This window comes from Carassius carassius, chromosome 40 (genome assembly GCF_963082965.1).
Source record: "Carassius carassius chromosome 40, fCarCar2.1, whole genome shotgun sequence".
Lineage (NCBI taxonomy): Eukaryota > Metazoa > Chordata > Actinopteri > Cypriniformes > Cyprinidae > Carassius > Carassius carassius.
The window spans coordinates 28717331-28788850 of record NC_081794.1 but is presented as its reverse complement, the minus strand read 5'-3'; the positions used below and the strand labels follow the sequence as shown (position 1 = coordinate 28788850).

The following is a 71520-nucleotide window of genomic DNA, read 5'->3' as shown; positions in this document are numbered from 1 at the left end:
ACGTGGACAAAATCAAGGGTTCGTTTTCCAAGGAATACATGAACTGAGACAATGTAAATGTATACCTTGAATGCAATGCAAGTCGCTTTATATAAAAGCATCTACCAAATGTATAAATGGAAATATGAGATATAGTGCAAACTCTGTTTTCAATAAATATCTTGGTTCGCTCTGAAGTATATCACATTACAGAAGCCAAATTGACTTCAAGATGAAAACAGAAAAACACAGACCCCTTTATGCATTCCTGAGCAGGAAGTGTTACACTACCTTAAGTGGGCCAGCAGATGACTTCCTGTTTTGCCAAAGCAGCCAAGAAAAACAGAAGAAGAGAAACAGACAAAAAAAACCTAGAGCTACTTGCTGAGATAAAATGCTAAAATGAACTGAAGGAAGATGCAGAAAAGCCTTTGGCGGAGACCTGTATCCATGTCTTTTATTTATTTTTTTACCAGTTCATGCATTCCCTGAGAATCAAACCTATGCAATTGGTGTTAGTGGCTTTACAGGCTGAGGACAGCATATATTCAAAGAAGTCTGAAAAGCCAAAACAGGGAGCAATTTCAGTGACAAACACACAGCTGTTGGGTCGCTGAGAAGTTTTCAATGAGCAGTCTGTGTAAAGGGTTTTCCTTCACAGCTGGACAGACACACACACACTTAACCCTATTCACTATTCATTACAACAGCCCAGAATACACACGCTCACACAAAGCATGCTCTCATGGGTGGCACGCTGGACTCACCCTTCACCTCTGACGCTCATTCAACAGTCTGTGTGTTTATGAAGTCTTTTCAGGGTTTTAACAGCACATTGATAAACTGGTCTGACTCTATTTAGTTGCGAAATATCCACGTGCACTGGAAAACCTTTACACAGAGCTTCAGTTTAGTCATGCACGGACAGTAGATGATTAATCAGATGAGAGATTTAGCCATTTTTACATGATCAGCATAGCCAATAACATGTTTGCTTAGAGAACTAACAGAAGTGGCCTTACATACCATACATTTGGGATTAGCAAGATTTTTTATGTTGCTAAAAAAGTATCTTTTGCTCGTCAAGGCTGCATTTATTGTTTAAAAATACAGAAAAATACTGTAAAATTGTGAAATATTATTAGAATTCAAAATAACAGTTTTCTATTTTAATATACTTTAATATATAATTTATTCCTGCGATCAAAGCTGAATTTTCAGCTTTCCATTGATTCAAAATATGTTGAAAAGAGTTTTGCTGCTTGTTATTGTTTTTTGGAATCTGTGATCATTTCTTTTTCAAGATTCTTTGATTAATAAAAAGTTAAAAAGAACCCCATTTATTCTAAATAGTAATCTCTTGTAACCAATAGGGTCAGTGCTTTTTTTATCTTTCTAAAACTTGTTTAATGTTTAATGATAAATCGATAAAAAAGTGATAGTGAAGACTTGCATTTTTAGAAAAGATTTCTTCTTTAGAAATCTTACTGATCAACTTTTGAAACTGAACAGTATCAGAAATGACAAATTTCAGCTTTAAAGAACTGAATGTTAGAGTCAAAGTAGTCGAAGCCCAGATGTGTATCGAAAAACGAATCCATGAAAGATTACTGAAAGATAAAAACTTTGGCTTTATTAATCAAACTGACAGGGCTTCGTGCATGTTTGTTTGCTCCTGAGTTTATTTACCATGTTTGACAGTGTGAAATAATTAGTGGCGATGTTTGCAGAGAATATTCATGGCGTAACGGTTAAAGAGTTTTTCCCAGAAGGCCGATCCCTGCCCCCTTCAGCCGCCCACATCTCTGCAGCATAATTTGAGACATCCTGTCGCTGTACTGCTCTCATCTGCCCCGAAAACACAAGCCAAACTATTAATAATCACATCAGAAGAGACCCAAAACATGGAAGATGAACAGAGGAATTAAGAAACTGCTATTTCAGCTAATAGAGCAGCAAAAATAAAGGCAAAACAAATATGCATGATCTTTAAAACTAAGTTATTGTTTTGTCCTCATCTAAAAGAAATGTAAGAGTGAAACCAGGCCCAATCCAGAGGGACACACAATTTGGAAAAGCCTGGTTCTCTTCAGATCCCCCATGAAGATGTTTCCTCTGAGAGATCGAGCATCAGATCGTTAGATAGAGAGCAAACTGGCTTCTAAACATCTGTGCTCAATGTTCTCTGTAATTCTGAATAAAATCTCTTTCTGATGGTCAGAACTGAGCAGTGCACAAACTATAAAGATTGCATGCTACTGTAACTAAAACAGACATAAATGATGTAGATATTTAGCGCAGATGTGCAAAAACTCAGATTGTTTATTATCTAGAGCATGCTCTAAACATCGTGCATTATTATTCATTTTTTGTATGATAATTTAAAAGACATAAAAGCATAATTTGTGTCATCTGAGGGCCTTGAAGTGAACTTGAACAATCCGTACTGTTCTAGGATGAGCTTCTTATCTCAATGATTAATCAGCGCTGCTTATTCAGTTGTACACAGAAAAACAATGGACATCTTATACTGAAGCATCGTCCATTCTCTGATGCTGGGAATACTGTTTTCCACACATATTTGATTCTGCACCGAATGTTTTCTTTCTGTGCGGGAGCAACATCAAACTGCAATGCTCTGTTTTTTAGTTTGGAAGCAGCTCTGTTTAAAGCAGGATTATTGAATTAAACATCGGCCGAGAACAGCATTATCAGTTTATTAGTATGCTGACAGCTGCATTTCTGCTTGCATATTTTCACAGAGGGCCCTCAAACCACACTCTACTTCTGTTTGGACACAGGCCCATAAGATCTGCTTTCCCATACGACCAAAAAAAAGTGTTCTTTTAACAAACTGTAAACACGCTGTAAACAAAATAGTTAAAATAGTTTAGAAGAAAAAATAAACTGATAAATAACTACCTGGATGAATTCATAAAAATACTAAAAATGTCATACTTTTTGAAAATTAGCCAATGTTTATTTATTTTTATATAAAAAAACCTAAAAAAATAAATAAATATATACAATATATTTTTGATGCACAGACAATATTTTGAAATACATTTGAAATAAACTTAGTAAATACAAGAAAATAAATAACTAACTTGATATATAAATACATTACTGTAATAGGTAATATTAATATATTTTGTTTTTTAAAAAATAAATACATATTTTTAATTTATATATAACATTTTAAAATACATTTTATAAAACAATTGTAAATACTGTTTTTTAAATATATATGTGTGTGTGTGTGTGTGTGTGTGTGTGTGCGTGCGTGTGTGTGAGTGTGTGTGTGTGTGTGTGTGTGTGTGTGAGAGAGTGTGTGTGTGTGTGTGTGTGTGTGTGTGTGTGAGAGTGTGTGTGTGTGTGTGTGTGTGTGTGTGTGTGTGTGTGTGTGAGTGTGTGTGTGTGTGTGTGTGTGTGTGTGTGTGTGTGTGAGAGTGTGTGTGTGTGTGTGTGTGTGTGTGTGTGCGAGTGAGAGTGTGTGTGTGCGAGTGTGTGAGAGTGTGTGTGTGTGTGTGTGTGTGTGTGCGAGTGAGAGTGTGTGTGTGTGTGTGTGAGAGTGCGTGTGAGAGTGCGTGTGTGTGTGCGTGTGTGTGTGCGAGTGTGCGTGCGTGTATGCGTGTGCGCGTGCGTGCGTGCGTGTGTGTGTGAGTGCGTGCGTGCGTGCGTGCGTAATATATACTATAATGCGACTGTACTTTATTGCAAGGACAGACAGTTTTAATGCTCTTCTCTGATCAAGCTGTGAATTGCTGCTTTCAGGAAAAGCCTCAGGAAAAGGAAGTCGTTAAAAAAGGATTTAAAAACATAAATATTTTTCCGCAGAAAACCACACAAGCAAACCTGAAGGAAGCCATGTTGAAGTTACACAGGAGATGCTGACAAAACTGATCTAATTTACACCGCCGGAAATGGTTTACGTTCAAACACTGGCTAGATCTCCAACACAGCGCTTCCAGAGATCAGATGTGCTGAGTTTAATCATCTGTCAGTGCTGTTTACTCTCAAGCATCACTATTACTGCTGCCCATAGATGTTAGTAGCTTGTATTGGACCAGATAACAAATCACATTATCTGTAAATATCAGAAACTATTTTCAATAAGTGAATAACTGAGTTACAATGAGGTTTTCCGGGCTGGAGTTTGCACTTAAACTCTCTGTATAAACAGTCCAGACCCTGAAGCATTAGACGGCCACTCGAGAGAGAAATTATGAAGCAAAAAGACATATGTTTACATTCTAATGTGGAGCAGCGAGAACATGCTGTACTTTCTGTTGAAGGTTCCTCGTGATGTCAGAGGAACTCAAAGTGAGCAGAAATGAGAAAGAGGCGATAAACAGCCTCAGATAAGGACTCGCTGGTTTCTCAAAAAGCATCATATGTTATTGTTAACTCAAATTAATTACAGTCATTTATACTGTACGTTTATAACACTAACATCAAAAATGCAACACAATAAGGTCTGATTAGTGTATGTTAGTTAATGCATTCATTCTTATAATGGTTGATTGATGGCAAAAGGAGGTAAGCAGCATCTGATATTTTATATTTTAACAGTTTTATTCAAATGTTACACTAATTAAGTTATATAGGGAAGAGAACATGCTTTTCGAGAGTCTTGTGTGCACGTTTAGAAAGTTAGTTAGCCATATTGCAACTAGCGAGCTTTATTTTGGACTAGTAGTAAAGTTACCCTTATGAAAAATAGCCATGGTTTTACTATCAAAAGAAAAAAAAACACATGGTCGATATAGTTAAATCATGGTATCCACAGATTACCTAACCATAATTTAACCATGGTGTTGCTGTTTATATTAAAACTGTGGTTATACAAATGGTAACTTACGTTAATCATTATACTACAAAAAAAAAACATGTTACTACACTTTTACTACAATAAAACCATGGTCATACTTACCTCCTTTTGCCATCAATCAATCATTATATACCACTTCCTGTGAACGGTGTGCATGTGACGTCACATGGGGCGGGGCAACGCGATACTCCACCTGAGTCCGTTTCATCTGATGCCTAGCGTTTATTGTATGAGACCTGACACCTGACGTCGTTTTTCCTGAGACCTGAAGCTTTTCAGTCTGAGGCGCGACGCCGTTTTGTCCGATGACTGAAGCCTTTTAGTCTGAGGCATGACGCCTTTTCATGTAATGACTGAGGTCTGAGGATGTCCTAAAATGTACACCGTATAATGCAGGAGTCATATGATCTACTGCAAGAAAGAAATAAAGCAATATTTTTTATCTTGTTTCAGTCACTTACTCAATGAGTCAAAGAACAAGGAAAACAGATCACAGAGTTTTCTGTTTTGGACTCTCATGTGGTTCACAGATGCACAGTGAAAAAAAAGGCTCTGTTGACCCTCACTGATCAACACACACACACACACACACACACTCCTCTGGGAAGCAGTGATATGGCTCTCAACAGCCGTGGAGCTGCAGCTGGGATCATTATTCCCAAGCGTCGAGTTCACATTCCTTCTTTCTCTCCTGGACTCTGATTCTCACATACTTTCAGCTTCAGCTTTTGCCCTCGTTCCTAATGTATCTGAGATGGGCAGAATATGCAGCATAACTTCTTCTGGACAAATTCTAAGGCAGCATCAAATGTGGACAAAGCAATCCCAGAATGCACTGCAACATTCATGCAACTAGCAGTCAAAAGTTTAAGTTTATGTCTATGTAGTCAGTAATGTGTGGCACTAGACACACTCTTGTTCTCGGCCTCTTATCAATATTTCTCGTTCTCATTCCTCACATAGTGCCACAATGACTACATGATGACACACACACACACACACACACACACTCACCAAAGCTCTAACTAACACAAGCCTGCCAGCAAACTACTTTCCCTATTTTAGACATAAACCAGCAAGAGAAAGAGAAAGAGAGACAGAAACAGGAAGACAAAACCATTAAAAGCTATCAAACTTCATTTCTGCTTTTTATGTGTTTCGAGTCTTTACAGATATAATGCATCCAAAAATGTAACATTCTCTCATCATTTAACAAACACTTTGACCTTTTCTCTTCAGAGAAACACTAACATGCTTAGCAGAATGTTGATGCTGCTCTTTCCAAAGTATACATGGCTATAAATTCTCAGGATTGTCATGCAAACAATAACACACTACATAAACATGGTACTAATTACAGTACTGTGTTACCATCACTGTACTACGGTATCGCAGTAAAGACCGGTCTGTGAGAGCACATTAAATAAAACGAGAGCGGTGTAAATAAAACCAGACTAAACCAACACACAGTCACTTCGAGTTTGAATGTGATGTTTGTTAGAGTCTACAAATTAATACACGAGAGATTTGTGTTATTCATGAGGGTATAGAAATCGACTGTGTGTTATTAACCCTATGAAACCTGCTGTGTCATATTTCACATAAACATGACTTTGCAGCACAGAAGCAGTCATCAGTAGCACAGGTATCTTTGTAGCAATAAACAACAATACATTGTATGGGTCACAATTATACATTTTCTTTTATGCCAAAAATCATTAGGATATTAAGTAAAGATTTTGTACATTTCCTACTGTAAATATATCGAAACTTAATTTTTGATTAGTAATATGCATTGCTAAGAATTTCAAAAAATGATATTTTTTAGACTATATATGTAAGGCTTTAAAGGGTTAATTACATGTCTCAGTGATGCTGTGTGTGTAACACAGAATGTGAACGATGTTTGATGATGACGCAGAGCTGCTGTCCTCTCGAATGAACACATTATGTAACTGACTCACAATGGTTTTCTCAAGATCCAGCAGCGTTTGTCACCCGCTGTCAGCCGTTCCGTCAAAATAACCTCATCACGCGAGAAAGAAGCATTAAAGCCTCCTTATACTAAAGCACAGAGCTCTCTGTGTGACATATACAACATGAGCATTTCTACAAAATAAACGAATCTATTAAACTAGAAACTTGGACACACTGACTCATGATTTAAAAAAATGTCTGATGTAAAGGCAAAAAAAGAGAGAGATTTGAAGACAAATATAAATATACACAACTATTTTGGCCTAAAAATAGCATCTCTAGAAAACTAAAATATAATTTTTATTTTTTGGTTTTTACAATTGGAGCAAATAGTGAAGTATTATAATGAAAAATATATAGCCCATACATTTATAAATAGATAAATTGAATCATATAGTGAAAGAGAAACATTGTCACCATCTGCTACAATTAACTATATATATATATATATATATATATATTTGCTAAAATAATATTTCCTCAGTTTGTAAAATCAGCTTCATAAGTTGATGATGAATGTCCAGAGCAGTAACGGTATTATTTCATTTTTGTATTATTATTCATTGTATTATTTATGTAACATAAATCTATCAGTTTTGTAACTTTTTACGACATTGCAATTATTCTAACATTTCGAAAAACAATCGTCGAACTTCTGACTGGTAGAAATTAGTAAAAAGTAGCTTATATAATAACAGCCTAAATATATAGAAAGTTTTTTGTTTTTTAAACTAAAACTTATTTAAAAGTAACATATCTACAGCATTTCTGTCACCACTACAGCTCTCTAGCTGTTTTTCAGCATTTTAGAACAATATATTTTCGTTTTTAAGCATCTTCTGCAAAACTCCAGCTGTCCTGTAATAAAGCTCTGGGGGTCTCACCGGTAAGTTTGGGGTCCGTCTTGCGGCGGAATCGCTCTTTTGCCCGGAGTCTGGAGAAGGTTCGTTTGAGCAGCGGCTCGGCCATCACTGAAGCTCCTCAGAGCCGCTCATTCGACTCACGATCTCCGCCGAAACTCACGGAAAAGCGCGGAGACCGAGCTGAAGAACGGACTGCTGATGGCTCGTTCTTCATTTCAAACGAATCTTTCATGTGACTCGCGAAGAACGAGTCGTCTCGGAATGTGATTCGTTCAGTCGCGCATGCGCAGAATTCTATAGGTTCTGTCCTGGAATTCGTGGTTCACATGTTTCAGTCAATATATGAGCCAGAAAGATAATTGATTAGTTCACGATTCTTTGGATTTTTCGAGTCGTTAATTCATCACGTGACAGACCAAAGAGACTTATTAATAAAAATAATAATAATAATAACAACCAACTCTTTATGACCTTTGTTACAACATTCACCGTCATGACAGAAATTCACTCTGTAAGAAGTAAAAAGCTACAAATTGAGACCAGAAACGCAATAACTGTAAGAGAAAATAATAATTATAATAGTAATGCTAATGATGATGATAATAATAATGACTATGCACCCATTTGAACGATAGGTTAAAGCCTTTTATACAGTCTTTTTTATTTATTAAACAATGCAAACATTAAAACATTAAGGCATTTTTTAATTTTATTAAAAAAAAAAATATATATATATATATATATATATATATATATATATATATATATATATATATATATATATATATATATATATATATATATATATATATATATATATATATATATAGGCTACACACAGATTTGTTGTCAGGATAACTTCTTTTACACAATCTGTGGTTAGAGCTTATGTGAGCTAATCATAGACTGAAGTCCTAGGTAAAAATGAATTAATTTTTTCTGTTTATTATAGCATTATAGTTTTGTATTGTTTGTATTGTGATCAACGTTTGGGTAAGTATTAGTAGACATGTTAGGGAAGTAACACGTAACATTTTAATTATATTTTGATAAAAATGAACAAAAAGACTCGAAAAAAGACTCGTTCATTTTGCTGAACCGAGACTCAAAGGTCCGAGTCGGTAAAATGATCCGAACTTCCCATCACTAGAACGGAGTCGTGATGCAGCCAAACACAGGAAACACATTCAACACATTCCACTGCTGAGACGCGCGCATCGATGCATCATGGGAAATGTAGTTCACAGTCTACTGTCAGTATATACGGAGTAGGCTATACATCATAAATATGTTTATAAGTATTTATTATGTCTATGTATACGGACAGACTGACAGATGATTACTCAGAAAATAAAAATACTGTAATTTGGCTTCCATTTCTAGAACATATGTAAGCCCGTTTCCTACACTGAATTAAAAAAAAAGGTAGGCTGATAGCGACACAGTTGTGAGATGTAAACTTGAAATTCTTAGAACATATCGTTATCTTTTGGGTGAAGAATAAAGTTAGAAGACTGTAAGAAATGTTTTTTTTTTAGGCTAATCTTTTAATAAATAATCAAAGTTGGCATTTCTACATTTTAAAACAATGTTCCCACAACGTTTTTATTACTTAAATTTGTTACCTGGGCTGATAGATAGATAGATAGATAGATAGATAGATAGATAGATAGATAGATAGATAGATAGATAGATAGATAGATAGATAGATAGATAGATAGATCTAAAACTAAAAAAAAAGCTAAAACAAATTAATCATTAAGATGTTTTTTTAACTAAAATACAAGTCCATAATCTATAATAACTCTTCCTCCAGTGAAAAAGTGAATCTCCTGTTGTCTTTCACATCAACCCAACCCTTGCATGTTTGTGCATGACACATATGTCATATGACATAATTTATGTCACTACTGAAGACACTGCCTTAAACCTGGATTCTCCTGGATTAATGTGTCACCTGAAGTCAAATTTAGTTTAAGATGGTCAAACAAACACACAAAACAGAGGTGAAATCCACACACACTGACAACATCATTAGACATTCACATTAGGAGGATTTTAAAGTCAACAGGACCTTGTTTACTATTTATTTGTCTCCAATTTTATTCAGAATATCACATTCCGGAGATGATTTGGGTTTCATGTTGACTTTAAAGCATTTGAAGCATGCAGACGGACACTCATGAAGAGGTAAACGTGTGATTTGGGTTTAATCTCTTTCTGTTTGTTTGTGCGTCTGAGTTTCAGCAAACGCTCTGCATATCCCTGTTATCACAGACCTCCACAGGAGCCACAGTGAATCATATTAGTGTATTCACACAGACCAGCAGCAAAAATAATATCATCTATTTATATACATGTATATGTTATATTGAGAGAGATTGATAAATATTTGAACTTTGCTTCTATAGATTATGTACAGCGGAGAGTACACATGTTAATACTCACACCAGAGTATTATTGATAACATATTCATTCATATTAATCAGACGTGTAACAATCAGCGGTTCGGTAACAATCATTAAAGGGTTCCCAAAGTCACGGAAAACCTGGGAATTTTAACCCTCGAATGCATGTTGTGTCCACTAGAAGAGATATTTTAATTATTTAGCGTGGGATAGATGATGACCTTTGACCTTCACTACATAATTCCTATTATATGGCATTGTGTTTTTTTAATTTATGATGCACAATAAATCTATGAGATCTGCTGCTATGTTTTATTGCAGTGGTCAGATGTGTAAAATACTCTTATAATACATACTTTAAAAATATAATATCATATCTGTGGACGTGGAATGGTGATGTTGTTTAGAAACATTTGTGAATATATATATATATATATATATATTGATTCACTAGTTAATGCATCAAAGAGTTAAAGTGTGATTGACAGGTCTGGAAAAGTTCATTGAAATTATTCCTAAAATTTTAAAGGGTTAGTTCACCCAATAATCAAAATTACGTGATTAATAACTCGCCCTCATGTCGTTCCAAACCCGTGAGACCTCCGTTTATCTTCTGAACACAGTTTAAGATATTTTAGATTTAGTCCGGGAGCTCTCAGTCCCTCCATTGAAGCTGTGTGTACGGTCTACTGTCCATGTCCAGAAAGGTAAGAAAAACATCATCAAAGTAGTCCATGTGACATCAGAGGGTCAGTTAGAATATTTTGAAACATCGAAAATACATTTTGGTCCAAAAATATGTCTGTATGTCTAAAATACTTTCATGCTCCGCTGTATTTTCAGCATCATTCCTCCAGTCTTCAGTGTCACATGATCTTCAGAAATCAGAATAATATGATGATTCACTGCTCAAGAAACATTTCTGATTATTATCAGTGTTGAACACAGTTGTGCTGCTCAATATTTCTGTGGAAATTGTGATGCATTTTATTTTTTAGGATTCTCAGCTGAATAAAGTTCAAAAGAAAAGCATTTATTTGAAATAGAAAACTACTGTAACAATATACATGTCTTTACTGTCACTATTCATCAATTTAATGCATCCTTGATGAAAAAACTTTAAAACTTTTGAAATGTAGTGTAAGTTTTGAAGCATTTGGCACAGTTTTAAGCAGATGCATTTAACAGTCCATCTTAAAACCTCCAGTGCCTGAACATTTTAGAAATGAATTCATCAGGTGATGTGTGTAATGTGGTTGACAAAGAAGTTTGGGGATCACTGCTTAACAGCTCGACAGTCATGATCCCAGAAGAATAAAACATGGTCATGAGGATGTCAGATCATACTGACACAGGAACCCACATAGCAAACAGACTTGGCCTCAAGCTGGCAGCAGGGGTAATGACGGCGGGGATCCAGCAAACAACATGAGGGCCGATTGTTGGTGGGAGGAGTGTGGCCCAGATTAGTCCAGACATATGTGGCCCAAATCAGGCTAAGATCCGGCAGCATATTATGTGACCCATGATAAACAAGATAAAGACCATAGTGCATGATAATGGTTAAATGATCACATACATTTTAATGAAGTGTAGTATTGTTAAAATGTAGTCTTTGAAATGGCAAGTCAAACCAGAATGAAACATTATCATTTCAAAATTAAGCAAATCAGTCAAGTGCTTAATTATCTACAACTTAAGATATGGTTGACTAAATATGATAAAAACTAGCAAAGACATTTAACACAGAACTAAGACTAAAACTAAAGCTAAAACTAAGACTTTTCCTATTTGGCGCCTAAACTCTGGAATAACCTACCTAACATTGTTCGGGAGGCAGACACACTCTTGCAGTTTAAATCTAGATTAAAGACCCATCTCTTTAACCTGGCATACACATAACATACTAATATGCTTTTAATATACAAATCCGTTTAAGGATTTTTAGGCTGCATTAATTAGGTAAACCGGAACCGGAAACACTTCCCATAACACCCGATGTACTTGCTACATCATTAGAAGAATGGCATCTACGCTAATATTAGTCTGTTTCTCTCTTGTTCCGAGGTCACCGTAGCCACCAGATCCAGTCTGTGTCCAGATCAGAGGGTCACTGCAGTCACCCGGATCCAGTACGTATCCAGACCAGATGGTGGATCAGCACCTAGAAAGGACCTCTACATCCCTGAAAGACAGCGGAGACCAGGACAACTAGAGCCCCAGATACAGATCCCCTGTAAAGACCTTGTCTCAGAGGAGCACCAGGACAAGACCACAGGAAACAGATGATTCTTCTGCACAATCTGACTTTGCTGCAGTCTGGAATTGAACTACTGGTTTCGTCTGGTCAGAGGAGAACTGGCCCCCAACTGAGCCTGGTTTCTCCCAAGGTTTTTTTCTCCATTCTGTCACCGATGGAGTTTCGGTTCCTTGCCGCTGTCGCCTCTGGCTTGCTTAGTTGGGGACACTTCATCTACAGCGATATCGTTGACTTGATTGTAAATAAATGCACAGACACTATTTAACTGAACAGAGATGACATCACTGAATTCAATGATGAACTGCCTTTAACTATCATTTTGCATTATTGACACTGTTTTCCTAATGAATGTTGTTCAGTTGCTTTGACGCAATGTATTTTGTTTAAAGCGCTATATAAATAAAGGTGACTTGACTTGACTTTTTACAGTAGGCAAAGTGCAAGTAGCTCTAGATGCTATTTACAGAAAAAACTGTACAGTGAAAATCGTGATATATTCTATTTAGCATGTAAAAGAAGCAGTTCTTTGCAACAGGCTAAGTGTAAATAATAATTAGATGCTAGTTATACTTTATACAGGCAGATACATTTGCACCTCAGTAACAGGATGCAATAATAACAGATTGTAAATGATTATATTTATTACAATTATTAATAGTTGTATCATTATTAAACACTCGTTAGGCACTTTACTTCCATTTTTAGAACATTTTGTTTGAACTAAAATGAACATTTTGAACATTTTTATTGAAAATAAATTCTAATGTGACATGTGATGGGAAAAGCGAGAAGAACGAGCTCGGCAAAAGCCGGACTCGAACCCAATCAATCGCGTTACAAGCTAGTTTTCCGTGCCCAAAACATTACTGCCTACACCATTGAAGCCATTATTCACATGTCGTATTTAACCTTATGTGTGGATGGAGGGCGGAGCTACAGTAGATTTGCACTTAGTAATAGACACTCAGAATAATCTTGTTTTCCATTTGCATTAAGATTATTTTTATTACCACACTGGCATATAATTTTACTTAAGTAAAATGCACTTAATTTAGACCCCACAAGACTAGACAAGACTAAGTATCTCATATCATTTTCTTATATAGAAAATCAATCTTTATTTTATTATTAATTTTTTTATATATATATTTGTACTTGGGGAGGAGAAAAAAAACACTTAGTAAGAAGCGCATTTGTCCAGCGTGCATCAATGAAGTGTTTAAAAAGGGAGAGGAAAGCGAAAAAAAACTCTGGGTTTACCGAAGAAAACCTGCTCCTGACCAGGTTAGGTCCATAGTGTGAGTTACCATGGTAACTGACTCTGAGTATAAGTTAGCTCTCTTTCAGAAACAGGCTTGACTTACCCTGCTTTCTCAGGTTTGACAAACCTTCCATTCTGAAACAAAGTTTCCCTCATTTCAGGGTTAACATACTCAGAGTTTTCACTTAACCTCCTTTGTGAAACGGGCCCCTGCAGTATTGATTTTGGCAGCCATTTTTCAGTATATTTTAGTTTTCATATTTAGTCAACTTTGTCCTGTTTTTGTTTAGTCGAGGTTTAGCCAGATTTTAGTCAATGAAATCTCAGTCACATTTCCGTCATGCTTTATGGTTAAACTGATAAAAAATATTTTTGCTCAGAAATATAATCATAATGTTTGTTGTCATTTGAGAAATTTTCTTATGAATTGCACTTTCCAGTAAGCACAAATCAATACAATGTGGACTCACTTCTATTGATTAACTTCTTCAGCTTTGAGGCAGATGGAGCGACTCAAAACAAACCCTGACACAAACACACAATACACTCACCTTTAATACAGATATAAGCATTTATACGCATGCAGAGGTGGAAACAGATGCAATATATAGTGTAAAGATTTCAAAGAAATGTACACTACCGGTCAAAAGTTTGGGATCATTAAGACTTGAAATGTTTTTAAAGAAGTCTCTTCTGCTCATCAAGGCTGCATTTATTCAATCAAAAATACAAGAAATAACATTAATATGGCAAAATGTTCTAAAAATATAAAATAATGGTTTCTATTTTTAATATCCTTTAAAATGTAATGTATTTCTTTGAGGCAAAGCTGAATTTCCATCAGCATTACTCCAGTATAAAGTGAACAAATATTTTTTTGGAAACTGCGGATAAAACCGGAAGTAGGCGGAGCTTCATTCCAAACTTCGTACAGTTATACCTAATAAGACAGTTCTCTTTTTTCATAGTTATCACCGAACAAATATGCCATTTAACTAAAGTAATATTTTTTATTATTATTATTATTATAACATTTAAATATCCTCTAACATTCAGAGCGTTGTGTTATTTAAAGGGGAAGTTCACACGTTAATGAGTATCAAAGGGATAAGTAGCTGCATTATGATCACATTTATGCCACTGCTCAGTCTTTTATAATTTTTTGGGGGGCAACAAAGGGGTTTTTATTATTTATTTTATTTTACACTTTTTCCAGTAGAGATCGTTGTGAGATTTCAGGCCGGGAGGATGGCCGCTTGAGTGTATTTCTCATTGACCACTGTTTTATCGTGTTTGTTTGGATACTTGAGTATAACTCATGCTATTCAAAGACGAACCACAGGTGGGAAGATTTATTGATATTTATTACACCGCCTGAAGAAATGCAAAAATTAGTGACTCTGTCTTTGAAGGTAGTTTAACGGTTTATGAATGAGTGGATTTAAAAGCACTTGATTTGAAGCAGACAAATCAGTAAAATTTGGAGTGTGAAATTCTTGAATTACAAATGCTGAAACTGTAGTCCCCCCTCCAACTCCCCATCATCTTCTTCTCTAGTGGATGGTTACTGTCCGGCAAAGCTGACGGTTGTGCCATCCCATCGAGGATGTACTTCTGATGAAGACTGCCCTGGAGGACACAAATGCTGTAGATTTGACTGTGGTCCTGTTTGTGTGCTGCCTGTTTTCAGTGAGTTTCCGTTAATGGACTCTTAGGGTCCAAAAAAACCCCACAAACTAAAGCTGACTATCTGTTCACACAGAGAAGCCAGGGCAATGTCCCATACCGGAGATGATTCCACTGTGTGCTGAAAGCTGTTTCATGATGGCCAGTGTCCTGCCACACAGAAATGTTGCCCAACCACTGGTGGCTTTACATGCAGTGAACCACGTGGTCAGGGAAGCGGTCGGGCAAGTTGTCAAGGAAGGGGCCAGGCAAGCGGCATTGGCCAGGGCAGCGTCAAGGGAGGCGGCATTGGCCAGGGCAGGGTGTGGGCCAAGGTGTGGGCCAGGGCAGCAGATGGGGCCAGGCAAGCGGAATTGGCCAAGGTGTGGGCCAGGGACAGGGCAGCGGAGTGGGAAAAACCTCATGAATGCTGAAAACTGTTTGAAGGGAGCAAGTCATACAATTTGCAAGGGCTTATGGAAGTGTGCTTTTGTGGCAATATGTTAGTTTTTGCCTATTGCATGAACACTATAGATGCATGCTTAGACCAAGTAACAACTTGAAGCTTTTGTTAATCTACCTTAAATGTTGTAACCATACCTTTTAAACACGTGCTGCTTGCACTTCAGTTGCAATTCTACAACACGCTTGTTCTTGCACACTACACAGCATTTCATAAGACCAGGGCTTGACATTAAAACCAGTGTAAGACTGGAGCCGGACCGTCTGGACTGAGGGACGACTTCTCCCTAAGAAACTAAAGGACTTTCCCTTATAATTAACATTTGAACACTCTCTTGAGTACCCTCCACCATAAATAACGGTGCCATCGAAGATGCACCACACCTAGCAGTTCACACCCCACCATCACACTCCCTCCACTTAGTTTCACTCAGAATTGCCAATAGTATAATATTCTTCATTAATGCAAGTTATATTTACAGTCATGTTTGGTGTCATTTGTATTGTCTCAGGGCAACTGGTACAATGGTCTCAACCTTAGAAAAGTAGATTAAAAGATACAGATGTTAAGAGATAATTTAATTACTGTAATGGGAGTGCCCTTTTTCAGGGTCTTCCATGTAAATTACGTTCTGTTCCCATTGAGGTGTAAACTACCCTGGTCTGGGACCTGACCTAATCAAATTCCAATTGTTAGTTTCTGTCTTCCTCTCGGGGGATGTTTGTCTTGGTCTGAGGTATTTAAAGGATTGCAGCAAAAGGATCAGGGCGATTTCTGTAGCCAGAAAGCCTGTAGTGTGTTGTGTGTCTCTTCACTTCATACTATGTATTTTCTAAGGTCAGGTATGCATATTTTACTTTTAGATTCATCTTTTGAGAATTTGATGTTTTGTATTGATATGATTTGATGTGTTTTAATTGGATATGTAATTGGCAGAATTCATATTTACCTGACTGATAATAAATTGTTACATTTGATTTTATTCTGTTTTACTCTGTAATTAACTCTAGTAGATTATGTTGAATCCTTGTTAGAGACATGAGCACCCGAATGAACAAGTTAATATAAACTAAAGAGTTTAATTAGAATAATCAAATGTCAGAAGAATAGGCCTACTAATTAGAAACAGACGTACAACCAATTTGCATTCCAACCTAAATTCTAGGTCATACTAAAATGGAGTCAGATTAAATAATAAAATGGAGTCAGATTTGAGTTTAACCAAAATTGAATGACTCTACGTGCTGAAAGACCGAACACGCAGGAAACCTTCATCCAGCACCGGATACCTTCCTTGGGCCGAGTGCCTGGACCTTACACCCGCCAAATGCGGGTGGATTTTGCTCATGTGAGTTGGAGGCTTGGTATAAGTTTAGCACAGATTTTCACTCTCAAACACTGAGGTGTGTGTGTATATATAATATATATATCTCAATCAGTCTGGTGCGTAAACTAAAATATTTGCTAGCCAATGGCGATTCAATTGCCAAGGTGTCTGTAGAGGGTTGCAGCCTAACCAGTAGTCACTATTAGGGCCTCAGCACAAAAATGACAAACTGAAATGTGTTCTTTATGATGAGCAGAACATTCCCCTTTATCTTAAAGAAGATAAAAGCAACTTTGTCCGAACCATGGCATTTTTCGTGAGGTTGAGACTGACCTACTTTCCCAAAGTGATGTGACATTGGTCACCCATACTCAGAATTCGTGCTCTGCATTTAACCCATCCGAAATGCAAACACAGAGCAGTGAACACACACACACACACACACACACACGGTGGACACACACCCGGAGCAGTGGGCAGCCATTTATGCTGCGGCGCCCGGGGAGCAGTTGGGGGTTCGATGCCTTGCTCAAGGGCACCTAAGTCGTGGTATTGAAGGTGGAGAGAGAACTGTACATGCACTCCCCCCACCCACAATTCCCTGCCGGCCCGGGACTCGAACTCACAACCTTTCGATTGCGAGTCTGACTCTCTAACCATTAGGCCACGACTTCCCCACGCATTGCAACTTGTAACAAAGAATTTCCCAGTGTGGTTCAATAGTCACTCTGATTCTGATATTTAAACAGACAGTGCACTGAAAAAATTATTGTTTACTAAAATTTTATGGTAAGTGGTTGCAATCAATTTATTTTAGCTATATGTAAATAAACTAATTTAGCTGATTACATTTCAGCAAAATTTATTTAAATGTAGCTAAAATTGATGGCAACCACTAACCATAATTTTCTTTTTTGTGAATTTAATGTATCTTTTTTGTGTGTGTGTGTGTGTTTCTAATGCTAAAGGTTTTTTTTCTTTTTCTTTTTCTTCTTCTACATCCATGCACCATTTATTATGCAGTAATAATTATTATGCAGTACTATGCAGAAGCTACTTTTTTGTCTTTATCCTAATACAAGATTTTATTTAAAGGAGCTTTACACACAACCTTATCAGAGCTAATAATAATAATGACCTGTATTCTTATACATTCATGTAGTCTATATGTAAGAAAATATTAGCACGCCATAGTCAACTTTTATCAGGTAATTTCACAACAATAATGGGGCTAGTAAAAATGCTGTGTGGCTAGTAACTTTGGAAAACCCCATTTTTTTTGCTCACTAGCCAATGTGACTATAATGTGTCACGGTTGGTTAAATGTTGTCTCGGTTTTGCACTCTTTTGTGGGTGGAGTGTTGTGTGTCTCTCGTCAGCACTGATCGTTTCATGTGGGCGTCTCCTTTAATTGTTAATCTACCACAGCTGCTACTCATTACCCGATCCCTACTTTTTGCCCTGTCTTGTGTTTGTCGGAGCGTTGTTTAAAGTCTCCCATTCGCATGCCTGGTTTTTCGTTCATGTTATTCTCTGTTAGTGATGGGCGATACCACGTTTTTTCCATGCGATATGATACCGATACTTTTTGTTACAATTTTAACAATACCGATACTGCTTACAATTTGAGAAGTGTATGTGATTTTTCAAAATAATCTTATTTAATTAAATATATATTTGCAGTTACCATGGCTACAAGAACGATGATTTGTTATTGTTATGGTGTTATTGTTAAAACAATGGGTAATTTTCGTAAGAGAACCTGAAAAAAAAAAAAAAAACTTTTCACAGGAATGTGCCTGAAAGTGATAAACGGGCCTCATTTTTACCTAAATGTTTTTTAATTTATTTTAATATATATTAAAAATGTATAAGGTGTGTATTGTAGCTGACACCTAAATGAACACATTACAATTGTTTTATGACTGTAAGTCATTCTCCTCAAATGCTACTGACGTTAGAAAAGTGTATACCAATATCGCATGTAACTAACTTTAGAGACCGTCCCTAAATATGAGACTCTCGAACGTCCAACGTCAAGCCCTGGGCCGCATTAATGCACGGGCCCCGATGATGCCGGAAAATATTGTAATCGGATTTTATAATTCGTTGGCTGTCCCTTTAAAATTACGATTTATCGCTTTGCTTTGAACGCACGTGCGGACGTTGCAAGTCCTGTCTTAGGCCGTCACTAGTGGGGCGATCCCAACCATCTGGCTGAGGCCAGTCTAAAAAGTCGCTCAAGACAGTTGACAGAACGCTGCTGCGTGTCGTCACGAAAGTGTATAATTTGCATGTGCTATTAAGCCTTGCCACCTACCAATTTAACCATTCAAAATACTTTAAAGCATTAAAACACAAGACGCGGAAAAGCCTAATAGAGTTGCTGGTTACTAGGGCGCTGTGTTCGGTGCGCACGCGGAGAGAGAGCCGCGTCTCACAGACAGCAACACTGAACCGAGCTCTCCTTTGCGAAGTTCTCCTTTAAGTTTCTCCTGCACCTGAACGAACAAATCACAGTTTAAACAAACAGAAAAGGATGTGTAAGAGCCCAATTCAGCACCGCGGTGTTCTGCTGTTAAGGCTTAGGCTACGCAGAGAGAGGCCTTTCAAACACTTGAACGCCGAATTTATCTGTTTTTGCTCTTGTACCGACATATACATTAAAAAAACTGTCGGTTATGTCTTAAGTGAAAGTAAACAGTTGAGAAAAAAAACGTATATGTATTATATTGGATGTATTCATTGTCTCTTAAAGTGGCCGCGCCTAATTTAGCTACTAGCTGCTGTAATGTTAATCCAATGAAAGAAAAATGAAAAAATTAAATGAAAATGAAAAAACCACACTAAAGCTGTGGATTATAATAATTTTTCGTTGGCGAAATACAGCGAAACAGACGATTACTAAAATGTAAGTCACTTGATATTAAGTTCTTGTTTATATGACTGCATGCTGAATAAAATCATCACATTTGTAATCATGCTAATATTTGGAGAAAAACGGCACTCTTTGTGTAATATTGGTTAACATAGATATGATGACACACACACATGCACACACACACACACACACACATGCACACACACACACACACACCTCAGAGAGAGTGTACAGTGGCTCAACATCTCGCTCGATCTGGAGCTCAAACAGCTGAAGTTCTTGAGCGAGTCTGTCCTGCGTCTCTCCACAGATCTTCAGCATCTTCCTACACACACACACACACACACACACACACAAACAGAATAACATCCAGATCCTGGAAATGTATATTATCTCAGTGTTAAATGTTCAGAGACGCTCTCTCACCCCAGCAGAGAATCATCACCCAGAAACACAGCTCCTTCCACCAGACACTGAGCCAGAGACGTCAGAGGAAGCTTCTTCTGCTCACACACACACAGACACACACTGTCCTAAAATTAATATAAAAATATATACACATTTATATTAAGAAAAAAAAGACTGAAAATGCTACAGTCCTCATTTTGCTTTCTTTTCAAATATATGTGAATGAATCTCAAGAAAACATCCACAGACCACAGCTAACAAATTAGCTTGTTTTCCATTTATAAAACACGCAATAAAGTTTTTTTAAACTAAGAAATTAATCCTAAATCTTAAAATTAAATAATAATTTTAATAATAAAAATTTAATTTTAATAATAAATATGTCATTTTAGGCAAACAATAAAGGTCAGTTCCACAAAACCAGTAAATGTATACTGTTGTATATGAAGCTCATCTGTCTGAAAAGTGAGGTGTGCTCTGATTGGCCAGTGCATTGTGATTGGTCAATGCCTCAAGAGTGTGACAGAAATGTTACGCCCCTCACACACTGTGATCACATATTCACATCTTGAATATGCATACAGCTTATGAAAGATATTTATAAATCCAAGTACTCTCTTATTGAAAAATCCTAATAACCTAAATTAACAATTTGATTACCTAAGATAATCAAAAAAAAATGTGAAATTATCTGAATTAAAAAAAAAGAAATTGGTCATTAAAATTGTCAATAAAGATGTCTGAGATGATATTTACTTTATATATGATAGAGATATAAACTTAGACTTAAATATTGTATTTTAATACCATACTGTACCAATTTTAGCAAAGTTTTGATTTAATTTTGCAATCATCACCAGATGAAATATATTATTCACACATTGAATACAAATGAAATGTGATGACCTAAACTAACATTTAGTGTCTTAAAAAGGTCAAAACTGAGATCAAATTGTCTGATATTTTTCGAAAAAAAAAATCGATCATTAATGTAACTGAAATTGTCAAACAAGGATGTCTGAGATAATCAATAAAAAACTACAACTTTTTTCTTGCATAAAAATCATAAAAAGTCACTTGAAATGTATGTTTTCATGTCTGACCTAAACTAACCTTCCATGTCACAAAAAGCTCAAATAATTAGGGCAATTTATCTGATGTTTTCCAGAAATCAATCACTAATGTAAAAGACACTACAATTAAAAAATAAGGATATCTTAGAACTTATAAAAAAGTTTAACTTTTTCATATACATGATAACGAATTGTGCCAAGCTACTTTAAATGTAAACTTTTAAATATATATATATATATATTATATTTTAATATCAGCCTGCAGGGATTCAAAGAGATAATATTACACAATATTAGTCATCACATGCACATAAAACTCTGCATTTAGATCTGTCTTTTTAATCAAAGCAGCATTAAAAAACTATCTATTATATGCATTGATATGAAGGTCAAAAGAGTTGCTTTTTCTTTGCTTATTTGGTTGCACTCAATTTAATGTATCCTTGCTAAATAAAAGCATTAATTTCTCCAAGATTGGGGTAAATTGTACTTATTTTGTCTTTTGGGAAACATTTAAGTGCTTTTGTAGCTTCTGAAGTCCAGTAACAAAATAAGAAAGATTTACACATCATCATCTTGTTCAAAAGTTTTCACCCCCGGCACTTAATGCATCGTGCTGCCTTCCTAAGCATCAGTACATTTTCACCTTTTGCTATAGTTGTGTATGAGTCCCTCAGTTTTCCTACATGTTAAAATATTGATCTCAAAATCATACAGTCAGTAAAATATACAGAAGAAGCTGGAAAACCAAAGAATGTGCAGGAGCTGGAGGATTTTTCTGAAGAACAGCAGACAGTTGAACTGTTCAGGACCGACAAGGGACTCATGAACAACTATCACAAAATATAAAAACAGTCATGGATCGAAAAGACAGTATTAAGATTTGAACAGGCTCATATTTTATGAATTCGGATATTATTTTGTCTTGTGTCTTGTTATGTGAAATAGCTTATTCAGGAGTACTAAATAAAAATAGCATGCAATTTTCATCATTTCATCATTATTTATTATTAATATATTCGCATATTCTGCAAGCGTTATGTACATTTATGAGCACAACTGTATATATGAATATCCAGTGTTTGCATAAATGGACAATTCCAATTAACATCGACATATGCCAGCTATAGCCTGCTTTCTTGAAACAAAAATATAATTGTAACCAGGTAATATTAATCAGGATGTCAATGCATGTAAATGTAATCAACATTACAGTTGCATCTGAAATTCAACAAATGCACATTAATAGACATTCAGCTCATGTTCGGCTCGAACACAATCTCATGTCAGAAACACCACAGGATTTTTGGCTATGAGAACAGAACTTCTTTATTCAGGCTGAAGCCAAACAGAAGGGTTATACAGTCAAAACAGGCAATATTCTGGATCAATATGCTGCGGGCTAAACATAATGAGTCCTGAAAAAAATTCATAATTTACAGAATATGTTTGTAAAAAAAGAAATAAGTAAATACAAATCAAAACAAAACTACCAGTAGGTGACTAATAAAGAATAGTTATCCTAACAATGTTGCCATCGTGTGGATGTCTTGAAAAAGTACAGCGTTGAAAGAGAATCAAAATTCAATACCAGATTTAAAAAATAAATAAAGAATGTTTTGAACAAACGAACGAATTAGGCTAATAATTATATTTTTAATATATACATACATTTGGAATGAGTAACATTCAATGACTATAATCATATCATACATATTCTAGTGTAATTAAAATTTTCATTTTTTTGTTATATTGTTGGGTAATCTCATATTAATGCATGCAAATGCAAACAAAAATGTAAGCCCTCCTCTAATATATTTCTTTGTGAGTTGGTGAAAATATTTCAGAGCTTTAAAAAGTACTTTACATTTACATTACATTAAAATGTAATAATGTAGAAGACACTTTTATCCAAAGTGACTTACAAAAGAGGACAATGGAAGAAATCGAAATCTGCAAATGTTATAACAATCCTCAGTTAGCTTAACCTACATGTAGCAAGGTTTTTTAATTGTATAATACATAATATATATTTTTTCACTTTACTAAATACTAAATAGAAAGTTTGAAACTCTCTATCGCCTCTCTATCTCAAAATATCTCATTATTATTTTGTATTATTAATTTTATGAATTTTTATTTTATGTCTTTTTGTACTTCTATTGATTTGTGCTCCTTTAGTTTTACCCCTTCGTTGTTGCTATTACTGCTGTGAGTTTAATAGCCTAATTATTATTTATGTTGATTATTTGTATTATTTATGATGCCTAATGTTCTTTAATGTTCTTGTGTAAAATTTGCAATAAGACGTTAAAATAATTATTAATAATCATCATCATCACCATCATAAAAGTGACTCTTAAAACCTTTTTGACTTCACATTTATACAAAACAATGTGTTATTGTGTAAAATCTAAATCTTTGGAATTTGCAGTCGCTTGCTGCTGCAGCGTCATTGGGGTGTGTCCTCTGCGCGAATCGGTGACGTCAGTCCGCGCATGCGCGCTGCCCTCAGTCAGGATCCAGTCAGGATGGCGGCCCTCAGAGCGGCTCTCCTGACCCGAGCTCTTACTAAAGGAAAAACACCGGGAATCTCAAACATTATCATCGGAACAAGATCAGGTGCTGTCTTACACTTCTGTTATTTCACATTATGGGAATATACGCTATAAAAACTGCGTATTATAGTATCTAATCAATGATAACCTTCAAGTCAAGGCAGCAGAGCTAACATGCTAAGCTAACCCGTGATAGGGGTTTTACGAGATTGTAAACAAATGTAATTAATTGTTAACTGATTTGCATTAGGATTAACTGATTTTTGTTTTAACCTATTATAGATGACATGACGCTTTATTTATTATTATTTTTTTTAAGTGTGTTTGCTCAAAATGTGCAATTTTGTTAGCCTTGTGTGCACCAGACATTGTGTATTATATAACATAGTATGCATGTTTTTTATATTATATATATATATATAATAGTACTTTAACGTAATTTAACTATCTGAAATCCAAGTGTATACTTTGCAATGTTAGGGTTTATATGTGTCTAAGGAGAGCTCAGACTGTGTTTGTCCGATTTCTCCTCTTGTTATTGTGTGTAATGGTTAATCATACTAATATGTGTGTGTGTGTGTGTGTTACAGCATCTGGTCCTTCTAAGGACATCTTACCCGGTCCGTACCCCAGAACCCCAGAGGAGATGGCAGCAGCGGCCAAGAAATACAACATGACGCTGGAAGATTACAAACCTTATCCTGATGACGGCATGGGGTGAGCGTCTGACTGCACACTTTGACTGAATACTGTATTGTGTTTCCAGGAAGATGAATGTCTGATGATGTATTATCTCTGTTGATACACAGGTACGGTGATTACCCCATGCTCCCGGAGCGATCGCAGCAAGAGAGAGACCCCTGGACTCAGTGGGACCATCCAGATCTCAGGAGGAACTGGGGAGAGCCGGTGACTTTTAACACTCATCCTATAAATCCTGGTTTCTGTTTGATGCATCCACACAAGTGTATGCATGCATTTACATAGCCTTTTTTTTGTTTTTTGACACGACAGCATGCACACTTTTCATGCCGCTCTTTAATTAAATTGCATTCTTTTTTAAAGAACTATTGAATATAACGTTTAACGCACTATTTTTCGAAGACAAAACCTTCATGCTTGTAAAAACAAATCCATCCCGGTGAAAAAGTATCATCTCATGTTGTCTCTCTCATCAGAACTGTATTAGTTTAGAGCTGTTTTGGCTTGTAAACAGTGCATGATCCATGCAGATTTCTCTCCCGATTCAGACTTGAGAAAGTGGATGTTTTGTGATGTTTATTTAGATACACTGGGACTTTGACATGTACATCAGGAACAGAGTTGACACGTCTCCGAGCCCCGTGGATTGGAGGACGATGAGGAACCAGCTGCTGGGGTTCATGGGGTTTATGCTGCTGATGTTTGGTTTGGGCGAGATGTTCCCCAGCTATCAGCCCGTGGTGAGTCCAGGGAGAACCATATGAGCTGCACAGAAGAGAAATAGTTCATTTACAGAATATTTCAAAGGGAAGTGTGTTATTTCTGCATCAGTGGCAAACTAGGAATTGCAAACCTTTTAAGCTTGATTAGAAAGGTGGTTCACCAGGGTTAATTTAGCATTATATTGCATATACTATTATAAAGCATTGTTTTCCACAGCTGTCATGCATGAGTCTAATCATCAGTATCTTTCTGTTTCCAGGCTCCTAAACAGTATCCGTACAGCGACCTGTATCTGGAGAGAGGCGGAGATCCTGAGAAAGAGCCGGAACCTATCAAACATTATGAAATCTAATGCTACAAACCTCACTGTTTCAAAACTTGTGTATATTTCTGTCTCTCTAATAAAGTTTACTTAAATCTCGTCTGTCGGATTTACCATTTCTTGCCTTTCATTCAAATGAGACCTTAAACTATCATCAACATTTCATTATGTGTAGTATAATTATTAATAACAATATAAATAACATTTTTGAAACAAAGAATTTAGTTGTTTCATGGAAGTGCTGTTCAGATGTGTGTTAGTTACATGCATTTATGTAATGTTTTTTTATTTTTTTCTTACCTTTTAACATAAGATGGGATGTAGTCAGTCTTTGAACTAAAAGTTCTAAATAAAATGCATTTAATAAGAACAGCATTAAGTGTCAAACAATAATCGATATAATTTGTGTGTAGCTGGTTTTTTCACTTTTCATTTGAGGATAAAATTATCTAAATGTTAAAGAAACATTTATATGGGCCCTTTTGGCTTAACTTAAGCAATGTTGGCATTAGTAGAAATATAAATCAAGTCGAGCAGATCGTCAGTTTCGATTTCTCCTCGTTGCGTAAATATTGTCCCTCGCCGGCTTCCGTACTAGACTACAATTCCGAAGCTGGACTACATTCCCCATGAGTGACGCGCGAGGAGCGCCGCAAAACTCTCTTCCACACACAAACGAGACTATTAATCACAAACAACCGTGAGTACACACACAACACTTACTTAATCTGACGTTTTTAGGATTAAGCCGAGGTTTTGATGTTAGATTGTGTGTGATCGCGATCTCATCCGTGTGTTTTGTCGGTTTGTGGCGCGCAAAGACGGTGAGCAGCGGGTTTATGCTAACGCTAACAGCACACGATCAGGAACAAACTGATTATATAAACACATTTCTACTCTATATTGGCTCCCTAAGACATGTATCTCACACATAGTTTATGATGATGAAAAAAATAATCTGAAACTAGGAGTCTGAGACGTAATATAGGATCTATTTGACGTGGATTTGATTCTGTCAGGATTGTTGCGCTAATGTGTTAAGTGTTTTGATTCAACGTAATTATAAGATACGGGTTCTTTAGGTTGGTCTGACGTTGTTAATTCACTTAGTTTAATTACAAACTTAGTTTGCATTTCGTATTTGTACATAATATACCTATACATTGTCGATTTGTATGTTGTCGTTCCATATTTAATGCACTGTGGAAGCATCTGTAACGAAAACAAATTCCTTGTATGTGTAATTTAATGAATACAGATTGTCTCTTCAGGGTTTCAGAGGAAGATGAGGGTGAAGGAGATACTCAGGACAGCGACACAGGCATGGAGTCCTGCAGCGAAGCACCCCACGTACCTGGCCTTAGGTAACTGCACCTGTGTTTGTGTCCACCTGTCTGTCATCTCGTGCTTGTTCTTCAGACAATTCAGTAATGCTGGAGTATTCTGGTCTTCTTCACTGTCTCGTGTCTCCAGGTACAGCAGCACAGCAGCTGGACGCGTCCTTCAACACCAGCGCCGCTCTGGAGATCTTCGAGGTAGATTTCGCTGATACATCTATGGACATGAAGCTCAGAGGAACTCTGCCCACCTCCAACAGGTCAGTTCTTCTGGAAACTTCGACTGTGTTTGTAATATCATACAGTAGTGCTGCCATATGATCTAGATTATACAGCGTACCATTCAGAAGTTTGGGCATGGCAAGGTTTTTCATGTTTTTTTAAGTCTGTTATGTTTACCAAGGCTGCATTTATTTGATAAAAAAAGAGTAAAAATGTGAAATATTAGATTCTAAAATAACTGTTTTCTGTGTGAATATCGATTAAAGTGTAATTTATTTCAGTGATGCAGCGCTGTATTTTCAGCGTCATTACTCCAGTCTTCAGTGATCTTCAGAAATCATTCTAATATGATGATTTGCCACTCGAGAAACATTTCTGATTATCAATGTTGAATACATTAATATTTTTGTGAAAACTGTGCGTATTTTATTTTTCAGGATTCAGAGATAAACAGAAAGTTCAAAAGAACAGCGTCTTTCATAAAAAATAAAAATAAAATAAAATAAATAGCGTTTTACATCAATTTAAAGTGAAAATGCAAATTAACCTTGCATTCTAGCATTATGGCCATGACTTTAGCATAGACGTACACTCAAAACATGTGGAGATCTGGTTGAGTTGTGTGTGTTTATCATCTCTCTCCACACTGAGCTGTACAGAAAACTTCTTCAATTCAAAAACTTCTATTTAGTTTTGACACAAAGTAATGGAGTTGCAGTAGTTTGGGATTTTATCTTTATATTAGTAGCGCTTCCCCACAGCGGTGACAGAATAGCAGAAATACCGGATGAACAGCAGCTTTGCTTTAGAGAATGAGTCAGGTGTGTGAATGAGTTCTGTGATCAAACACGTGTGTGAACATGTTTCTGACACTTCTGTGTCATGTGTCACTCTCACTGAAGTCTAATCAGTTTGTCGTTTTACAAATTGACACACAAATGGAATTTCCAGTTTTTCTCTCGAGTTATTAGGTATGGTTTATGATATACGAGATACAACTATAAAAAAAAAAAAGGAATCTGACGGAGATTTTTCTCAAAATCTAAATATTGAGAAAATCATCTTTAAAGTTGTTCAGATGAATTATTAGCAATGCATATTACTAATCAAAAATGAAGTTTTGATATATTTACGGTAGGAACTTTACTAAATATCTTCATGGAACATGATCTTTACTTAATATCCTAATGATTTTTGGCATAAAGGAGAAATGTATAATTGTGACTCCTACAATGTATTGCTATTTACTGATGACTGCTGTTATCACTCAAATGGGCACCAGCTAGTGATGCACAAACTGCTGCTTATCTTAATATTATGATAAATGATATTTAACTTTTAGCATATCTAATGAACATGGGAGTTGTGCATTTATTGTTTATTTTTTGTAGCAGAAAAGAATCAGACATGAGTTGAAGTGTGTGTGTGTGTGTGTGTGTGCGTGCAGGTTCCACAGTCTGATCTGGGTGGCGTTCGATCTGGAGGTGAAGGGTTCGTCTGGGCGTCTCATCGGAGGCAGCGAGAGCGGAAGCGTCACCGTCTTCAGCCCTGATGTTATTCTCAGCGCAGGAGAGGACGCCGTGATCGGACAGTCCCTCAAACACACGGGCCCCGTGCGAGCGCTCGACTACAACCGCTTCCAGGTAGAGCTCAGACTCTCTCTTCAGATCCTATCACATCCGTCCCGCTTTCACAAACACACGTGTGTTTCCTCCACATCAGAGCAACCTGATCGCCTCCGGAGCCAGCGATTCAGAAATATACATCTGGGACCTGAACAACTTCAGTAACCCCATGACCCCGGGCGCAAAGTCTCAGGTAGGAGCCTTTCTTCTGTTGGGTTATTGTTGTGTCAGTGTTCAGAAAGTGACTGCATCTGTCTCTGTATCTCCAGCTCTGTGAGGTAAGAGAAGGTCGTTGGTTCTTGTGAGGGTTTGTGGTGGTTTTGCTGTGGTTTGGGGTTGGATTGACCTCTTCTCTAACCGTTCATCTCACTAAACAATGGGTTACTACCTGAAAATATGAGTGTGTTTGGTTGTTTTGGATGGGTTTTTGGTTGTGTGTATCACTAAAAATGTATACATGTTAATATTATAATGGGTATAGACAGACATATTGTATGAGTTCACTAGATTTTTATGTATTTCAACATTATAATGGGTGTCTAACTGGGTTTATTTATAGATATGAGGTCATTAATGATTAAAACGTGTATTCAAATTTTATGATGGGTGTATAAATGGATATAGATAGATATGAAGTCAGTTATATTATTATGGGTAGATAAACTGGTATAGATATATATGGGGTCATTAAATATTTTGTAAAACATTTTTTTTACGTTTTCTAACAATGTGCCTGCTTTTTGTTTTTATTTTTATTATATATATATTTTTTTTTTTACTGAACTGGACATATGTATGGACATATATGAGGTCCCTAAATATTATATTTAATATAATGGGTTGCTAAATGGGCTAAATATATCTCTAAATGAGTTTAACAAAATATTAAATGTAATATTATGATTGGCTTAATGGGTATATATCAAGAGGTCAGTAAATATTCAAATATATGTATTTTATTAAATGTTTGGGTTTTGATTAACCTCTGTAAAATCTCTTTGTAAAGTCCAGCTGACTAAACAGTGGGTTGCTCCCTAAATCCAGTTGTGGGACGGTGTGTGAGTGTTTTGTGTGTTGTGCTGCTTCTGTGGTGTGTTAGCCGGCGGAGGACGTTAGCGTGGTGGCGTGGAACAGTCAGGTGCAGCACATCCTTGCGTCCGCAAACCCCAGCGGGAAAGCCATCGTCTGGGATCTGAGGAAGAACGAGCCCATCATCAAAATCAGTGACCACAGCAACCGGGTGAGAGCATGCACACCCATCAGCGCTGGATGAAAGCAGAGGACATCAGGCATGTTGTGAACCTGCTGTGTGTGTGTGTGTGTGTGTCAGATGCACTGCTCGGGGATGTTGTGGCATCCAGATGTGGCCACTCAGCTGGTTCTGGCATCGGAGGACGACAGACTTCCGGTCATACAGATGTGGGACCTTCGGTTCGCCACCTCGCCGCTCAAAGTCCTGGAGAGCCACACCAGGTAGAGACTCACACAGACAGACCGTGTCAGATTCAGCTGATTCCTTCAGCTCACGTCTGCTCTTCTCTCTGTTTCAGAGGGATTCTGTCCATCTCGTGGAGTCAAGCCGATCCAGAGCTGCTTCTGAGCAGCGGGAAAGACAACCGGATCCTGTGCTGGAACCCAAACACCGGAGAGGTGCGTCACTCGCACCTGCTGCTTTTCTGATGTTTTTTATTTCTTTTGTGTCAGACACTTCTATCCAAAGTGTCTTTTTTATCTGATTAATTTTAATCTATTTCAAAGATTGATTTTCACAGTATGAACAAACAAAATAAAATGTCATTACCGTTAAATTTTTTAAATACTAAATACTAAATAGATAGGTTTTTAAAAAATTATTATTATTTATTATTTACAATGTAATAAAATGTACTATTATTATTATTAGGGTTAAATGTATCTACTGTGTAATTTTTGTGTGGTTAATATTTTTTAAAGATTCACTTTCAATTTCAATAAATTTAGTAATTGTATTATAAAATCAGCATTTTATTATTATTAAAATATAGAATAAATAACTAAATCTATTCTAAAATTATTACTATTACTAATAATTATTAATTATTACTAAATTATTTATTATAAATAACCATAATAAATAATATATATATAATAAAATGAAATAATTGAAATTATTTCAGTAATGATTAAAATTTATAATAATATTATTATTATTATTATTATAATCAATTTTACTAATTGCAATAATTTTCAATTAGTAACTTTTTCCCAGGATTGATGAAATCAGAGAAGCATCAGTGTAGGATCTTTGGATCCCGTGTCATGCCTCGTCTCTGGTGTTTCAGGTGATTTACGAGCTGCCGACAGCCAATCAGTGGTGTTTCGATGTGCAGTGGTGTCCTCGTAACCCCGCCCTCCTGTCGGCCGCATCGTTTGATGGACGGATCAGTGTGTACTCTGTGATGGGAGGACGTCTTCAGCAGCATCAGCACAGCACGGTGGACCAGGTCAGACTCTGGGAACATCTGACCAGCTGTTCTTTGAGGAGTGATGATCACATGATCTCTCTGTTCTCTGATCTGTTCTTAGATCTCGGCTTCGTTTGACACCAGCGACCCGTTTGGAACCGGTCAGGCTCTTCCTCCTCTGCAGGTTCCTCAGCCCACAGTGGAAACCACCATCATCCCTCCGCTGAGGAAGCCGCCCAAGTGGGTTCGGAGGCCTGTCGGAGCGTCCTTCGCTGTGAGTGTTTCAGAGACATTGAGAAAGATGTGTTTAAGTGTTCTTTTCGTTAACGAAATCTATGACGAAAAATGTTCTTTAACAATGTTTTATTAAACGATAACTGAGATTATATCAGCACGCAATATTGATGACCATGTTGTTGTTAAAAGAACAAAAACTTCACCAAATGCTTGTAATTTGGATAATTGGCAAAAAAAAAAAAAAATCCCAAGTGAATGGAATAATTGAAATTAAAATATATATAATTATTTTACACATTAGACAGAAAGATGAAAATGTGCAAGTTTCTACTGAGTAAGTCTAGACTAAAATTCTCACACATTTTGTCGACTAAAGAGAAAACGGGGCTAAATGTGACCCTGGAGCATACGGTCAATTTTATGAAATTGAGAGCAATGTATCATCATCAAGCTGAATAAATGATCTCTCCAGTGATGTGTGGTTTGTTACGATAGATCAATATCTGTCTGAGATACAACTATTTGAAAATCTGGAATCTGAGGGAGCAAAAAAAATTTTGATAAAAAGTTTTGATACATTTACTAAATATCTTCATGGAACATGATCTTTACTTAATATCCTAATGATTTTTGGCATCAAAGAGAAATAGGTACAATGTATTGTTGTCTGTTGCTAAAAGCTGCGTCCCAGATGACACCCTGTACACTGTGCTCAAGCATGTAGAGTATGAATTACATCACTCATAATTGTAGTCTGATAGCTCCTCCCCCTTCGTGACGTAGTCAAAGCTGCGACAGTCGAGTGCATGAAGTGTCCAGTTTTTTCAGTTGTTTAGGTGCATCATCTGGGTATTTAAAGTGCAATTCTTTTCTCTCGCTTCCGTCTCTAGTTCGGAGGGAAGCTGGTGACGTTCGAGAACCCTAGTGTGGCTCCGCAGCAGGAGCAGCCAATCAGGCGACAGGTGCAGGTGAGTCAGGTGACCACAGAGACGGAGTTCCTCCAGCGTTCAGCCGAGCTGCAGGCCGCTCTACAGTCTGGATCCTTCACCAGCTACTGCCACGACAAGATCAGGAGCGCCCCGTCTGACGCCGAGCAGGACATATGGAGGTTCCTCATGGTACAAACATCCACATTCACACGCACATTCAACTACAGCTCCACATGTGTCCTGGATGCATGACTTCTCAGCCGTTGTAAGTATCTCAGTGGTTGTTCTGTGGTGTTTTTAACAGGTGAACTTCGAAGAGGAAGCGCGTGTGAAGTTTCTGCGGCTGCTGGGCTTCAGTAAAGACGAGCTGCAGAGGAAGGTATCATTACTGTCCACATTCAGATGCATTCACTAGTCGTTATATTAGGGGGAGCGGGGTAAACTGGGCCACCCATGGACAGAAGTTGTACTATAAAATGAGAAATTTGTTTTAAATGCAAAACAAAATATGACATTTTCTAGATTAATATCTTACCAAAACTTTATTATTTTTCAGATGTTTTGCCATAAAAATCATTGGAATAATGCATTTCATTAAGTTCTCATGCTGACTAAAAATATCCACACCATATTCCACCAACATCCACTATATTCCACGATTTACTAAAGACAATAATAATAATAATAATAATAATAACAAAAATTATTCAAATTAGACAACTAATAATAACGGTAATGAGATAAGAATACTACTACTACTAATAATAATAATGATAAAAACAACTATAATAATAATGAAAATAACAATAATGCTATATAATATAAACTAACTTATAATATTTATTTTTTTTAGTCATAATTCTAATTAAAATATTGGGTTAGTGTTAGTTATTAAATAATTAATTATTGTAATGTTTATTCTTATTATTTTTAATAACATTTTAATATTATTATTAAATATACAATTTATTTAAAAAAATATTCTTTTTTATATTAGTCTGTTATTATCAATAAATATTTGTATTATTATTAATATCGTCATTATTATTAGTTGCAGTGTTCTTTAAATTATTATTATTATTATTATTACATTTAGACTTTGTCTCTTTTATTTCCTGATGATGCTTTGTGAGTGAAACAGACCCATCATTTGTGAGTGGATCTCTTAATTTGTAAAGCCTGTGTTTCTGCAGATCTCGGCGTGTTTGGGGAGGAAGCTTCATCCGAACGGTTTAGACGTGAATGATCTGACGGAGAAGATGCAGACACTCTCTGATCAGGTGTGCATCAGCTGTGCTTTAAATCATGGCATGCGTGCCTGAGATCTCATGTTTTACTGTATCTGATGTTGAATCGTCCAATCAGAGAGAAGAGGAGTCGAGCGGAGCTGCAGACAGTTCGTCGGGTCGTGAGTCTCCGGCTGATTTCTTCAGTCAGCTACCAAAGAAAGAGAAAGAACGAGCTCCGTTCCAGATCCCCGTGTCCTCAGGTGAGCGTCTCAGGTGACACGCATGTTAATAATGTTATGATGTTGATGTTTGGATGTGAATGTGGTGCTGTGTGGAGCAGATACGGACGGTCTAATCAGTCAGGCTCTGCTGGTGGGGAACTTCGAGGGCGCCGTGGATCTGTGTTTGAACGACGGCCGTTTCGCCGAGGCCATCCTCCTGTCAATCAGCGGAGGGGAGGAGCTACTGAAGAAGACCCAGCAACACTACCTCCACCGACAGACCAACAGCGTCTCCATGGTAACCGCTTACACTCATTAGCATCTGGACATGATGTCATCTTCGTTTCGGATTCATTCATCAGTATTCACTTTCAATCTCCACTTTAAGTGTTATTTAATTGTTTTATATTGATTTATTTTTATTATTATTATTGGTTGTAGAAGTAGTAGTTGTTGTTTTTGTTGTCTTATTAAAATATTATTAATCATAATGATAAAAATATAACTTTTTATAACAATAATTATTAGTATTATAAAAGTGTCTTTGTTGTTAGTTTTATAAATGACTAATAATAATAACAATTTGAATACTACTACTACTGCTACAAAAATTAATACTAACAAAAATATTTGTTGTATATTATAATACTTGTTATATGACATAAAGTTACTGTTGTTGTTAGTGTGGTTATTAGTCGTTATTCTTACTATATGATTATTATTGATTATAAGACGACTGATAACACAAATAATTAAAATTAGATGACTAATAACAACAAGATAAGAATATTACTACTAATAACAACAGCAATTATAATTAAAATAATAACAACAATGCTTATAAGAATAATAATACAATAAGAAATAATACTTGTAATATTAACTAATAATAATTATTACTTTTTGTTTAATCTTTATTCATATTAAAATATTGGTATAATTATTGGTTTATTATTAAATAATTAATTATCTTTGTTATTAGTCATTACTTTTAATATTATTTTAATAACTAATTATTATTAAATTGTTATAATTAGTATTTTTATTGTTTATTACTAGTCTTAGTTATTATCATTAATATTAATAGTATTGTTATTTGTGCCAATTTCCTATTAGTCATTATTATTATTATTGTTGTTTTTATTAGTCACAATATTCTTTAAATTACTAATTTTATTATTAGTCACAGTATTATAATGATGACGATGTATTAATGAGTTGTTTTTCCCGGTCAGCTGATCTCGTCAGTGGTCACTCAGAACTGGTGTGATATCGTCCAGAGCTGTGAGCTGGATAACTGGAAGGAGGCGCTAGCGGCCCTGCTGACCTATGCTAACCCCGAGGAGTTCGCTTCTCTCTGCAGTGAGAACATCACGAGTCTAACATCAGTTTCTTGATTAGTCTTGAAGAGCTCTGAATGCAGCTCGTCCAATCAGAGCTCAGAGTCTGGAGTGATTGACAGCTCTCTCTCTTTCTCTGTGTGTGTGTGTGTAGATACGCTGGGCTCTCGTCTGCAGGCTGAAGGCACAGAGAAGTGCTGTCTGCAGGCCTGTCTGTGCTTCATCTGCTCGGGGAACATCGAGCGTCTGGTGGAGTGCTGGACGTCGCAGAGAGACTGTTCTTCTCCGCTGGCGCTGGAGGTCACACACACACACACACTCACTGATTCACACTTATATCGAGTGAAAGCTGTCCTGCGCTGACGTCTGTGTTCATGTGCATCTGCAGGATCTGGTGGAGAAGGTGATGATCCTGCGCAAGTCAATCGAGCGTCTGCGTAACGGTGAGGTTTGTGTTCAGAGCTCAGCGCTGACTGAGAGACTCGTCCAGTACTCCAGCATCCTGGCATCACAGGGCAGCCTGACCTCAGCACTCCGCTACCTGCCTGACAGCCCAGACCAGGTGCACACACTAATACACATTCATATCTGTGTCCCTGCAGCACAGAAGCAGTCATCAGCTTCACAGAGATATTTGTAGCAATAGACAACAATACATTGTATCAATTTCTCTTTTATGCCAAAAATCATTAGGATATTAAGTAAAGATCATGTTCCATGAAGATACTTAGTACATTTCCTACCGTAAATATATCAAAACTTCATTTTTGATTAGTAATATGCATTGCTAAGAACTTCATCTGAACAACTTTAAAGATGATTTTCTCAATATTTAGATTTTTTTGCTCCCTCAGATTCCAGATTTTCAAATAGTTGTCTCAGTCAAATATGGTCCTGTCATAACAAGTTGGAGTTAATCTTAAAGTGCATTTGGGAAAGCAACATGCATCATCCATACTTAGAAACATGTAATGTTCTGTGTGTTTTTGTGTGATGTAGCCTGGTGTTCAGATGTTAAGAGAGCGACTGTCCCATGCGAAGGGTGAGATCCTTCAGAGACCACAGCCGTCTGCACCAGCAGGAGGCGCTAAAGCACCAGCAAACACACACACTCCTGCAGCACACACACAGGTGAGACGCAGCTCCTCACACACACACACACACACTGCTGCAGCACACACACAGGTGAGACGCAGCTCCTCACACACACACACACACACTGCTGCAGCACACACACAGGTGAGACGCAGCTCCTCACACACACACACACACTGCTGCAGCACACACACAGGTGAGACGCAGCTCCTCACACACACACACTCCTGCAGCACACACACAGGTGAGACGCAGCTCCTCACACACACACACTGCTGCAGCACACACACAGGTGAGACGCAGCTCCTCACACACACACACACACTGCTGCAGCACACACACAGGTGAGATGCAGCTCCTCACACACACACACTCCTGCAGCACACACACAGGTGAGACGCAGCTCCTCACACACACACACACATACACACACACTGCTGCAGCACACACACAGGTGAAACGCAGCTCCTCACACACACTCCTGCAGCGCACACACAGGTGAGACGCAGCTCACACACACACACTCCTGCAGTACACACAGGTGAGACGCAGCTCCTCACACACACACACACATACACACACACTGCTGCAGCGCACACACAGGTGAAACGCAGCTCACACACACACACTCCTGCAGCGCACACACAGGTGAGACGCAGCTCACACACACACACTCCAGCAGTACACACAGGTGAGACGCAGCTCCTCACACACACACACACATACACACACACTGCTGCAGCGCACACACAGGTGAAACGCAGCTCCTCACACACACTCCTGCAGCGCACACACAGGTGAGACGCAGCTCACACACACACACTCCTGCAGTACACAAAGGTGAGACGCAGCTCCTCACACACACACACACACACATACACACACACTGCTGCAGCACACACACAGGTGAAACGCAGCTCCTCACACACACTCCTGCAGCGCACACACAGGTGAGACGCAGCTCACACACACACTCCTGCAGTACACACAGGTGAGACGCAGCTCCTCACACACACACACACATACACACACACTGCTGCAGCGCACACACACAGGTGAGACGCAGCTCACACACACACACTCCTGCAGCGCACACACAGGTGAGACGCAGCTCACACACACACACTCCTGCAGTACACACAGGTGAGACGCAGCTCCTCACACACACACACTCCTGCAGCACACACACAGGTGAGACGCAGCTCACACACACACACTCCTGCAGCACACACACAGGTGAGACGCAGCTCACACACACACACTCCTGCAGCGCACACACAGGTGAGACGCAGCTCACACACACACACTCCAGCAGTACACACAGGTGAGACGCAGCTCCTCACACACACACACACATACACACACACTGCTGCAGCGCACACACACAGGTGAGACGCAGCTCACACACTCTCCTGCGTATGTGTGTTTAATGATGCTTGAGCTCCAGTGCCCTCTGTCATCCATCCCTGTGTCTGTGATGAAGATGTGCACGCTGTCCGCTGATGATCAGCAGATATTATTTGCTTTCTGATGTCCTTGATGAAATTGCGCGTCTGCTGTTGGATGTTGTGTAAGTCGAGGCTGGCTTACAGTGTGTGTTTGCACAGGGCGTCTCGTCTGATGTACAGTGCGTTCTCATGCCACATCTGCATGTTTCCAAAAGTGTGTGTTGTCTTTAGGGAGTTTGTGTTGAAACAGAGTAAGGTTATGGTTTGATTGCGAATGATCAACCAGTGACATTATTCTAAAGAGAGATGTTTGTTTTTGTAATGTCTTAACCAGTGTTATTTTGGTTTATATATTATTATAGGATATTTTGGATTAGCTTTTTTTTATATTTTCAGTTTTCATTTGAACTTAATTAAAAATTTATTTTTAGTTTGTGTGTGTGTGTGTGTGTGTGTGTGTGTGTGTGCGCGAGTGTGTGAGAGTGTGAGAGTGTGTGTGTGTGTGTGTGTATAATGTCATGGGTATGACACAGGTATTACAAGGAGAGGGTGACTTATGAGGACATAACCCATGTCCCCATTTTTCAAAACGCTTATAAATCATACAGAATGAGTTTTTTTGAGAAAGTAAAAATGCAGAAAGTTTCCTGTGAGGGTTAGGGTTAGGTGTAGGGTTGGTGTAGGGCCAGAGAATATACAGTTTGTACAGTATAAAAACCATTACACCTATGGGATGAACACACTTTACACAAAAACAAACGTATGTGTTTGTGAGTGTGAGTGTAATAGTGTTTGTGTGTGTGTGTTTGTGAGTGTGAGTGTAATAGTGTGTGTGTGTGTGTGTGTGTGTGTGTTTGTTAGTGTGAGTGTAATAGTGTGTGAGTGTGTTTGATTGTGAGTGTAATAGTAGGTGAGTGTGAGTTAGTGTGAGTTAGTGTGTGTGTGTGTGTGTGTGTTTGTAAGTGAGTGTGAGTGTAATAGCGTGTGCGTGTAATAATGTAAGTGTGTGAGTGTAATAGTGTGTGAGTGTGTGTACAAGTGTGAGTGTAATTGTGTATGTGTAAGTGAGTTTGTGTGTGTGCAAGTGTAATAGTGTGTGAGTTAGTGTGTTTGTGAGTGTAATTGTGTATGAGTGTGTAATAGTGTGTGAGTGTGTGCAAGTGTGAGTGTAATAGTGTGTGTGGGTGTGTGTGCAAGTGTAATAGTGTGCGAGTGTAATAGTGTTGTCAAAAGTCCCGGTACTTCGGTACCAAGTCGGTACTAAAAAAAATGAAAATGTGACGGTACCAGGTTTCTGTAAGTACCGGTTGTACCGAGGTCCCGTTCAAACCCGGTTCTGGATGCATACAGCGCTATGATTTCCGCGAAGCAGAAAACGCGGACGGAATCCCAAAATCCAGTAATGAAAATGAAACTTACATTTTAATATGGACAGTCACGGAATTTGTCAAAGTTAGCATAAATTAATCAAATCAAATCTCCATATGGACCAGTATCTGTAAATGTTAAGCCGCAAAAGTTGGTTGAAATCTGCATCCTGCATGTTCTGCGCGTCTCTGTGTGAATTAATGATTGGTTTGTTTACTACATAGACTGAAGCGCATGATGCTTGCAATAATGAGGACATAAATACACAAACAACATCACCAGAACTGTTCTGAGTCACTTCACAAGCATTTTACCATTTCATTTGAGTAAAACCAGTGTCAATTTAAAGGTAATCACGGCAACCCCTTAAAACAGCCTCTACATTGCAAGTAAATCACTCGCATTTGTGAATACATTTTACTCTGGGTGACTAAATTATGTCTATTATTAGCCATTGGCTAATAAATTCTTAGATTTTACTCGCCAGTGTGTGTGTGTGTTCGAGGCTATTATAAGATTGGCGCAGATATATTTTCACTCGCTGAACACTGACTGAGCGCTTCACAGTTCTCTCTCCATCAAGCGATCTGTACTTTTCAATTCATCTCAATAGACGCACAGTACACCTGTATTTGCCTCTTTTACTGTCTATGGTATTTGCCGAACTGTAAACTCTGTGTGAAGGCGCACGACTCGCCGTCGCTTTACTGATCGCTCTGTTTCTCACACATGCAAAGAGAGAGAGCGAGAGTCTTACCACGCTGAATCGACATGCTACATGTAAACTATATTCTTTGTTGTCTTCTCCTGTCAAAATAATGGAGTTCATATAGAATTATTCATATTTTCGAACAAACAGAAGATATGCTGGTTTCTCCGGTAGTGGGCGGAGCTAATGCGCAAATGGCAATTTCATTGGCTGGCGCTCATCTTTTACCGCCCCTGTTTTGATTTCAGCAAATCAATTCGCCCGAACGCAGACAACGTGATTAATATTCATGAACCAGCAGCTCATCAATCCATAGTGCATTGTATATTGTTAGTATGGTGGTAGAATTAGTAGTATTATTATCTTTTAATAATAATTATTATTAATTTTTTTTTTTTTACAGAAACCCTCAATGAACCAAAATATCTTAAGCATCACCACCAGTCTTAAGTTCAGATAAATGACAAATATGCATTCATTACAAATAAATTTTTACATAAAGGCATTGTGCTAAAAATATTACTATTATTTTGTAAAATGTATGTGATACTGCTACTACTGTTAATTAAAAATTAATCACACAATATTTCTTCCATGTTTTAATTTTAATAGCAAATCCCCTTTATTTACCAAAAGATAAAATGTTTAAATTTCATAAATTAAAAGACAAATTAAATTTTGGTGAAACTTGTTTACTGTTTTTCATAATTATATTACTTGTAGAAGAACTTTAAACACAATTGTAAATAAGCATAAAGAATGGCATTGGTTTTATTTTTAGTGATAAGTTTTTTTTTCATTAGCATATTTTTGTGTTTTGCTTTGGTACCGAAATTGGTACCAAGAACCATGGATTTTCACTGGTATCGGTACCGAATACTGAAATTTTGGTACCGTGACAACACTAGTGTGTAAGTAGGGGTGGTGTTAGTGCAGTGGATAAGACACATGCCTTTGGTGTGAGAGAACCGGGTTCGAATCCACTGTGAGACACCAATGTGTCCCTGAGCAAGACACTTAACCCCTAGTTGCTCCAGAGGCGTGCGACCTCTGACATATATAGCAATTGTAAGTCGCTTTGGATAAAAAGCGTCAGCTAAATGAATAAATGTAATGGTGTGTGAGGGAGTGTGTGTATAAGTAAGTGTGAGGGAGTGTTTGAGTGTGAGTGTTATAGTGTGTGAATGTAAGTGTGAGTGTAATAGTGTGAGATTGTAAAAGTGTGTAAGTGTGAGTGTAACAGTTTCTAAGGGAGTGTGTATGAGTAAGCGTGAGTGTAATAGTGTGAGTAAGTGAGTGAGTGTAATATTGTGAGTGAGGGAGTGTGAGTGTAATAGTGTGAGTGAGGGAGTGTAATAGTGTGAGTGTAATAGTGTGTGTGAGGGAGTGTAATAGTGTGAGTGAGGGAGTGAGTGTGTGTAATATTGTGAGTGAGGGAGTGTGAGTGTAATAGTGTGAGTGAGTGTAATATTGTGAGTGAGTGTAATAGTGTGAGTGAGGGAGTGTAATAGTGTGAGTGAGTGTAATAGTGTGAGTGAGGGAGTGTGAGTGTAATAGTGTGAGTGAGGGAGTGTAATAGTGTGAGTGAGGGAGTGTGAGTGTAATAGTGTGAGTGAGTGAGTGAGGGAGTGTAATAGTGTGAGTGAGGGAGTGTAATAGTGTGAGTGAGTGTAATAGTGTGAGTGAGGGAGTGTAATAGTGTGAGTGAGGGAGTGTGAGTGTAATAGTGTGAGTGAGTGAGGGAGTGAGGGAGTGTAATAGTGTGAGTGTAATAGTGTGTGTGAGGGAGTGAGGGAGTGTAATAGTGTGAGTGTAATAGTGTGTGTGAGGGAGTGAGTGTAATATTGTGAGTGAGGGAGTGTGAGTGTAATAGTGTGAGTGAGTGTAATAGTGTGAGTGAGGGAGTGTAATAGTGTGAGTGTAATAGTGTGAGTGAGGGAGTGTAAAAGTGTGAGTGTAATAGTGTGAGTGAGGGAGGGAGTGAGTGTGTGAGTGAGGGAGTGTAATAGTGTGAGTGAGTGAGTGAGTGTAATATTGTGAGTGAGGGAGTGTGAGTGTAATAGTGTGAGTGAGTGTAATAGTGTGAGTGAGGGAGTGTAATAGTGTGAGTGAGGGAGTGTAATAGTGTGAGTGAGGGAGTGTGAGTGTAATAGTGTGAGGGAGTGAGTGAGTGTAATAGTGTGAGTGAGGGAGGGAGTGTAATAGTGTGAGTGAGGGAGGGAGTGTAATAGTGTGAGTGAGGGAGGGAGTGTAATAGTGTGAGTGTAATAGTGTGAGTGAGTGAGGGAGTGAAATAGTGTGAGTGAGGGAGGGAGTGTAATAGTGTGAGTGAGGGAGTGTAATAGTGTGAGTGAGGGAGGGAGTGTAATAGTGTGAGTGAGGGAGGGAGTGTAATAGTGTGAGTGTAATAGTGTGAGTGAGGGAGTGTAATAGTGTGAGTGAGGGAGTGTAATAGTGTGAGTGAGGGAGGGAGTGTAATAGTGTGAGTGAGGGAGGGAGTGTAATAGTGTGAGTGTAATAGTGTGAGTGAGTGAGGGAGTGTAATAGTGTGAGTGAGGGAGGGAGTTTAATAGTGTGAGTGAGGGAGTGTAATAGTGTGAGGGAGTGAGGGAGTGTAATAGTGTGAGTGAGTGAGGGAGTGTAATACTGTGAGTGAGGGAGTGTAATAGTGTGAGTGAGGGAGGGAGTGTAATAGTGTGAGTGAGGGAGGGAGTGTAATAGTGTGAGTGAGTGAGGGAGTGTAATAGTGTGAGTGAGTGAGGGAGTGTAATAGTGTGAGTGAGTGAGGGAGTGTAATAGTGTGAGTGAGGGCGTGTAATAGTGTGAGTGAGTGAGGGAGTGTAATAGTGTGAGTGAGTGAGGGAGTGTAATAGTGTGAGTGAGGGAGTGTAATAGTGTGAGTGAGGGAGTGTAATACTGTGAGTGAGTAAGGGAGTGTAATAGTGTGAGTGAGTGAGGGAGTGTAATAGTGTGAGTGAGTGAGGGAGTGTAATAGTGTGAGTGAGGGCGTGTAATAGTGTGAGTGAGTGAGGGAGTGTAATAGTGTGAGTGAGTGAGGGAGTGTAATAGTGTGAGTGAGGGAGTGTAATAGTGTGAGTGAGGGAGGGAGTGTAATAGTGTGAGTGAGGGAGGGAGTGTAATAGTGTGAGTGAGGGAGGGAGTGTAATAGTGTGAGTGAGGGAGGGAGTGTAATAGTGTGAGTGAGGGAGGGAGTGTAATAGTGTGAGTGAGTGAGGGAGTGTAATAGTGTGAGGGAGTGTAATAGTGTGAGTGAGTGAGGGAGTGTAATAGTGTGAGTGAGTGAGGGAGTGCAATAGTGTGAGTGAGTGAGGGAGTGCAATAGTGTGAGTGAGTGAGGGAGTGCAATAGTGTGAGTGAGTGAGGGAGTGCAATAGTGTGAGTGAGGGAGTGCAATAGTGTGAGTGAGTAAGGGAGTGTAATAGTGTGAGTGAGTAAGGGAGTGTAATAGTGTGAGTGAGTAAGGGAGTGTAATAGTGTGAGTGTAATAGTGTGAATGAGTGAGTGAGTGTGAGTGTAATAGTGTGAGTGAGTGAGTGAGTAAGGGAGTGTAATGGTGTGAGTGTAATAGTGTGTGTGAGTGTAATAGTGTGAGGGAGTGTAATGGTGTGAGTGAGGAGGGAGTGTAATAGTGTGAGTGAGTGAGGGAGGGAGTGTAATAGTGTGAGTGAGGGATGGAGTGTAATAGTGTGAGTGAGGGAGGGAATGTAATAGTGTGAGTGAGTGAGGTAGTGTAATAGTGTGAGTGTAATAGAGTGAGTGAGTGAGTGAGTGTAATAGTGTGAGTGAGTGAGGGAGTGTAATAGTGTGAGTGAGGGAGTGTAATAGTGTGAGTGAGTGAGGGAGTGTAATAGTGGGAGTGAGTGAGTGAGGGAGTGTAGTAGTGTGAGTGTGTGAGTGTAATAGTGTGAGTGAGTGAAATAGTGTGAGTGAGTGAATGTGAGTGTAACAGAGTGAGTGAGTGTAATAGAGTGAGTGAGTGAGGGAGTGTAATAGTGTGAGTGAGTGTAATAGTGTGAGTGAGGGAGTGTAATAGTGTGAGTGAGTGAGGGAGTGTAATAGTGGGAGTGAGTGAGTGAGGGAGTGTAGTAGTGTGAGTGAGTGTAATAGTGTGAGTGTAATAGTGTGAGTGAGTGAAATAGTGTGAGTGAGTGAATGTGAGTGTAACTGTGAGTGAGTGCGTGTAATAGAGTGAGTGAGTGAGGGAGTGTAATAGTGTGAGTGAGTGAGTGTAATAGAGTGAGTGAGGGAGTGTAATAGTGTGAGTGAGTGAGGGAGGGAGTGTAATAGTGTGAATGAGGGAGTGTAATAGTGGGAGTGAGTGAGGGAGTGTAATAGTGGGAGTGAGTGAGTGAGGGAGTGTAGTAGTGTGAGTGAGTGAGTGTAATAGTGTGAGTGAGTGAAATAGTGGGAGTGAGTGTAATAGTGTGAGTGAGGGAGTGTAATAGTGTGAGGGAGTGTAACAGTGTGAGTGAGTGTAATAGTGTGAGTGAGTGAGTGAGTGAGTGTAATAGTGTAATAGTGTGAGTGAGTGAGTGAGTGAGTGAGTGAGGGAGTGTAGTAGTGTGAGTGAGTGTAATAGTGTGAGTGTAATAGTGTGAGTGAGTGAAATAGTGTGAGTGAGTGAATGTGAGTGTAACAGTGTGAGTGAGTGAGTGTAATAGTGTGAGTGAGTGAGTGAGGGAGTGTAATAGTGTGAGTGAGGGAGTGTAATAGTGTGAGTGAGTGAGTGTAATAGTGTGAGTGAGGGAGTGTAATAGTGTGAGTGAGTGAGTGAGTGAGGGAGTGTAATAGTGGGAGTGAGGGAGGGAGTGTAATAGTGGGAGTGAGTGAGTGTAATAGTGTGAGTGAGTGAGGGAGTGTAATAGTGTGAGTGAGGGAGTGTAATAGTGTGAGTGAGTGAGTGAGTGACTGAGGGAGTGTAATAGTGTGAGTGAGGGAGTGTAATAGTGTGAGTGAGTGAGTGAGTGAGACAGTGTAATAGTGTGAGTGAGTGAGTGAGTGAGGGAGTGTAATAGTGTGAGTGAGTGAGTGAGTGAGTGAGGGAGTGTAATAGTGTGAGTGAGGGAGGGAGTGAGGGAGTGTAATAGTGTGAGTGAGTGAGTGAGGGAGTGTAATAGTGTGAGTGAGGGAGTGAGTGAGTGAGGGAGTGTAATAGTGTGAGTGAGGGAGTGAGTGAGTGTAATAGTGTGAGTGAGTGAGGGAGTGTAATAGTGTGAGTGAGTGAGTGAGGGAGTGTAATAGTGTGAGTGAGTGAGTGAGGGAGTGTAATAGTGTGAGTGAGTGAGTGAGGGAGTGAGGGAGTGTAATAGTGTGAGTGAGTGAGTGAGTGTGATAGTGTGAGTGAGTGAGTGAGGGAGTGTAATAGTGTGAGTGAGTGAGGGAGTGAGGGAGTGTAATAGTGTGAGTGAGTGAGTGAGTGAGGGAGTGAGTGAGTGTAATAGTGTGAGTGAGTGAGGGAGTGTAATAGTGTGAGTGAGTGAGTGAGTGAGGGAGTGTAATAGTGTGAGTGAGGGAGTGTAATAGTGTGAGTGAGTGAGTGAGTGAGGGAGTGTAATAGTGTGAGTGAGGGAGTGAGTGAGTGTAATAGTGTGAGTGCGTGAGTGAGTGAGGGAGTGTAATAGTGTGAGTGAGGGAGTGAGTGAGTGAGGGAGTGAGTGAGTGAGGGAGTGTAATAGTGTGAGTGAGTGAGTGAGTGAGTGAGTGAGTGAGGGAGTGTAATAGTGTGAGTGAGTGAGTGAGTGAGTGTGATAGTGTGAGTGAGTGAGTGAGTGAGGGAGTGTAATAGTGTGAGTGAGTGAGTGAGTGAGGGAGTGTAATAGTGTGAGTGAGGGAGTGAGTGTAATAGTGTGAGTGAGGGAGTGTAATAGTGTGAGTGAGTGAGTGAGGGAGTGTAATAGTGTGAGTGAGTGAGTGTAATAGTGTGAGTGAGTGAATGGGAGTGTAATAGTGTGAGTGAGTGAGTGAGTGAGTGAGTGTAATAGTGTGAGTGTAATAGTGTGAGTGAGTGAATGTGAGTGTAACAGTGTGAGTGAGTGAGTGTAATAGTGTGAGTGAGTGAGTGAGGGAGTGTAATAGTGTGAGTGAGGGAGTGTAATAGTGTGAGTGAGTGAGTGTAATAGTGTGAGTGAGGGAGTGTAATAGTGTGAGTGAGTGAGTGAGTGAGTGAGGGAGTGTAATACTGGGAGTGAGGGAGGGAGTGTAATAGTGTGAGTGAGTGAGGGAGTGTAATAGTGTGAGTGAGTGAGGGAGTGTAATAGTGTGAGTGAGTGAGTGAGTGACTGAGGGAGTGTAATAGTGTGAGTGAGGGAGTGTAATAGTGTGAGTGAGTGAGTGAGACAGTGTAATAGTGTGAGTGAGTGAGTGAGGGAGTGTAATAGTGTGAGTGAGTGAGTGAGTGTGATAGTGTGAGTGAGTGAGTGAGGGAGTGTAATAGTGTGAGTGAGTGAGGGAGTGTAATAGTGTGAGTGAGTGAGTGAGTGAGTGAGTGAGTGAGGGAGTGTAATAGTGTGAGTGAGGGAGTGAGTGAGTGAGTGAGGGAGTGTAATAGTGTGAGTGAGGGAGTGAGTGAGTGTAATAGTGTGAGTGAGTGAGTGAGGGAGTGTAATAGTGTGAGTGAGGGAGTGTAATAGTGTGAGTGAGTGAGGGAGTGTAATAGTGTGAGTGAGTGAGTGAGGGAGTGAGGGAGTGTAATAGTGTGAGTGAGTGAGTGAGGGAGTGTAATAGTGTGTGTGAGTGAGTGAGTGTGATAGTGTGAGTGAGTGAGTGAGGGAGTGTAATAGTGTGAGTGAGTGAGGGAGTGAGGGAGTGTAATAGTGTGAGTGAGTGAGTGAGTGAGGGAGTGTAATAGTGTGAGTGAGGGAGTGAGTGTAATAGTGTGAGTGAGTGAGGGAGTGTAATAGTGTGAGTGAGTGAGTGAGGGAGTGTAATAGTGTGAGTGAGTGAGTGAGGGAGTGTAATAGTGTGAGTGAGTGAGTGAGTGAGTGAGGGAGTGAGGGAGTGAGTGAGTGTAATAGTGTGAGTGAGTGAGGGAGTGTAATAGTGTGAGTGAGGGAGTGAGTGAGTGTAATAGTGTGAGTGAGTGAGTGAGTGTGATAGTGTGAGTGAGTGAGTGAGGGAGTGTAATAGTGTGAGTGAGTGAGTGAGTGAGTGAGGGAGTGTAATAGTGTGAGTGAGGGAGTGAGTGAGTGTAATAGTGTGAGTGAGTGAGTGAGTGTAATAGTGTGAGTGAGTGAGTGAGTGAGTGTGATAGTGTGAGTGAGTGAGTGAGGGAGTGTAATAGTGTGAGTGAGTGAGTGAGTGAGTGAGGGAGTGTAATAGTGTGAGTGAGGGAGTGAGGGAGTGTAATAGTGTGAGTGAGGGAGTGAGTGAGTGTAATAGTGTGAGTGAGTGAGTGAGGGAGTGAGGGAGTGTAATAGTGTGAGTGAGTGAGTGAGTGAGGGAGTGTAATAGTGTGAGTGAGGGAGTGAGTGAGTGTAATAGTGTGAGTGAGTGAGTGAGTGAGTGAGTGAGGGAGTGTAATAGTGTGAGTGAGTGAGTGAGGGAGTGTAATAGTGTGAGTGAGTGAGTGAGTGAGGGAGTGTAATAGTGTGAGTGAGTGAGTGAGTGAGTGAGTGAGGGAGTGTAATAGTGTGAGTGAGTGAGTGAGTGAGTGAGGGAGTGTAATAGTGTGAGTGAGGGAGTGAGTGAGTGTAATAGTGTGAGTGAGGGAGTGTAATAGTGTGAGTGAGGGAGTGAGTGAGTGTAATAGTGTGAGTGAGTGAGTGAGGGAGTGTAATAGTGTGAGTGAGTGAGTGAGTGAGTGAGGGAGTGTAATAGTGTGAGTGAGGGAGTGAGTGAGTGTAATAGTGTGAGTGAGGGAGTGTAATAGTGTGAGTGAGGGAGTGAGTGAGTGTAATAGTGTGAGTGAGTGAGTGAGGGAGTGTAATAGTGTGAGTGAGTGAGTGAGTGAGGGAGTGTAATAGTGTGAGTGAGTGAGTGTAATAGTGTGAGTGAGTGAGTGAGTGAGGGAGTGTAATAGTGTGAGTGAGTGAGTGTAATAGTGTGAGTGAGTGAATGGGAGTGTAATAGAGTGAGTGAGTGAGTGAGTGAGTGAGTGTGATAGTGTGTGTGAGGGAGTATAACCAGTAATCCAGCAGTTCTTTAGGTGTTGTGTGTGTGTTGTGTGTTCAGGGGCCTCCTCAGATGCAGCAGATGATGCCCCGTCTCTTCACTCCTCAGCCACGGCCCGATCTTTCTGCTCCTGCTGGAGCTCCACGTCCGAGCCTGAGACCCTCTGTCTACCCACAACACCCTGCCACAGCTCCGGGTACCTGTCAATCAAATTTCATTCATGAAATACACCAATCATTCAAACACTGATGTGCACACTACTGTTCAAACATTTGCCAGCAGTGAGGCTCCTCTGCTCACCAAAGCTGTGTTAATTTGATCCAAAATACAGTACAAAATTGTGATTTTTATTTTAACAATTTAAAACAGCTGTTTTTTTTGTGTGTGTGTGTGTGAATCTGTTAAAATTTTATTTATTGCTGTGATCAAAGTTGATTTTTTTTCGCACATCCAATCAAAATATTCAAGAGTTTTATGTCACCTTTATATGGATAGGAAAGAAATATAATTGGTGACTATAAGGTGTATAAGGTGTTGACTATAAGACTATAATGTGTAAGAACTGTCTAGACACATTGGTTTCAGTTCCACAGCAGAAATAGCATCAGCCCTGTGTGCAAAAGGGAAAGTACAGGAAGTGCATCTGTTGGAGAGATAAAACGACAGAGAGAAGCCTTGAAATAATATTAACACAGATGCAACTACAAAATGTAATGTAAATATTTTAAAAGTGTAACTGTAACCTGGAAAATTATTGGTATAGATTTTAGCTGATAACTAATTGTTCTAAAAATCAATGTTTTGATGCCAAATTCATCTGGTTGAGGATAATGTAAAATCACTTGAAGAAAAAAACACTTAAGCAAAAACATGTTCAGGTCAAAGTAATAATTTTATATTTCAATTTTTTATTATTAAATGTAAACATTTGTGATCCTGAAATTTCCTGGTAGATCACTGTTCGAAGAATTATTGGGTATAATATGTCACAGATCAATTTATTTTCCTATCCTCTCTTACATAAGTGAACTATAGTGTCCTGCACTCACTGGTAAAATGTGTCAAAAATATATCTGGTGTCTGATTAATTTTGGTTTAAAAGTATGTAACAAAAATGATTGTGCTTGTAATATTTTTAACACATCATATCACCCAGCCCTACCTCATCTTTTGAACACAAGTGTATTATTTGCAAACACATGTATTTGATCAAAACCGTCTGTCTGTGATGCTTGGATCCTGCAGGTTTTGCTCCGTCTCAGCTGTTTGCTCAGTCTGGTTCTCTTGGAGCTCCGGTGGGTTTCATGTCTGGGCCCTCGATGTCTGGGCCCTCGATGTCTGGCCCCTCGATGTCTGGGCCCTCGATGTCTGGGCCCTCAGGGCCGCCCTCCTCTCCCCCGGGCCCCATGATGCCCGCTCCGCCCGGCCCAGGGTTCATCTCGCCCACGTCTCTGCCAGGTGGCCCGGTGCCCTTTCCAGCGGCTCCTCCCAGCGGGGCCTATCTCGGAGCCGGGTATCCTCCAGGTGGCCCCGGAGCCCCAGGGGCCAAGAGCTTCAGCAGCGCTGGTGTCCCGCCTCCACCGACAGGTACCTGCAGACGTCTGGAGGAACTGCTGAACACAGCCGTGTCTCATCTGTGTATTTATATTCATCCTGCTGTTTGATTTCCAGGATATTTCCCATGGCTGATGTGCCACACAGAAGAGGAAGGTGACAGGGAGAGAGATGTGTGTGTGTGTGTGTGTGTGTGTGTGTGTGTGTGTTTATTAGGGCTGCCCTCGACTTAAGATTTTTCTGATCAACTAGTAGTCGTTCATTTTAAGCATTAGTCGACTAATTGCACATTCATTAATAAACCATATGAATCATAGCATATAGCCTAATAAGCGCTCAAGTGCATGTATAAAGCTTGCCACAGCGAAGCTATGATTATGAATGTGTCAGGGTAAAACAGTGAGGAGGCTGCATTAACATTTTAATAATTTATTAATAAACAAGTGTATTTTTTGTTTTCAGCTTTAGAGATGAATTCGGCGACACTGACTGCATGCAGGTTTCATCCGGATTACATAATCTGAGAATATTTGGTTTGGTTTCATCTGAAAGTAGATATTTCACTCTCTATAGATACGTTTTCACGCAAACAGGGTTCAGCGCTTGAGTTCATTGAGACCGAGACGGCAGAAAACGCATCCTGTTTGCTTTCAATATTTTACAAAGGCACAATGTTTCGTTTCAGTTTTATTACAGATTTTGAATGATGCATTACTCTTATCTGTATGAGGGAGTATTTTATGAGCAGTCCTGCTATAGCGCACATTTCTGTAGGTTAACATTAGATTGAGCTGCCATGTGAAGTTGCTAATACTTACATATTTCAGATGACAAGCCATATTTGAGGTGTTTAGCCTTAGTGTTTATACTTTTGAATGCAGTGATATTGTGTGTGTGTGTGTGTGTGTGTGTGTGTGTAAGAGGGACAGCAACAGCCCAAATTCAGCTCTTCTAATATTTAATGCTGACTGATTACAAGTCATTTGCATATTCGCACACTGGTCATGTCGTGCTTCCTGCGTGTTTCTCTGAGCTTCATTTTTAATGTTTGTGTGATTGCTCAGTGCTGTTTAGAACTATGCTGTGTAAGTTTTGCATTATATAAACACTAAGAAATGTCTACACTAATGTTCAAAAGTTTGAGGTCGGTAAGATTTGAAAAAAAAATCCTTTTGTTTTTATCAAGGCTGCTTTTATTTGCCCAAAAATACAGCAAAATAAAAATCCTTGAACATTTTTAAATAATAGATGTAATATGTTTTTATACATTTATTTATATTTAAAAAAATAAGTGTTTAAGATCAAAACTATAAGTATAAATAAGTGTTTTATTTAAAAAAAAAAAAGAAATATTATTACAACTTCAAATAGGTTTTTGTGTGTGAATATATTGTAAGATATAATTTATTTCTGTGATGCTCCGCTGTATTTTCAGCATCATTCCTCCAGTCTTCAGTGTCACATGATCTTCAGAAATCAGAATAATATGATGATTTACTGCTCAAGAAACATTTCTAATTATTATCAATGTTGAACACAGTTGTGCTGCTCAATATTTTTATGGATTAACAGATGAATTGGATATTTAAAAGAACAGCATTTATTTGAAATAGAAATCTTTTGTATTACAAATCTTGCTGAATCTAACTGATCTAAACTTTTGAATGCTAGTGTAAGTCAGAAAGAAACGCTACAGAGACACTTAAATCACCTTCACAAACATCTGTAAAGATGCAGTGACATTCAGACATTTCTGACTGTGACTTGAGTGTCCAGATATGTTTATCTGCTGCTGTATTGATGCATGCATTTATATTTAAATGTAGATATATGTTTTGGTGATTAATTCGCTGTGAATATTGTCTCTTCAGTTCAGGACGGGTGGAATGACCCTCCAGCTGTACGCTCAGCACACCGCAAGAAAAAGGTAATTAGAATTTGCTTAACGATGTTACTTATAAAAATGCATTCACCGGGAAACAATATGACCTGTTGTCCACTGACATGATGCTGGAGCTGCTTCTCAATCTGGCTTTGTTCTGCATGTTTCTACCAAATAAACATTCACATTTGTGTATTTGGTAGATGCTTTTAATCTAACGCAACACGCTCTCCATTTAAGATTTACACGAGTTCATGCATTCCCTGGGAATTGAACCCATGACTTCAGTTTTGCAAGCACCATGATGCTACTTGATTTCTGCAATAAAAATAATTTTATTTACAAATATTGCATGCAGTTGCATGCATCATGTTGAATGTCATATCAAATCCAATGATTGTATAAAAAAATTAAAGTACTTTAAAGGTTGAAATACGTTTTTTAAAGTATAAAACAATAAATAAGTGATTTACAAATATTGCATGCATTTGCATGAAATTAATTATATAATAAAATAATTGTTGTATTAAAATGACTGCGGTTTGTTATATCAAATTCAGTGATTGCATATAAACCTTAAATTAAAATGGTCTCAAAGATATAAAATAATAAATGATTCCAGTAATTTTCTTTATAAATATTGCACGCATTTGCATGTTTTTTTTTTTTCAATTGTTTATTATGTGTTAAAATAACTGGTGTTTTTTATTTAATTAAGGGTATTCATTCATTATTAATAGGATTTCATGACTTTGAATGCTAAAATATTTTCTCAAACATATAAAACAATAAATGTTTTACATATATTTCATGCATTTGTGTGTGTGTGTGTGTGTGTGTGTGTGTTGTTCAGCTGCCAGAGAACTACACTCCCCCCACTCCGATCACAGCACCGGTGATGGGTTTCGCGGCAGAGGCTCCTGTTCCTCAGGATCGAATCCAGGTGCCGCCCGGAGCCCCTCAGGAGCCCAGCAAGCAGGTCAGAGGTCATCATGCCAAAGCCCATCAGATGAGCTAGTGTGTTTTATCATATTAACTGTGTGTGTGTGTGTGTGTGTGTGTGTGTGTGTTGTAGTCCTTACAGCAGCTTCCTGCCGAGCGTGTGGGGCAGAAGGAAATCCCCGCCGAACATATGATCCTCAAGACCACCTTCAGCAGCCTTGTGCAGCGCTGTCAGCTGGCCGCTGCTGACCCGGTAACACTCTCTCACACACACACACACACACACACAGGCGAGGCACATTGCATACACGGCTGCCAAGAGTTTTCTCAATCTGGCAAGCTCTAATCTGATTGCCTTTCTTTATGTAACCATCTGGAATTGTTGCACAGGTTCAAATCTGTCCACAGAGACAGGGTCATGTTTACAAAGTACAGTCTAATGCTCTAAAATTTGCAAAGTTTACCAAGTTAGTTGCATCATGTAGAGTACATAGTGCCAAGTAGGCTGCATCACCCTTTTGCCGGTGTCAGTGTTGCCAGGTCACAGTAACATTTCAAAAGAGCAATGATGTGCAAGTGCTATAACAAGTCTCAGTTAGCCTAACCAACGACACATAGCAAGGTTTTTTATGTTTGCTGGACTCTAATGGTGCTAGAGTTCAGGTTCAGCTAGAGGGACAAATAAAGATGGAAGAGATGTGTTTGTAGCTGATTCTTGAAGATGGCTAAGGACTTAGATGCTCTGATTGAGTTGTGTAGGTCATTCCTCCTAATGTAGAAGTCTGTGGAAGTGATTCTGTGCCTCTTTGGGATGGCACAATAAAGCGACGTTCACTTGCAGAACACAAGCTTCTAGAGGCACATAAGTCAGAAGTAATGAATTTAGGTAAATTGGTGCAGAGCCAGTGGTGGTTTTGTAGGCAAACATCATGCCTTGAATTGAACATGACGTGTGTTCTTTCCAGCTCATTAAAGATTAATCTTGCTGCCGCGTTCTGGATTAATTGTACAGGTTTGATAGAACTTGCTGGAAGACCTGCCGAGAGGGCATTGCAATAGTCCAGCCACAGAACAAGAGCTTGAACAAGTTGTGCAGCATGTTCCAAAAGAAAGGGCTTGATCTTCTTGATGTTGAATAAAGCTAATCTGCAGAAAGTTAGCTGATCATCAATCATAATTCCAAGGTTTCTGTATGTTTTTGAAGGAGTTATGGTTGATTTGCCTAACTTGATGGTGAAATTGTGATGAAACTATGGGTTTGCTGGAACCACAAGCAGTTCTGTCTTGGCAAGGTTGAGTTGAAAGTGATGGTCCTTCATCCAGCAAGAAATGTCTGTTTGACAAGCTGAGATGCGAGTAGCTACCATCGAATCATCAGGATGGAATGAGAGTGATATGAAAAGCCATGTTTCTGAATGACAGAACCTAATAATGCCATTTAGACAGAGAAGAGAAGCGGTCCAAGAACTGAGCCCTGAGGCACACCAGTACTGTAGTTAGATGTTATGACTTGGACACCTCACCTCTCCAAGATACTTTGAAGGACCTATCTGAGAGATAAGACTCAAACCACTGGAGTGTGTTTCCTGAGAGGCTCTTTGCCGGTAGAATAGACCGGAGGATCTGGAGGTTAACCGTGTCAGAAGCAGCAGACAGATCCAGTAACACAGGTATAGGAGATTCGGAAGCTGCTCTTTTCAGTCTTAGCGCTTCAACAACTGAGAGCAAGTCAGTCTCGCTCGAACATCCACTTCTGAAACCAGATTGGTTTCTGTCCAGGAGGTTGTTCTGTGTGAGAAAGGCAGAGACTTGGTTGAACACAGCTCGTTCAAGTGTTTGTTTTCAATGAAAAATTTTAGAGGGGAAAAATTCTCAACCTAATTAAAGTTTCTCCCTCAATAAAAGAAAGAAAAGTTATCTTCACATAATGTTGTTGTTTTATATATTTGTTTTATCTTTTTAATAAAAATAAATAAAACTTCTTTTTTTTTTTTAATCAAATCATCATCAGTGATTTCCAGAATATGTATCTGATTTAAAACCACATTTGGAAGAGGTTCATAATGGTTGCGAAAAATCAGGACTTTGTTTTTACACATGCGCGAGCAATCTGCATCTGAAAAATCTGATGCCAATGTAAATAAAGCCACAAGCAGTATCTTCTTATGTAAGTGGGGAGATTTCTGACCGGAATAAGCTGCGAAGTGAACTGGACTTATTTATTTCATATATGATTTCCCTTGCAGCAAACAAAGCGCAAACTGGACGATGCCTCCAAGCGTCTGGAGAGTCTGTACGACAAGCTGCGAGACCAAGCGGTGAGTTAAAGACATTTATTCCCGTCTCTTCAGTCTCTAAGATGTCCTAATAAACCTCTCATGTGTCTTCAGCTGTCTCCCAGCATCCTCGGCGGCCTGCACGAGATCAGCCGCTGCGTCAGCGTCCGTAACTATCATCAGGGTCTGGAGGTTCACACGCAGGTGGTGAGCAGCAGCAACTTCAGCGAGATCTCTGCCTTCATGCCTGTCCTCAAGATGCTCATGACCATCGCCAACAAGCTGGCCGTGTGACTCCAGCGCTCCACAGCAGATCCGGTTTCCACTTGTGTTTTGATCTGTCGCTGAACTGTGCTTTAAGAATGAATGTACCGTTAATATCCCACTGCTTTCTTCACATGTGTTTGGGATTCTCCTTTCATTGCAGCTGGCCTTATTCATCCCACAACAAGCAGAATGACTTTCTGTGCAGAATTGCTCATAAAACCATTATTGTATAAATTGCAAAGAATTAAATTCAATGGATTGTCTAAAACAGGCCTTAAGGCAAGCAGAACTTTAATTCAGTGTGCAAATGTGGGAACTTTATCATGAAATGCTAGCAGAACAACTTTGCATCATTTTTCGTAACCATTGTTGCATAAATTGGGTTGAATTGAATGCAGTGGTTTACCTAATAATAGGCCTTGAAACAAGCAGAACCAATTGTATAAATGATTGCATTTAGTTCAAAGTAAGATCAGGCCTTTTTGTGTGAAACGCAAGCAGAATGATTTTCTGTGCATCATGAACTGTGTTGAACGGTTCGTCCAAGAATATGAGCTGGACAAATTGATGTAAATTATTTGTTAAACAATTCTTTCATAAATTGCTGCCTTTAATTAAGTGTGAGAATCTACACAAGCAAAATTACTTTCTGTGCATAATTGTTCATAAAGGAATTCATGCATAAATTATTGCACTGAATGCAACAGTTTAAGCACAATTTACTGCATTCAGTTCAATGTAAGAATGCAATGCGTTATTGGTTGAATGCAACGGATTGAACCAAAAGACGAACCGTTTATAATATAATTCTAATGTAAATTGTTGACTTCAACTCAATGTGAGAATCTACATGAGCAGAACGACTTTCTTTGCATAATTAATGTTTAAAAAAAATTATTGCATTGAACTGAATGCCATATTTTGCCCAAAATGGCCATTAAAACAAGAAGAACCAATTAATGTAAATTAGCAGCTGATTGATCGCAATTGGTTCATTCTACACAAGCAGAACGGTTCTCTGTGCATAGTTGCTTGTTGGGTAAATTGCTTTGAAATGAATGCAACAGTTTTCCTGAAAACAAGCAGAAACAATTTGTGTAAATTGTTGCATTCAGTTCAATCTAAGAATGTGTTCTAGTCGTGAATTATTTCCCCACAGATTCGTTCTGAATGCATTTCATGAATTTGGTTCTTTTTTTTTTGGTTATATTACAAGAGCAGAAAGTTTTGACACTATCTGTAGTTTATTGATCGTGATGATTGTTATTGGACGACTGTGTGAGTGGATTTGGTTTGTGTGAAGGCTTGTTTTCATAGAGAGGCACTGCTGTTTCTCCTCCAAACACTCCTGTAGAAAAACCAGAGCTTCATTAGATGTTCTTCAAACCATTGCAACAAAGATGAATGGCACTGTGTGTGAAGAAGTCTCTGTCAAGAAAGTTATTTCATCTCAAAGTCAATGAATAAAACCAACTATAAAAGAACATTACATTAACATTAATGGTCCTAAAAAAAATCGTATTTATTTAAAATGTAATTTTGATTGATTTTTAAAGTGAAAAAGATTTTTCTCTTGACAGAGATTCTTCAGTACTTTAACAGAGCAAAGAAACTGAATACAACGTAACAGTTAACATGATAAAATAGTTTCATCTTTTAACATGTTTATGTTCTGGTAATAAACATGTCCTCATCACAGTCGTGCTGTTTTGTGTCTGTGTGCACCACGAAACCAGTTCATTCTGAAGGTTGTGAGTGAAACTCTTACATGCTTGAAAACACTTGAAGTAAAATATACACAACTTTCATTAATGCTCAGTGTGTCAAAGCTATTTATTTCAACATGCAACTTTTTGACTTTCAGTATTCAAGTACATTGTTACTGATCTATATATATGTGTGTGTACATATTGTATATGTATGTATGTAGCCTAAATTCTTCAGAATAATGCTTAGTTATCCTTAATCAACCTTTCTCTTTATATAAAGCATTTATTTCATTCAGTGGATAATCGAGAGCATACTGAATCTGCAATATTTTCGTGAATTACGAGCCATGTTATTATTAAAAAATAGTAATATACCATTATTATTAATATTTATTTTAAAAATCTAAAATTTAGCTATTAATGTACTATTTATTAACGTAAATATTAATGCATGCCATCAAATTCAGCAGTAGCTAGTTTTTGCGTTAGCATGTGGCGCTTTGATAAAAAAAAATAGGGATAAACTGCGCTTTCATTCATCGATAGTTAACTATTCAAATAAAACTCTTATTTTTACGAATTTCCTTGGTGGGTTTAGAAACCGCAGACGGTTTATCTCATCGCTGCATTTGAGAGGCGTTCGCTGATTGGTACAGAGGGATCATACGGCGCTGCTGATTGGCTCACGCTGACCTGTTGATGTTTTGAACTCATGTAACCGTTTTCCATTATGACGTCACACCACAATGTGAGTCACTGTAAACACGAGGTAGAAATGACACTGAAACGCATCATATTTAGTGGAGCTTTTAACACAATCATAACGTCCTGTTGTTTATTGTCCACACTTACATATTTGAAATACCTGTGAAATCTGAGAAATGTTTTAACTGGCATTATTATAATTAGAGTTATTCGTTAAAATATCGTTTCTGCAGTAACTAATGCTGATTCTGCAGTCTGAGTCAAATGAGTGTACTGCACAAATACCATTACAAACACAACCTTCCTGAGAGAATGAGAGACAAGTACAGACATGGAGTTTAATTATGAGCTGTGAAAATAATGCTCTGTCATTTAACAGCAGGAATTAAGGCTTCTCCTGAACCTCTTTAGGAGATCATAAATGGTGTTTAAATCAAAAGGCCGATAAGCTCCTAGCATTGTGTTTATTAAATCAGCATAACACAAACAATCCGATCATTATGATTGACGAATGTTAATAAACCATGAAAGTTCGATCACGATCATCGTATCTTCATAAATTGACGCGGACTGAATCGATTCGGATCTTTCTGGAATCAATTGAAAGAATCATTTGTTCCACCCTTTCTTGCTTAATTTTCGAATTGAATGTTCGTCCAAATCACGTCCATGATCGAAGAAAATAGCCCTTTCTCAAAACGAAGCTTGTAAATATGAAGATAGGCCTACGTTTGTAAAATAACCGATTAAAATAGATGCGTTAAACCGAACGATGTTCGCGATAATTTGCGAACAAAAGAGAATTAGAATTAATTAACCCTCAAGCATGCATGCATTAATTGATTTGATGAATTATGTTTTGTAGTGCAATGTTGTTTGGTTTGCCTAACTCGGTTCCATTAAAAAAAAGGGATTTAATCAATAGACAAAAATATAAAACGTAACCAATTTTTTGCTGATTCGTAACTTAAGTGAATTTCCCTCCAGTTAACTTCGCTTTTCCTTGAAATTGTGTAAATAAAAGTTTTAACTAGAGCATATAACGGAAAGTCTGATTTCGAGTCTTCAAAAGATTCAAGAGCTTTTAAAATGATTAATAAAATGCCACAACACTGAGAAAATTGGCAGAACCGTATAGATGAAGTGCAGACTTCGTACATGTGTCAGAAAGTGTAGAAGCTTGTTGCTTCAGACTTTATTTCCAGTAAATAATCATGAATCAAGAGTCAATTGATTATTACAGGCTGTTATCGCAAACAGGAACATCACATTAGTTTTAATATCACAACCGTTGTTTGGCATCTTGAGTCACAGACAAGTGACAAGAGTAAAAATAAGGCGATCTGTCCAGTGTGTACAGTAGGCTATAAAGTCTTTAAAGAACTACAATCCAAATGGTTTTAAAGTTACCAAACAAATTAATGAAAAGTAGCCAAGCAAAAAAAAAAAAAAAAAAAAAAAAAAGAAGAGTTCTCTGAAAATACATTATGTTGGATTAAACATAAAGGTAAACTAGATTCAGATCGCATGCAACACCGATGGGTTTTGGCATCATAACACACATTAATAATTAGAATTACTGTAAATCCACAGAGACATCCGTCTGTATTCTTTTGCGATAGAAAAGAGTTCTGTAGTAATACAGCATGCTTACACTAACAGACGTATGAAAAAGCAGGACTCAGCATGGCATTGCACAATTAATTATACAAAACCAAGCTAAACATCGTACAGTACTAAACCATCAAGAATCAACGCAACCTCAACCAATCAATCCAGCGACAGATTCCTTCTGGATTCCTCGGTGACGTTTAATTATTAATTAGAAGTCAACGTTACAAAGTGATCTTACGGATTAGACATTAATCTCAATCCGCATTTGTGCTGTGGTCAGAAATGCACAAGAATATAATAATCACAAACCATTAAAATGGATTGCAAGTGAATAATCTGTGCAAGCATGGCAACAAAACCAATTGGCAATAATAACAACTCATGAAACACTCTAGAATATTAAATAGATGTGCATCTGTGTTCATTTCTAGCGAGATGCACAGCTAAGTTTGGCAGGGTCATTGGGCACCGTGATTAGCTCCTGCATTGAGTCATTGACAAGAGCTCAGAACAGATCTACAGCCGGAAAGAAAATCTGAATAAGCGCTACACAAACAGGCCGGATCCCCGTATTAAAGCTTCACAGGCTAGACTGGAAAAAAAAAAACATTTGTCATCTGACACAGAGTTAGAGCGGAAGCTTCAACAGCGTCGCTGGAAGGACTGATTGTCCTCCTGTTTTCCGGTGTGCCGTTCGTTGGGATGAACGGATGGCGCTCGTTAGCCGCTCCAGTGGCTGCCGTCTCCGGTGCGCTGGGCTCGAGCGAGCACGGCCTCTCGGGACACACGCTTGGGCTCTCGGGCCAGACCCAGGAAACACATGAGGTCTATGAAGCAGGTGGTCAGGTTGAGCTTGCAGCCGAACTCGCTGGTGGCGTAGTCGAAGGGAAACGTGTGGTGATAGTTATGAAAGCCTTCACCTGAGAAATCAAAGAAGGAGATGATTCATCAATCCACAATCTAAGAGAAGCCTGAAGGGTTTTTAACTATTATACAAGTAAATTATATTTTCTATTTTTAATAACATTTCTTGATGTCTTTATAGGTGACGCTGCAGCACAGAAGCAGTCATTAGTGTCACAGGGATATTTGTAGCAAGACAACGATACATTGTATCAATTTCTCTTTTATGCCAAAAATCGTTAGGATATTAAGTAAAGATCAGGTTCCATGAAGATATTTTGTACATTTCCTACCGTAAACGTAATATGCATTGCTAAGAACTTCATTTGAACAACTTTCAGCTCGGTCTACATCAGACGTACCGATAGCACTGAAGGTGACGAATCGGTTCTCCCGGGGGTTGATTTTGGCGTCGTAGGGCCGGTTTCCCCACATGTGCGCGGCGCTGTTAACCAGCCAGGTGGCGTTGAGCACAAGAGCGTACCGGAGGAGGGAAGGTACGAAATACGCCACCCACAGAGACTCGCCCCAAAAGTACCACGGCACGACCGTCGGCACGAAGAAGCACATCAGCAGCACAGACGGCTTGTAGAACCTGAGACAGTGCAATCAAACTCTGTTAAAACACCATTCTGACTCACACACGTCATCAGTAGAAATAGACAACAACACATTGTATACATGTTTTTTTTGATGCCAAAAATCATTAGGATATTAAGTAAAGACCATGTTCCTACCGTAAATATATCAAAACTTTATTTTTGATTAGTAATATGCATTGCCAAGAACTTCATCTGAACAACTTTAAAGATGATTTTCTCAATATTTAGATTTTTGTGCTCCCTCAGATTCCAGATTTTCTAATAGTTGTGTCTCAGACAGATATTGTCCTCCGAACAAACCACACATCAATAGAAAGATTATTTATTCAACTTTCAGATGATGTATGAATCTCAATTTCATAAAATCGACTCTTATGACTGGTTTTGTGCTCCAGGGTCTCATCTGAAGTGATTTCAGACTTGCCTTCTCTGGAACATGACGACTTTATCGGCCTTCAGGTCTCCGAGCTCCAGCTTGCGTCCCTTCTCGATGACGTCCGGATGCTTGCGCACCAGCAGCCAGCCGACGTGAGAGAAGAAGAAGCCTCGCACGGCGTTGTGAGGGTCTGCGTCCGTCTCGGAGTATTTGTGGTGAACGCGGTGATCTCGAGACCATTCGTAGATGTCATTCTACAGCAGGAGATCAAGAAGCGCCTCGTTTCTACACTACTAATGAAAAAGATTGCAACTCTGCTCTGTGCTTCAAATCACACACTGCATCTTAAAAACAGAAATACATGGGAGTCCATTTCTGCCATTAAATAAAAAAATTCTGACTTTTTATTCAGTGGCTGAAACAGGCTTCCATAAAAGTCTTCCAACCTCAGGTCGAACTACGTTTATTTTTTGGCAAGATGGAGATCAAATGCACAATATAATAAACTTTATAGAAAGGGATTAACCACTTTCTTTTTTTACAACTTTAACAGGTTCACTAGCAGTCACATGTTTAAACCAGGGATATTCTAGATAACTAAAACCATAAATGTATAGTTACTTGATCAAATAAAATAAATGTTAAAATAAATATACAAAATAAAATACATTTTAATTTAATTTAAAGGTAGTGCCAGGGAAACATTTCTATCTTTTGTTACGTGTAAGTTATTAAATTAGCTTCAAAACAATAAATAAAAATTAAAAAATATTAAATACACAAAAAAAAAAAAACTAATACAAATGGCAACAAATAAATGCAAAAATAACATCTCATTCAAAATACAAGTATAATAGATTGATACAAAAAATGGTTTGATCACACATGACTTTCTGATCTAAAAACTTAGAATTGAGATGATTGTGTAGAAAAGAGTCTCAAATATAATAGAGATTTCCTTTGCATTATGTTTAATCAGTTCCAGACTTCCATGTGTGTGATTTCAGAGTTAGTGTGCATCACTCAACCTCTATTCGAACAATAAAGAGTGACGTCTGCAATCATGACAAATAAAGTCCGTTACCTGGAAGGCCATGGAGTTTCCGACGGCGAGAAAGATCTGGAGAGGTAATGATGCTTTATATGATCGGTGACTCCAGAGTCTGTGAGCGCCGGCGGTGATGCCCAGAGCACTGAACAACAAACACCCAAAAACTGGAGGAAAGGACAGACGCCCAATGACTTTAAAATCTACTACTTCACACACAAAACTTAAATTTTGAATGCACATACATGAAGTCTCAGTCACTCACAGTTCAACACACCTGGAGTTTAGCATCCTTTAATGCATTTTGAGCAAATATATGATAAAACAAACGCTCACTAGGAGCATTAGTACTAGTTATGCCCTCAATTCAATTTTTTTATTAAAAAGTACCAATTAAAAATTTTTACACTTTTTTTCCATCTGATTCTACCCCAGAGATTTTAAAATAAATATTTTAATAATGAAATTTCACATTTGTGCATGCTCATCAGTTCTCTGACATTGGTTATGGTCACATGACATGCAAATAAAATATTTCTTTTTTATTTTAATTAACTCTAAAACTTACAAATTATTAGTTTTATTTTTTATGATTTAATTAATTATTAGCGTTATGCTTGTATATATGCATGACACTTACACCAGATCCAAGTGAGAGCGCGTGCAGAAGGAAGCAGGAGCAGTCCGTACAGAGCTCCGATGTGCAGGAGACTCATCAGAATCACATTTCTCCACACTATGACGATGGGAGGCTTGGGCCCTTCTTTCTCTTTATACGTGTGATCAAACACGTCCTCCACTGCCCCCGGTTCTGGATGCCAAACTGGAGATGTGATGTCCCTGTCAGGCATGATGACCACTGCCTACACACACACTTACGTTATTATAACATACACAACAGCAACAGCGGATGCAGCCGAAGAAAAGCGAGAATAAAGAATAAAGTGGGTCAAATGAAACACTAACCGATCTGATGTTGCGAGTGAATGTAGCGCACGCGGAAGGATGGAAGACGCCGCTCCGGTGAAGCAGTGATGATCAAACGCGTGACGTTCAACGCAAACAGCTGCCGGTGATGCGCCGCTCCGTCGCGAGCTGAAGAAATACTGCGCGGTGATTGGTCAGGGAGTTTGAAGCCACCTTAAAGCGAGCGCTCCGATTGGCTGAGGTTCATCTGATGTTCGCGTTCTCGATTTCACACCAGCATCATTCCAGAACAACCAAACCTCACCGGAGCCAGTGCTTATATTTATACGGTAAACCCGCTCAGCCCACCGACCAGGAGTCCTCTCACGCAGCCAATCACCGGCGAGGAGGCCTCTCCCGCAGCCAATCACCGGTGAGAAGTCGTCTCCCGCAGCCAATCACCGCGAGCCCCTGCTGGCTCTGCTGTCACTGCTCGCATCGCTGTTTTCATATGATTTCTTCTTTGATTATCACTTTATATTGCACCTAAATTATGCTAAATATTGATATATACTGATAACAGAACAGGAAATAGATTAATTATAGTGACCTGTCAGCTGAACTATAGTTACCTCATTGCTTCAAAGTGTCAGAAATTTACTTTATAGCCTACAGTGTACAGCATTATCTATATGGGCCCCTAAATAAAAACAAGGGCATGTGAATCCGTTCATTAAAATAAGTTCTCTGGACAATCATAGATGTTATCAAACAAAGTTTTAAGCAAAAACTACCTCAAATAAGTTCATTAAAACTAACACGCTTGAAATTGATTCACTCATTTATTTTGTACCAAGTTATTTAGATTAATATATACAGTAGAGCCTACATAATTTCATTTCTACATTATTTGTAATAGGCCTAATATATTTTTTCCTATTAATTTGTAATATATTTTTTATTTTTTTATTTATTTAATTGTAGTGAATCAATTTGCTCAGAGTTTTCTGTTATAATGACACTCTCCCTTTAAATGTAGTTTAGTTTGAGCTACATTGTTTTCTCTTTTTGAAATCTTAATTTGTCATGTTTGAAGGTGTGTTGGAGTTAAAAGTTATTGTCAAAACTTTAGGTAAGTTTCCCCTCATGTGTCACGCTTGAGATAAACTGATATGAAGAAGATACTGATCCGATCCAGATATGATGTTGAGTGATATCATTCAAACCTTTGCTCTTATTTTGACATCACACACACCCTGGAAACACACTCATCCACATCACTTCTTAAAAACTGTGTTTGCTGCTGAATGTTTTTTTTTAAAACTGTACCATTTAAAAGTTTGAGGTAAATACTATTAAAAAGGGAAAGAAATTTATATTTTTACTAAGCAAAAATGCATTAAATTGATCAAAAGTTACAGTAAAGACATTTGTAATGTTACAAAAAATTTTAAATAAAGTACTTTCTGTTCATCTGTGAATCCTGAAAAATAAAATCTATCACAATTTCCAACCAAATATTGTGCGGCACAACTGAGTTCAACCCTGATAATAATCAGAAATGTTTCTTGAGCAGTAAATCATCATATTAGAATGATTTCTGAAGATCATGTGACTCTGAAGACATGATGCTGAAAATACAGCGGAGCATCACAGAAATAAATTACAGTTTAACACAGATTCACTTAGAAAACAGTTGTTTTACATTAGAATAATATTTCACAATTTTTTAAGTATTTTTGATCAAATGCATGCAGCCTTGCTGAGCAGAAGAGACTTCTTTTAATAAAAATATTCCAAACTTTAGGCCACCGGTTCATAACTAAATGTTGTAATATGTCAGTTTTGTTCTGCTCTAATAATGTTGGTGAAATAAAAGAGAAAGCAGTTATAAATTATATATTAATACATCAGAAAGGAAAAAAGTATGCATGAAGGCTATCAAACACTCAGACAGTGTCGACAGTTAAAGTGTTAAAGTCAAAACAGTGTTATAGAGATGAATCTATGCATCCAGTCTAGTTGGACTATAGCGCCATCTACTGTGCGATTATTGAATAACAAAGATAATTAATAGCCTGATTAACAAACATTTAAATGTGATTTTACATAATTTGCCATCAAACTTATGACCAGTATCATGCGGGATGACAAATATTGTTATTATTGTTAGATTACCCAATGCATATTGATTCTAATTTATTAAATAAATCTAATTTTATATAGGCTAATTAGAAGAGGAAATTATATGTCATAAAGGATACAGATTTATTACATCATTTCATAAATGCATGCTATTTGTTTAATTTAAATTAAAAGTATATTTAGTGTTGAGTTTGCACACGTCATCATTACTCGCCTGGTTATCAACAGAAATGGAAAGTTCCCTTTCATAGGTCACTTCAATGCTGCGGTGACGTCACCACTATGGGAACAGCTACGGTGTGACGAATGTCTGAAGCTCTATACCATCCCGTCAATCCTATTGGCCAAATAGCCCTCGGCACTGCCCCACGCATGCGTACGCATATATACCTGGTGCCTTGCGCCATTTCACTCAGATTTTATTCCTTCAGTATGAAGCGAATCTAGCGAATCTTCTGTGGCCTATTATCTCGCGTTCTCCAGCGATCTTCACGAGCAGTATTACTCCTCTCCGCGGACGCGATGAGTCAACAAAAGGTAAGAGCTGTATGATGGGTTATCACGAGGAGGCACTTATGAGAGGTTCGTTGCAGCCTCTCTACAGGTTTTCTCCTTGATAGCCTACGGCTACAGTAAAAAAATATATATATATATACATATATATATAAGAAAGTATCCGCGCTCTGGAGTGTCGCCTCGCGTCTAACCCCCACCGTTTCGCTTCTGCGGTCGCCGAGGCCCCGCACGAGGTGTTGGTTAGGGGCGATATGTGAGGCTTGACTATGAATACAGTGATGCACTGGAGTTCCTTGTGCTCGCTCTCCCCCACTCGAGCGCGTTAATCAGCAGTTTTGCTCTTCAAACTATGTTGTCCGAGCTGCGGCCTCGAACTCTGAGTAGGCTCTGGCTGGCATACGCGGTTCTCTCCCTCCGAGCGGACAGGAGGAACGCGCCTCTCCTTCCTCAGTGAGCTATTTATATGGCTACTCGCATGGTGGATTACGGCTCACACAGCCGCCACGTTTTCGCTAGCGGCTTGGCCCGATGTTTATCTTGTTGGATTAAATCCTGCCGTGGATATGCTTCAGGATTATACACAACGAAACGCAGCGAGTTTGATGCATGCGTTTTCCTTCATGTTCTCTAACATTGACTGTCTCGCAGCAAAGGCACCTCGAGCGTCATTGAACTGAGCTATCATTCGCGCGCCCCCTCAGACACTCTGCACAATTCAGCCTTCAGAGTTTGAGGGACGGCGCGGAGGCTGGCAAAGATGGCCAGTGTATGACGGCTCGCACAGCTGCCGCGTTCTCGCTGGCGGCGTGGCCCGATGTTTATCTTGTTGGATTAAATCCTGCCGTGGATACGCTTCAGGATTGTACACAACGAAACAGCTGTAACACCAAACGTTCCCTCAGACACTCTGCGCAATCCAGCTTTCAGAATTCGAGGGGCGATTCAAGGGTCCTGCACAGACGACCCATTTATGACGGCTCGCACAGCTGCCGCTCTTCGCTAGCGGCAGAGCCCGATGTTCAATCTGTTGGCCTAATTCCTGCCGTGGACACGTTTCAGGATTATACACACAACGAGACGCAACGGCTCTTATACATACACTTCCCCTGTGCACGAACACCACGAGCTTTTCGTGCCCGGACATTTTAACATGTATGACAGCGTTGCAGGAAGCGGGAATTTTGAGACCGCTAGTATGATCTCGGGCCGTGTGTGAACGCTTGCCCGACATTTCTCTATGGGTGTTACGCACAATTTGTCACGGATACACCATTCTGTTTCAATAAGGCCCGCCTCCTTTCCGCAGAATTCTTTCCACGGTGGCGAAACCGATGGAAATAGCGGTGCTGCGACAGGAGATGTCAACTCTGCTGAGCAAAGGGGTTATAGAGGAAGTACACCCCTCTCAGATGGAGGCAGGGTTTTTACAGCCGTTATTTTGTGGTGTAAAAAAAAAAAGACGGCGGATTACGACCCATTCTGGATTTACACCATCTGAATCTTGCACTCAGGCAGAGGAATTCAAGATTTTGATGGTAAAGTCTATTTTGTCTCAGATTCAACCAAACGATTGGTTTGTCACGATCGATCTGAAGGATGGATTTTTTTTCATATTCAGATCATCAAGAGACACAGGAAGTTCCTCAGATTCGCTTTAGAGGGCAACGCGTATCAGTACTTTCTCAAAGTGCATGGATGGAGCTCTGGCCCCGTTGTGGCTCCAGGGCAATCGTGTTTGAACTATTTTAGGCGATTGGCTGGTGTTAGCGCAATCGCAGACTCAAGCACACTCTCAGGGGGATCTTGTGCTGAATAATTTAACAGCCTGGGCTTACGCATGAAATCCAAGAGAAGTGTTTTAATCCCATCTCAACGGATGACCTTCTGGGATTAGAGTTGGACTCTTGCGCAATGACAGCGAAGCTTTCTCTCCCGCGCTCAGTCAATTGCATCATGCGTGCGGCGCTTCAGAGCGGGTCGCGCAGTGACAGTGAGATTGTGCCTCAGACTTAGGTCTTATGGCAACGGCATTCCCTGTAACTCGTCTGGGATTACTTCACATGCGCCCTTTTCAGTGGTGGACGAAAAGACGGAATGTTTCACCCCGTTGTCTCCGCATCAGACGATTCCGGTGACACGGTGGTGTGTGATGTCGCTAAAACTATGTATGTCAACCGAATTCTCCTGACCGGAGTTCAGCTGGGGATTTGTGCTTCCCGAGAGACTGTCACGGGGAAGTCGTGGCCTAATGGTTAGAGAGTCGGACTCCCAATCGAAAGGTTGTGAGTTCGAGTCCCGGGCCGGCAGGAATTGTGGGTGGGGGCAGTGCATGTACAGTTCTCTCTCCACCTTCAATACCATGACTTAGGTGCCCTTGAGCAAGGCATCGAACCCCCAACTGCTCCCCGGGCGCCGCAGCATAAATGGCTGCCCACTGCTCCGGGTGTGTGTTCACAGTGTGTGTGTGTGTGTGTTCACTGCTCTGTGTGTGTGCACTTCGGATGGGTTAAATGCAGAGCACAAATTCTGACTATGGGTCACCATACTTGGCTGAATGTCACGTCACTTTCACTTTCACAACATATGCGTCTTTGACCGTCTGGGGAGCTGTTTGTCAAGGGTGCCAGCCCACAGAGTGTGGACAGCGGTGCAACGCAGTTGGCACATAAAAAGGTTGGAATTACTGGCAGGTTTTTTTCTGGCTCTCCAGTATTTCTCGAATCTGCTGATCGGCCGTCATGTGCTGCTCAGATCAGACAACACAGCGGTTGTGTCATACCTGAATCATCAGAGAGGATTATGCTCTCGCCCCCTGTGCAGGCTGGTGAAACATGTTCTTTTGGTTTCAGAACTAAATTCTATCGATCCGAGCTGTTCATGTCCCCGGACGATGGACTTCGGAGCGAATTTGCTATCCAGGCAGACTCTGGAGCAAGGATTGCACCCCCAAACGGTGAGTCTCCTATGGCAGATTTTCGGGGAAGCGAAAGTGGATTTATTTGCGTCGAACACGACTACGGATTGCCCGCTTTGGTTCTCCCTATGCTCCCCAGCACCTCTGGGTTTGGATGCATTAGCCCACAACTGGCCCAGGACCAGTTTGTATGCGTTTTCCCCCAATCCGTCTGATTTCGGCAGTATTATGCAGAATACGGGTGGACAGGGTGGAACAGCTGCTGCTGGTGGCTCCGCGGTGGCACACACAGCCGTGGTTTGTGGATCTGATCAATCTGTTAGCGGGCTCTCCATGGGAGATTCCCCTCAGACAGGATTTATTATCACAAGCACAGGGACTGATTTGGCACCCGAGGCCAGATCTATGGAATCTGTGGGCGTGGCCTCTGAGCAGAGTGAGTTAGTATGTCCCGGTCTTTCTGTTGAAAATACAGAGACTATACTGAATTCTAGAGCAGCTTCTACGAGACGCTTATATGCTTTCAAGTGGAAACTGTTTACGACCTGGTGTGAAACTCATAATATGGATCCAGTTTACTGCCCAGTGGCTTCAGTACTGGAGTTCCTTCAGGAACGTTTTTTCGGATGGAGTGACACCAGCTACCCTAAAGGTTTATGTGGCAGCCATTCAGCTTACCACGAATATATAAATGGTGCCTCAGTGGGCCGTCATCCACTGGTTTCTCGTTCATACAAGATGCGCGGCGGCTGAGGCCTTTCCGCCCCGTGCGAGTTCCCTCATGGGATTTATCCATTGTGTTGCAAGGTTTATCAGGGCGTCCGTTTGAGCCCTTGGAAATTGTACCGGATAAATCCTGACTTTTAAGACACTTCTTATGGCTTTATCCTCTCTCAAGAGAGTTGGGGATTTACAGGCTCTCTCTGTCTCACCCTCGTGCATGGAGTTTGCACCGGGCTCTGTGAAGGTGCTGTTGCGACCGAGGCCTAATTATGTCCCTAAGGTCGCATCTAATCCCTTTCGCTTTCAGCAGGTGGTCCTGGAGGCTTTATCCCCTGCTGAGGCGGGGTCTGGAGATCTAAGTCTTTGCCCTGTGAGAGCTTTAAAGACTTATGTGGATCGTACTGCCCCATGGTTGAGTCTGACCAGCTGTTTGTCTGTTTGGACAAAGGAATAAAGGCCATGCAGTTACAAGCAGCGCATGTCCCATTGGCTGGTGGAGGCAATATCTTTAGCCTATGAGGCGCTGGAGTTAAAGCTCATTCCACGAGAGCAGCTCCCTTATGAAAATTAACCATGGTTTTACTACAAATAAAACCAAAAAACCATGGTTACTATAGTTAAACCATGGTAACCACAAATTAACCATGGTTTTGCTAAATTAACCATAGTTTAACCATGGTATTTGTAGTAAATCTGTGGTTATACAAATGGTAGTCAACACGCCAAAAAACCATGGGTTACTAGAGTTTTACTATAATAAAACCATGGTTATTTTTTGTAAGGCTAGTGGCTTCGTCTCAAGCTTTCTCAGTGAATCTTCCATGGATGATATCTGTGCTGCGGCAGGTTGGTCCTCACCGAGCACTTTTATCAAGTCTTACAGTCTGGATGTGAGGATGGCTCCTGGCTCCCGGGTTCTCTCCGCTTGAGCAGATGCTTCATTGGATCCCAGCTATCAGGTACGTCAGGCGTTATGGTATAGCGTTCCCATAGCCGGTGACGTCACCGCAGCATCGAAGTGACCTATGAAAGGGAACATCTCGGTTACATATGTAACCATGGTTCCCTGAATAGGGAACGAGATGCTGTGGTCCTGGACGTGCCATACCTTGATAGCATTCTTCTTCTTAAGTCATGAAATCTGAGTGAAATGGCGCGCGGCACCAGGTATATATGCGTACGCATGCGTGGGGCGGTGCCGAGCGCTATTTGGTCAATAGGATTGGCGGGATGGTATAGGGCTTCAGACATTCGTCACACCGAAGGTGTTCCCATAGTGGTGACGTCACCGCAGCATCTCGTTCCCTATTCAGGGAACCAAGGTTACATACGTAACCGAGATGATATATGGTGGATGGATGTTTGCATTAAGGAAATGTATAAAATGGGAGGAGTTATTGGCCCATACTCTGTCTCTGATTAGCCAAGGACAATAATTTCCATTATTCTAAACATTTACTGGAAAACTGACACGTGTAAGGGAATTAAATGTAAAATAAATAAATAAATGTCAATAATAATAATAAATAAATACATATAATTAATACAATATAATGGAAAACACTTTAGAAAAATAGTTTAAAAAACGCCTAAATGAAGCATAAACAATTCATTTTCATATTTTATTGCTGTTAAGGTGTGTCAAGTGCTGAATTCTGACTAGCATACGAGACCTAATACTTCTGCAATATCTAAACATGGCAGAAACAGTAACTTCGGCGTGCTGTCATTATTTATGTATAAATATAATCCAGACCGCTGCTGGAAACCGAGCAGACAGCAGAGTCACGTGGCATCTGTTACATTTCTCAGCGGTGATCACGTTGAACCAATCACAGCCGTGTGTGATTAACTTTATTCTTATAGAGATTGGTTGAGTAGATTTAAATTTGTATGTCAGGTATGGATTAGTTTAAATGATAATCTTAAATAATTATACTTTTTACCGCATGAATATCATTAACGAAACAAAACGCTGCGACATTTGAACTGGTTTCAATGGACCAGTGGAAGTCATCATTTTTCAATCCCATTAGCTCAAATAGCAAAAGAAAAACTCAACGATAGTGTTTTTTATGACTTTCAATAAAAGAAAAATCAAGAGAGATTGATAATGGCAGTCAGATGAGCGAACGATGTCACCAACAGACCATTGGAAACACCCTCGCATTTTATTTGTTATAATTTTTTGTAGTTTGTATTTTTTGCAATTTGATTCAAAGGTGATATAATACAAACATTATTCTTATAAATGTACATACATTAAAAAAAATACTAATATGAAAAACTTTCCAGGATTTACGATGGTAATGACCGTTAAACGCGTCACGTGGGCCAACGAGCGCCATCTGCAGGAAAGCACACGTCACAGGAAACCGTTATTATTATGATTATCAGCCGACA

The 71520-nt window shown here is 39.1% G+C and overlaps 5 protein-coding genes and 1 long non-coding RNA gene across 6 annotated transcripts in view; 4 read left to right on the top strand and 2 right to left on the bottom strand.

Annotated features, from left to right (window-relative positions):
* The window catches only part of LOC132122528 (rho GTPase-activating protein SYDE1-like), a 21853-nt gene extending 13972 nt beyond the window's left edge, over nucleotides 1-7881 (bottom strand). The window contains exon 1 of the mRNA XM_059532901.1: nucleotides 7672-7881. Within this exon, the coding sequence (XP_059388884.1) occupies nucleotides 7672-7756 (85 nt within the window). The 5' untranslated portion in view covers nucleotides 7757-7881. The remainder of the gene's footprint in view (nucleotides 1-7671) is intronic.
* Nucleotides 7882-14787: 6906 nt separating this feature from the next.
* On the top strand, nucleotides 14788-15560 carry LOC132121828 (uncharacterized). The gene is made up of 3 exons (XR_009426324.1): nucleotides 14788-14921; nucleotides 15137-15268; nucleotides 15342-15560. It is a non-coding gene; the product is annotated as an uncharacterized LOC132121828 (long non-coding RNA).
* Nucleotides 15561-23858: 8298 nt separating this feature from the next.
* On the top strand, nucleotides 23859-25803 carry ndufb8 (NADH:ubiquinone oxidoreductase subunit B8). The gene is made up of 5 exons (XM_059531583.1): nucleotides 23859-24018; nucleotides 24545-24671; nucleotides 24764-24863; nucleotides 25241-25396; nucleotides 25639-25803. The coding sequence occupies exons 1-5, from the start codon at nucleotides 23895-23897 to the stop codon at nucleotides 25729-25731; spliced, it is 600 nt and encodes a 199-aa protein (XP_059387566.1). The 5' UTR covers nucleotides 23859-23894; the 3' UTR covers nucleotides 25732-25803.
* A 463-nt stretch (nucleotides 25804-26266) lies between these two features.
* sec31b (SEC31 homolog B, COPII coat complex component) lies at nucleotides 26267-55228 on the top strand. The gene is made up of 27 exons (XM_059532905.1): nucleotides 26267-26401; nucleotides 26973-27065; nucleotides 27175-27298; nucleotides 28708-28903; nucleotides 28983-29078; nucleotides 29985-30125; nucleotides 30216-30358; nucleotides 30436-30535; nucleotides 31207-31368; nucleotides 31451-31603; nucleotides 32457-32684; nucleotides 32800-32874; nucleotides 33689-33775; nucleotides 33861-33984; nucleotides 34065-34243; nucleotides 35181-35307; nucleotides 35440-35585; nucleotides 35674-35847; nucleotides 36285-36416; nucleotides 48096-48231; nucleotides 49281-49622; nucleotides 49707-49745; nucleotides 51461-51516; nucleotides 52325-52450; nucleotides 52547-52666; nucleotides 54660-54731; nucleotides 54804-55228. Exons 2-27 carry the CDS (start codon nucleotides 26987-26989, stop codon nucleotides 54981-54983), a joined length of 3537 nt encoding a protein of 1178 aa, XP_059388888.1. The 5' UTR covers nucleotides 26267-26401; nucleotides 26973-26986; the 3' UTR covers nucleotides 54984-55228.
* A 3928-nt stretch (nucleotides 55229-59156) lies between these two features.
* On the bottom strand, nucleotides 59157-63142 carry scd (stearoyl-CoA desaturase (delta-9-desaturase)). Its single transcript, XM_059532900.1, has 6 exons — nucleotides 62880-63142; nucleotides 62554-62776; nucleotides 61950-62080; nucleotides 60914-61119; nucleotides 60250-60482; nucleotides 59157-59904 (listed from the first exon to the last, which is right to left on the bottom strand). The coding sequence occupies exons 2-6, from the start codon at nucleotides 62762-62764 to the stop codon at nucleotides 59705-59707; spliced, it is 981 nt and encodes a 326-aa protein (XP_059388883.1). The 5' UTR covers nucleotides 62765-62776; nucleotides 62880-63142; the 3' UTR covers nucleotides 59157-59704.
* Nucleotides 63143-71478: 8336 nt separating this feature from the next.
* The window catches only part of LOC132122523 (dnaJ homolog subfamily B member 12-like), a 15181-nt gene continuing 15139 nt past the window's right edge, over nucleotides 71479-71520 (top strand). The window contains exon 1 of the mRNA XM_059532897.1: nucleotides 71479-71520. This exon is cut by the window's right edge and continues 203 nt beyond it. Coding sequence (XP_059388880.1) covers nucleotides 71504-71520 — 17 coding nt within the window. The 5' untranslated portion in view covers nucleotides 71479-71503.

Excerpts from the sequence above, each read along its gene's own strand:
- scd (XM_059532900.1), bottom strand. The coding sequence starts at position 62,764 with ATGCCTGACAGGGACATCACATCTCCAGTTTGGCATCCAGAACCGGGG. Across the intron at positions 61,120-61,949 it reads GAAACTCCATGGCCTTCCAG|AATGACATCTACGAATGGTC; the intron begins GTAACGGACTTT and ends CTCCTGCTGTAG. Across the intron at positions 59,905-60,249 it reads CGTCACCTTCAGTGCTATCG|GTGAAGGCTTTCATAACTAT; the intron begins GTACGTCTGATG and ends TTGATTTCTCAG.
- ndufb8 (XM_059531583.1), top strand. The coding sequence starts at position 23,895 with ATGCGCGCTGCCCTCAGTCAGGATCCAGTCAGGATGGCGGCCCTCAGA. Across the intron at positions 24,864-25,240 it reads GGAGGAACTGGGGAGAGCCG|ATACACTGGGACTTTGACAT; the intron begins GTGACTTTTAAC and ends ATGTTTATTTAG. Across the intron at positions 25,397-25,638 it reads TCCCCAGCTATCAGCCCGTG|GCTCCTAAACAGTATCCGTA; the intron begins GTGAGTCCAGGG and ends TTCTGTTTCCAG.
- sec31b (XM_059532905.1), top strand. The coding sequence starts at position 26,987 with ATGAGGGTGAAGGAGATACTCAGGACAGCGACACAGGCATGGAGTCCT. Across the intron at positions 32,875-33,688 it reads AAGACGAGCTGCAGAGGAAG|ATCTCGGCGTGTTTGGGGAG; the intron begins GTATCATTACTG and ends GTGTTTCTGCAG. Across the intron at positions 33,776-33,860 it reads TGCAGACACTCTCTGATCAG|AGAGAAGAGGAGTCGAGCGG; the intron begins GTGTGCATCAGC and ends TCGTCCAATCAG.